Source organism: Nannobrachium achirus (genome assembly GCF_963921795.1).
Source record: "Nannobrachium achirus genome assembly, chromosome: 10".
NCBI lineage: Eukaryota > Metazoa > Chordata > Actinopteri > Myctophiformes > Myctophidae > Nannobrachium > Nannobrachium achirus.
In genome coordinates, this window is record NC_137819.1 from 63,318,002 (window position 1) to 63,390,090 (window position 72,089).

Below are 72,089 nucleotides of genomic sequence, written 5' to 3' on the forward strand. Positions count from 1 at the left end.
CATCAGAACAGGTCTAAACAGAGCAGAACATCAGAACAGGTCTAAACAGAACAGAACATCAGAACAGGTCTAAACAGAACAGAACATCAGAACAGGTCTAAACAGAGCAGAACATCAGAACAGGTCTAAACAGAGCAGAACATCAGAACAGGTCTAAACAGAACAGAACATCAGAACAGGTCTAAACAGAGCAGAACATCAGAACAGGTCTAAACAGAACAGAACATCAGAACAGGTCTAAACAGAACAGAACATCAGAACAGGTCTAAACAGAGCAGAACATCAGAACAGGTCTAAACAGAGCAGAACATCAGAACAGGTCTAAACAGAGCAGAACATCAGAACAGGTCTAAACAGAGCAGAACATCAGAACAGGTCTAAACAGAGCAGAACATCAGAACAGGTCTAAACAGAGCAGAACATCAGAACAGGTCTAAACAGAACAGAACATCAGAACAGGTCTAAACAGAGCAGAACATCAGAACAGGTCTAAACAGAGCAGAACATCAGAACAGGTCTAAACAGAGCAGAACATCAGAACAGGTCTAAACAGAACAGAACATCAGAACAGGTCTAAACAGAACAGAACATCAGAACAGGTCTAAACAGAACAGAACATCAGAACAGGTCTAAACAGAACAGAACATCAGAACAGGTCTAAACAGAACAGAACATCAGAACAGGTCTAAACAGAGCAGAACATCAGAACAGGTCTAAACAGAACAGAACATCAGAACAGGTCTAAACAGAACAGAACATCAGAACAGGTCTAAACAGAGCAGAACATCAGAACAGGTCTAAACAGAGCAGAACATCAGAACAGGTCTAAACAGAGCAGAACATCAGAACAGGTCTAAACAGAACAGAACATCAGAACAGGTCTAAACAGAACAGAACATCAGAACAGGTCTAAACAGAACAGAACATCAGAACAGGTCTAAACAGAACAGAACATCAGAACAGGTCTAAACAGAGCAGAACATCAGAACAGGTCTAAACAGAACAGAACATCAGAACAGGTCTAAACAGAACAGAACATCAGAACAGGTCTAAACAGAACAGAACATCAGAACAGGTCTAAACAGAGCAGAACATCAGAACAGGTCTAAACAGAGCAGAACATCAGAACAGGTCTAAACAGAACAGAACATCAGAACAGGTCTAAACAGAGAAGAACATCAGAACAGGTCTAAACAGAACAGAACATCAGAACAGGTCTAAACAGAGAAGAACATCAGAACAGGTCTAAACAGAACAGAACATCAGAACAGGTCTAAACAGAGCAGAACATCAGAACAGGTCTAAACAGAGCAGAACATCAGAACAGGTCTAAACAGAATAGAACATCAGAACAGGTCTAAACAGAGCAGAACATCAGAACAGGTCTAAACAGAGCAGAACATCAGAACAGGTCTTAACAGAACAGAACATCAGAACAGGTCTAAACAGAACAGAACATCAGAACAGGTCTAAACAGAGCAGAACATCAGAACAGGTCTTAACAGAACAGAACATCAGAACAGGTCTAAACAGAACAGAACATCAGAACAGGTCTAAACAGAACAGAACATCAGAACAGGTCTAAACAGAACAGAACATCAGAACAGGTCTTAACAGAGCAGAACATCAGAACAGGTCTAAACAGAGCAGAACATCAGAACAGGTCTAAACAGAACAGAACATCAGAACAGGTCTAAACAGAGCAGAACATCAGAACAGCTCTAAACAGAGCAGAACATCAGAACAGGTCTAAACAGAACAGAACATCAGAACAGGTCTAAACAGAGCAGAACATCAGAACAGGTCTAAACAGAACAGAACATCAGAACAGGTCTAAACAGAGCAGAACATCAGAACAGCTCTAAACAGAGCAGAACATCAGAACAGGTCTAAACAGAGCAGAACATCAGAACAGGTCTAAACAGAGCAGAACATCAGAACAGGTCTTAACAGAACAGAACATCAGAGCAGAGCGTTCTGAAATAATGCTGTCAATAATTGTGTGACCCTGTGAGTGACAGGTGGATTTGGTATGATTATTTATCACATGTTATGACGGTTCGCTCTACGGCTGAAACCTGCTTGGTTTCCATAGTGAGTTAACAGTGTGATCCGGTCTAGAGCCCGCCTACTGTATCCTGTCGTTTGCACTCACACATGCATACACGCAGTGTTTCCTTTCCAGACCGGATCTGCAACATGCAAAGAGACTTTATTTGATATCCTCTATGGTGGAACTACTTCACCAGTTTACTGTAAACCACGTGGTTTAGGGGAAGATGCAAGAGAAGTAGTTTTCAGCAGGGTTTCAGTGTGGTTTGCTTTGAGTATTTACTGTTTGTGAATGTAGTATAAGATATTTTACAATGAACAGTTTTAGGCTACAATGAAAATAATCAGATCATGGAAAATATGTCTATTTTAAATTCAAATGTTTACATATTTTTAACGATTTATTTAAAGGAACTGCTGAACCAGTGGACATCTCAAAGCTGCAGTCCATAACTTAGTTTAGTGAATAAAACATTATTTTAACCATGGTAGAGGATGTTAATTAATAGTATTATTAACATGATATTCCAACGTCTACCTCAGACCAGCTGTTAGTTCTGTTGTTGCAACAGCTGTGTCTCTGTGGTCTAGTAGGACCCCTGCTGGCTGACAAGAGCTACTGCATGCATCTGCACCTACTGTAGTCTCAGCATTATGATGGTGATATTGTTGTTCATCTACTGTAGTCTCAGCATTATGTTGGTGATGTTGCCTCATAGCAGGTTCACAGTTAATATCTGAATGTAATCACCCTATGTTAATGGCATATTGATAATACAGCTCCTAGAAACGTTGTGCTTTATACAAACTGTGGACTGGTGATACTATGGAGTGGAGGGGCGAGGGGTGCAGGGGGGGAAATTACTGTGACTTTTGTGCCCGGACAAGTTTAATAGGAAAGGCACTTGTCCAAAGGATAAGTGCCTCAACAAGTTAATGTCAAGCCCTGTACAAAATGAGATAACTGTATGCATGCGTGCACTCACACCAAAACTGTGTAGCTATGTTGTGTTTTCTGATGTATTTTATTGACTGTAACCCTGACAGGTTTAATAAAGAGCAACATGGAGAGCAAGAAGGAGGAAGATGACAAACATCACATCCACAGAGCAGAGTCTCCAACACCCAGTGATGTGTCTATGGAAAATCCTCCCAACTTCAGTGAACCTGGACCTCCACACACACAGTATGTCAATCCTCCTGTACAATATATAACACTATAACATGACAAAGTGATCTCATGCATGTGTAAACTACTACAAACAATACATTAATAAGCGTGTGTCCTCCTTGTTCAGTCTGTATTAGGGGTGTAACGATACATTTGTAAAACAATATGATACTTATCACAATACATGGACGATATTGGTTCATACGATGCGATTCGATTCAATGATTTAAATACTATTTAGCAAAGAAATTAAATCTGTGTGAAACATGTCAATAGAGCTTGTTTAAGGGAAAATCTGTTATTATGGATGTAAATAAGTAAACAGTGTGATTCTTTAGCAAATTCATGGACATTATATTTCAACACACATGGACAAACCCCCACCTTGACATGAACACAGAGATTACACACATTTATCGATAGTCCAAGAGTAGCTATATGGAATGGAAAAGTGATTAAACCCTCTTTTTCATTTTCCTTCTTAAAATTGCCAAATACAAGGCACAAATACTTAGTTTCCATACAATCGATTATTTGCATTGCAAAATGATGCAATACGATATACAAAGCCAAAAAGTAAGATATTTGCTTTTGCAAATCGATAGAGTAGATCAATGCTAATTAAAACCGATCGTTCAATTCAGTTACTATATCACCAGTAAGACTCCCTAATCGGGAGATAAGCGACCGTCAGGTCACATGTATACACAAAGAGGGCTGGTGGCGCTATATGGGACAGATCCATGTTGATGACATGAGTGTAGACATAGTGTGTACCGATTTGTGTGATTTTAGGGCAAAATCTGTAGGAGCAGTGTCCAAAAATGTGTTTTGCAAGAATCGGCCTCATGGTGGCGCTAGAAGAGGACCATGTGAGAAATGAGGGGTGGGGTCTCCGCGTTGCTTTGGCGGACGAATAGGTACCGGCCCCGGCTCTCCCGGACGCTCCTAGCCCGAGTTACGGCATTTTATGTGAGCTGCAGTGGAGGGGGTCCTCCACTGGGGGCGCCACCACTTTTGCATCCGTTCTGGAGCACCAGGAGTCGGTGGTCCCCGGGAATTCCCCGTGAGCAGCCACGTTGGGGTGGTCATTTGATGTGGTCATTTTTGCACATTTGGTCATTTTTTACATCTGGGGGTCCCCCAGGGACCTCGGGGTCCCTGGAGCTCTGGGGGTCCTTGGAGGTTGTAGTTTGCCAGGCAAGGAGCGTGTGTGCAAAATTTGGCATGGATCGGGGCAACGGTTGCGGAGATATGAGCAGGGCAAGAGTGTGAGGTGTGAGGTGTGACAGACAGAGGGACTTACACTTTGTGGAGGTTTTGATAGTAAGTGCGACCTGACGGTCGCAATTACACCCCTAGTCTGTATCTATATTATCAGCTACTATGTTTGCAGTTTGTGAATAAAGTTGTAAAAATCAAAATGTGGTCTTTTCAACAAACTATAGATAGTTTCTTTAATGAAAACTAGAAATTATGTGAGCTTGTTTAGTGTGTTTAACCTTGTTAACCTTTGACAATAAAGTTGAAGTTAAACTATGAAACGTAGACAAGATAAATCCAGAGATGTTTTGCTGTGTTATTGTTCTGTAATGGAACAAACAACATAAATGATCTTGAACAAAGTGACCTCACAATGATCATTTTATTAACATTGTTTTCCAGAAGTCTTCACCACAGAGCAGAGTCTCCAACACCCAGCTGTGTGTCTGTGAAGAGTGATGCGTCTATGGGAACTCCTCCTGTCTTCAGTGAACCTGGACCTCCACACACACAGTATGTCAATCCTCCTATACAATATATAACACTATAACATGACAAAGTGATCTCATGCTATGTTACATGTGCAAAATCTACGTATTACTATAAAACAAGACATGTTCATATGTAACACACTATGAAATATCTGTCAGTGGATCACAATTATTTTCATTTCAGGGACCCCCAAGTTAATGCTTTAGTCTGCAGACCACTATTAGGAAATATTTATGACCTCCGTACAGGGCATACGTGCGGAGTGGAGCACGAGCGGCGCGGGGATCGGAGCGGGACATTTTTTTTTGTTGAGCGTGAGCAAGCGACTTATCAAATGAGTCTGAGAGGCTTTGGAGAGAGGATTTTCCTCCGCTCCTTGGAGCACCGACCCTCCTCCGCTCCTAGCCGACCCTGTTGGGGTCGCGCGCCACATGTTGCAGGCATTTGTGTTGGGAACACTTGTGGGAAAGGAGAAAGTATTTCGGACATGGTAGCAAAATACTTTTTCATTTGGGCTGCTGAATCTGATTGACGACCCTGAGCGGAGCGCGGAACGAGTGTGGAGCGAGAGATGCGAAAATCAAGGTGAGCGACGGAGCGGAGCGGCCCGGTGGCCGACCAGAGAGACTGGCGAGCGGGACAACAGCACTCTGGAGCGCGGATCGGCTTTTGTCTCCGCTCCACTCCGTTCGTATGCCCTGCACAAGATTTGAGTTTAAAAAATCCCCATTTAAGCAAAATAGCAGATTTACAAGCTCACAACGGTTCTCGTTGCAACATGTTGTGAGCTTGTTTATTTCTGAAGATCCCAAAACAGATCTACTCTCTCATACTACATACAAATAAAATGACTTTTTTCATTCTCATGATAAATGTATAAACATTTGTATGATTCCAGAAGTCACAGAGCAGAGTCTTCAACACCCAGCTGTGTGTCTGTGAAGAGTGATGCGTCTAAAGGACTTCCCCCTGTCTTCAGTGAACCTGGACCTCCACACACACAGTATGTCAATCCTCCTATACAATATATAACACTATAACATGACAAAGTGATCTCATGCATGTGTAAACTACTACACTACAATACATTAATAACAGTGTGTCCTCCCTGTTCAATCTATATCTATATTATCAGTTAATATGTGTGCACTTTGTGTTGTACAAATCACAATGTGGTCTTTTCAACAAACTCTAGATACATTCTTTCATGAGAACTGGACATGATGTGAGCTTGTTAGTTTGTTGTAACCCTGTTAACCTTTGACAATAAAGTTGAAGTTAAACTATGAAACAACAGAGACGAGATAAATCCAGAGAACATTTGCTGTGTTATTGTTCTGTAATGGAACAAACAACATAAATGATCTTGAACAAAGTGACTTCACATGATCATTTCATTAACATTGTTTTCCAGAAGTCTTCACCACAGAGCAGAGTCTCCAACACCCAGCTGTGTGTCTGTGAAGAGTGATGCGTCTATGGGAACTCCTCCTGTCTTCAGTGAACCTGGACCTCCACACACACAGTATGTCAATCCTCCTATACAATATACAACACTATAACATGACAAAGTGATGTCATGCTACGTTACATGTGCAAAATCTACAAATTACTATAAATATATATCATATTCATATTTATCTATGTAACAAACTATGAAATATCTGTCAGTGGATCTCAATTATATTCATTTCAGGGACCCCCAAATTAATGCTTTTGTCTGCAGACCACTATCTTGAAATATTTATGACCTCCGTACAGGGCATACGAGCGGAGTGGAGCGCGTGCGGCGCGGGGATCGGAGCGGGACATTTTTTTGTTGAGCGTGAGCGAGCAAGTTTTCAAATGGGTCTGAGCGGATTTGGAGTGAGGATTTTCCTCACGCGCGCCACATGTTTCCAACGCAAACAGTGCAGAGTGCAGTCAGTGCATCCATGCCGGCATCGAGGAGAGGAGAGCAGACAGAGAATTCCCTTTATCAAGATTTCACTCACAAGTAGGCTATGTTTATAATAAATAGCCTACCCTATGTCAGTTAAGTTATATATCATCACCAGCCAGTCAAAGGATACGATTTGAAATGCAAGTGAGACTGATTTGGTTGAATGAAAAACACACGCCACGAGTCGCCTCCCTCTCTCGGTTGTGGTGATTCATCAATAACCAACAGGATTTAATATTGCCGTCTCATTAAAAAATACAATGCCTTAGATGATGTCTTCTTTAACATTGAAGGCAGCTCTCCATCAAGCCGAGGCTCACGTTAACGCAGGCATTTGTGTTGGGAACACTTGTGGGAAAGGAGAAAGTATTTCGGACATGGTAGCAAAATACTTTTTTATTTGGGCTGCTGACTCTGATTGACGACCCTGAGCGGAGCGCGGAACGAGTGTGGAGCGAGAGATGCGAAAATCAAGGTGAGCGACGGAGCGGAGCGGCCCGGTGGCCGACCAGAGAGACTGGCGAGCGGGACAACAGCACTCTGGAGCGCCTTTTGTCTTCGCTCCACTCCGTTCGTATGCCCTGCACAAGATTTGAGTTTAAAAAAAATCCCCATTTAAACAAAATAGCAGATTTACAAGCTCACAACGGTTCTCGTTGCAACATGTTGTGAGCATGTTTATTTCTGAAGATCCCAAAACAGATCTACTCTCTCATACTACATACAAATAAAATGACTTTTTTCATTGACATGATAAATGTATAAACATTTGTATGATTCCAGAAGTCACAGAGCAGAGTCTCCATCACCCAGCTGTGTGTCTGTGAAGAGTGATGCGTCTATGGGAACTCCTCCTGTCTTCAGTGAACCTGGACCTCCACACACACAGTATGTCAATCCTCCTGTAAATATATAACACTAGAACATGACAAAGTGACCTCATGCAAAGTTACATGTGCAAAATCTAAAAATGACTTTAAAACAAAACATGTTCATATGCATTAGTTATTATTAAGTTGGTGTTCAGTTTCTGATTCTGTCTATCTGGAATATATATTATGATGCAACAAATGATGTAATTTCTGAGTGTATTTATCTATGTACAGTATCAAACTATGAAATCTCTGTCAATTATGTTCATGTCAGGGACCCCAAAATGTATGCTTGTGTCCGCAGACCACCATCTGAACATATTTATAACCTCAATACAGGGCATACAAGCAGGATGGAGCGCGAGCTGCGCGGGGATCGGATCGGGCCGTTTTTTTTAGTTGAGCGTGAGCGAGCGAGTTTTCAAATGGGTCTGAGCTGCTTTGGAGCAAGGATTTTCCTCCGCTCCTTGGAGCACCGACCCTCCTCCGCTCCTAGCAGATCCTGTTGGGGCCGCGCGCCACATGTTTCCAACGCAAACAGTGCAGAGTGCAGTCAGTGCATCCATGCCGGCACGGCGGAGAGAAGAGCAGACAGAGAATTCCCTGTGTCAAGATTTCACTCACAAGTAGGCTATGTTTATAATAAATAGCCTACCTTGTGTCAGTTAAGTTATATATCACCACCAGCCAGTCAAAGGAGACTGATTTGGCTGAATGAAAAACACACGCCACGAGTCGCCTCCCTCTCTCGGTTGTGGTGATTAATCAATACCAACAGGATTTAATATTGCCTGTCTCATTAAAAAATACAATGCCTTAGATGGCGTCTTTTGTAACATTAAGGCAGCTCTCCATCAAGCCGAGGCTCATGTTACCGCAGGCATTTGTGTTGGGAACACTTGTGGGAAAGGAGAAAGTGTTTCAGACAGGGTAGCAAAAAACTTTTTATTTTGGCTGCTGACTCTGATTGACGACCCTGAGCGGAGGGAGCGAGTGCGGAGCAAGAGATGCGCAAATCAAGGTGAGCGACGGAGCGGAGCGGCCCGGTGGCCGACCAGAGCGACTAGCGAGCGGGACAACAGCACTCTGGAGCGCGGAGCGGTTTTTGTCTCCGCTCCACTCCGCTCGTGTGCCCTGCACAAGATTTGAGTTTTAAAATGTTTTTTTTTTTTTTTTTTTTTTTAAACATCCCCATTTAAGCAAAATAGCAGATTTACAAGCTCACAACGGTTCTCGTTGCAACATGTTGTGAGCTTGTTTATTTCTGAAGATCCCAAAACAGATCTACTTTCTTATACTACATACAAATAACACGACCATTTCATCCACATGATAAATGTATAAACATTTGTATGATTCCAGAAGTCACAGAGCAGAGTCTCCAACACCCAGCTGTGTGTCTATGAAGAGTGACTGGTCTATGGGAACTCCTCCTGTCTTCAGTGAACCTGGACCTCCACACACACAGTATGTCAATCCACCTATAAAATATACAACACTAGAACATGACAAAGTGACATCATGCTACATGTGCAAAATCTACAAATTACTATAAAACAAGACATGTTCATATTCAATAGTTACTATTACGTTGAGGTGTTCAGTTTCTGATTCTAACTGGAATATACATTATTATGTACAAACAGTGTCTTGTAACTTGAGAAAAAAAATCACCCAAAAAGTATCTGTTACTTGATGAGTTACAGAAATATGAATGTAACTCAGTTACCAACAAGTTACAGCAAAATGTAACTTAGTTACGTAACTCAGTTACATGTAACTTTAACTTCCCAAACACTGTGTACAAATGATGTAATGATGTGTGTATTTATCTATGTAACAAACTATGAAATATTTGTCAGTGGTTCTCAATTATTTTCATGTCAGGGACCACCAAATTAATGATTTTGTCTGCAGACCACAATCTGAAAATATTTTGTGGCAATGACCTCCAATCCTCCATACAAGATATGTAATCCAAATGTTTTCAAGCAAAAAATCAGCTCTACAAGCTCATAATGGTTGGTAATAGCAGATTGTTTATCTGCTATTACCAATTAATTGATGTCTATCCACCTCTTTCCGCGGGAATTTACTGGAGAATATTTTGCAACACACTTCCGGTTAACAGCAGACATACAAGCTCACGTCGTGTCGCAGATGCAACCGCTGTGAGCTTGTAGATCACACTCGGCTGCGGCGCCAGAAGCTCCGTGCAACATCTGCGCAATGAACAATAGGATGTTGGAAAATTGTGGATAGGTTTAAATTAGTTCAACTGATCCTGATTATATATGAACCACTTTTGCTGGTGACCCCCTGGAACACCCTCAAGGACCCCTGGGGGCCCCGAACCCCACTTTAAGAACCACTGATCTATGTATCAAACTATTGAATATCTAAATGTATACAGCAAGCTAAGACATATCTATCTATGCAACCGACTTTGGAATATCTATCTATCTGTCTATACAACAAATTACTTGTTTCTTCTTTTTTTTTCCTGTTGTTTTTGAAGAACCTAAAACTGTTCTACTCTCTCATAATGATTTTTTCATTCACATGATAAATGTATAAACATTTGTATGATTCCAGAAGTCACAGAGCAGAGTCTCCAACACCCAGCTGTGTGTCTATGAAGAGTGACTGGTCTAAAGGACATCCTCCTGATTTCAGTGAACCTGGACCTCCACACACACAGTATGTCAATCCTCCTATACAACATATAAAACTATACAATATAACAATATAACACTATATATTATACACATTTGTGCACATGAAACATGCAGTCATTTGAAAGATGACAGGGGTTTTGTCAAATAGATGGCTCAGCTGTCAGTAAGGATAACAATGGATATGGCTTAACCAGTCAAAACAATTGACAAATGCACAAATTATATCTTTGTTGTAACGACCCGTAAAAGTGGTCTAGGGATCAGGTCAGTACATATTATCACACCCAAACCCAAAAGTTGCAAAAATATATAATTTATTACAATAAGTTTAAAGTGTGGTACAACAGTCTTCTTTTCATTAATAAAAATATATCAAAAATAGTAGCAAATATAGGCTTATGGTATTGCATGTATCTAGAATAAATAATAATATATTAAGCTACTAAGGAATATAATAATAGAAGAGAGGAAATGTCAATAGTAATGGCTCAAACTGTGAGCGGCCGGCGGCGTCGCCGCAACACAAACAATACTACAAACAAATAACTCAAACAAAACACCCGTTAACCAAAACAAAGCAAAGTAAACTAAATAATAATGAGCTACAAGAAAGGAAACGAAAAGTACAACACTTAAAGGTGTATTCAGTGATAATGAAAGTGGCCGGGGGTCATCTTGGCCCTACTGGCCTTACAGCGTTGTTATATATTTTTTACACCATTATAAAGTTCTCGTTTTGATCATTAGACCCAATCACTGAATATCGGTAGGCCTACATCTCCAGCTTCAGGATATGTATGATACTGATTTACTACGAGACTGTGGCATTTTATGAGTTCAGTAGTTTACAATCTAGGCATTTAGCAGACGTTCGTAATTCAGAGCGACTGTGGTTCTCCATCCATCCATCCATCCATCCATCTTCAACCGCTTATCCGGAATCGGGTCGCGGGGGTAACAGTTCCAATTGAGACCTCCAGATTTCCTCAAAACTTTTATTTTGACCATCATAACTAAACATCATAACATAACTACAGCCATACTCTACCCTGATTGGCCGAGGACTGGCTGGCCACCTCTGAAAACCGAATCTAGCTATGCTCGTAACACGGGCCATGGTGGAAGTCCTTATATGGTCAGCACACATTCTAGCGAGGAGAATGAATGGAAAATGTACCAATTATATTTTTATTTGAATGAAATACAATCACTGAATATACCTTTAACCAGTCAGCCTTTCTGAAGGGCGTTAACCAAACAATAATCCACACACAAAGAAAAACACCAGACGCTGGGCAGCGCGACGGGGAGGCTATGCTAAGCAGGCTCTCAATGCGGTGGCCTGAGGGGCGCGCTTTTATGGCGACACCGCGGGGCAGGGACGTCTCTCGGCTCCACGGTCATCACGTCACCGTCATCATCATCTCCCCGGTCTCTCAGTCTGCTGTGGCGGCCGGGATTGGCGGGCCCCTGAACCCGCCCCCCCACCCATAACGTCAGGGAACATCATGGATGGTCGGCAGCCAGCAGTCTTCAATAACTCGTTAATCAATAATCACCATACTCATAATAATAACCCAGGCCTAACGGCCTGACATTTGTAATTTATGAAGGCAAGATTTATGAACATACAATAGTTCCATGACTGAGTGGAGATTATTATTGTACATCAACACAATGCAGAGTGAACATATCAATGATGTCATATTATATATTACTTTGTGCGTCTAGTCGGCGACCTGGCCAACTCGGGAACGATGTAAATAGAGAATGAATGCCCCGCCCTTTAATGCAAACCCCATTATACCTGTTGTCATAGGACCCGTTTTGACCATCTGTTTGCCTGTGTCCATTTATGCCCATATATGGAGATATCTGTATCTGTCTGTCTGTCGGCGTCCATTGTATGTCCATATATGGAGATCACTGCAGATATAGTTCTGGGTCCATTTCATGCCCATATGCCCATATATGGAGATATCTGTCTATTTGCGTCCATTTTATGCCTGCCCCACCCTTTAATGCAAACCCCAATATACCTGTTGTCATAGGACCCGTTTGGACCATCTGTTTGCCTTCTGTTAGCCTTTGTCCCCACCCTTTAATGCAAACCCCAATATACCTGTTGTCATAGGACCCGTTTTGACCATCTGTTTGCCATTGTCCCCTTATTTCTGGGTCCATTTTATGCCCATATGCCCATATATGGAGATATCTGTCTATTTGCGTCCATTTTATGCCTGCCCCACCCTTTAATGCAAACCCCAATATACCTGTTGTCATAGGACCCGTTTTGACCATCTGTTAGCCTTTGTCCCCACCCTTTAATGCAAACCCCAATATACCTGTTGTCATAGGACCCGTTTGGACCATCTGTTTGCCTTCTGTTAGCCTTTGTCCCCACCCTTTAATGCAAACCCCAATATACCTGTTGTCATAGGACCCGTTTTGACCATCTGTTTGCCATTGTCCCCTTATGCCCATATATGGAGATCTCTGCACACACAGTACCGGTTGCGGAAAACTCTGATGTCAGACATCAGCTCCGCATTCGGGGATTCATTTTATGCCCATACCCCTTATGCCCATATATGGAGATCTCTGCACACACAGTACTGGTTGCGGAAAACTCTGATGTCAGACATCAGTTCCGCATACGGGCATTCATTTTATGCCCATATATGGAGAACATGGGAAGAAACATTCACAGAGATTTTTTGTTGACTCATGTGGCGTACGTGATGTCAGAGCCTTTTATGAAGTGATGTCACAATGAGTCAGCGCTTCCTCCGGAACAGCCTGATGTCAACAATCAGCTCCGCATAAGGAGATTCCGAACGTTTCGCGCCGGTTTCGGAAAACCGCGAGTCGGGTCGGGTCGAGGCCCGGCACTGCACTCCGCGCGGCGGCGGGGAACGCGCGTGCCGAATCTGAAGCCGGTGGGACGAACGGTTCTCGAGATACGCGGATTACAAACAAACAAACAGACAGAGATTTGTCGCATTTATAGATAGATAATTACATATTAAATACTATCATATAGTAACATAATGTCTCCACAGAGAGAGGGAGAGGAGTGGTCGTGTTGTGACAGAGCAGGCGTCCAAGGGATCCAGAACCACACCTGGACTGAAGACACCCAGTCACACCAGCAGTGGACACAGTAAGACTGGACACAATGTACATTAATTAACACAGTTAATAACTGAAATGTTTGAAATGACAGAAGACATTGTCAGAATAAATGTCCACAATGTGTCATCAGTATCCATGTTTAAATAATGATGCTAAACATGTATCAACTCTGTATGAAAACCAGTGATCCACTGTTGTTTCTGTTTTTCTTAGTTTTATTAACCACTTAAAGTCCTTATGTTGTTTAGTGGAGACCCTCAGGGCTCTATACTAGTGTATTTTCTTTTTGCACTCAACATGAAATATCTTTGATGAAAATACAGATCAGCTTGTAAGCGTGTAGATCTGCTATTTTCTGTCAAAGTTTTCCTCAGAATACAGAAGCTGGTTTAAGTGGTTAAATTAATAATGTGCATACACAGCTGTAAGGATGTAAAGTTATAAATTCAACTGAATGTTTAAAATGTCTTCATTGTCTTCTCATAGCAGGTGTCATTCCGCAGGAGGTTCTAAAGGTTTATAAGGTCGGTTTGAACCGTCTTGATCGTGTGACATACGTCACTGAAGTGCCCTCCCTCAGCAGCATCTACACAGAGCTCTACATCTCAGCGGGAGAGAGTGAAGGGGTTAATACCCAACATGAGGTCTGGCAGCTTGAGAAAACTTCCAAGAAGAGGAAGCTTGACCAACCAATCAAATGCTGTGACATCTTTAAGCCCCTCCTCCTTGGCAGAGACAAACCCATCAGAAGAGTTCTGACCAAGGGCATCGCTGGCATTGGAAAAACCTTCTCTGTGCGTAAGTTCACTCTGGACTGGGCAAGGGGTTTGGAAAATCAAGATGTCATTCTCCTGGTTCCCTTCTCATTCCGGGAGCTGAACTTGGTTAGAGATGAGCAGCACAGTCTTCTCTCACTGATCCATTGTTTCCACCCAGAATTAAAGAAGGTCACAGCAGAGCAGCTCGCTGTCTGGAAGGTTGGCTTCATCTTTGATGGTCTGGATGAAAGCAGGTTTCCGCTGAAATTTGAGAACATTCGCATTGGTTCTCATGTCTTCCAAGAGAATGGCATTGTTTCTGATGTCACAGTGACATCATCAGTGGGCTTGCTGTTGACAAACCTCATCGAGGGGAATCTGCTCCCCTCAGCCCTCCTCTGGATAACTACCAGACCTGCAGCAGCCAATCAGATCCCTCCTGATTGTGTTGACATGGAGACAGAAGTACGAGGGTTCACAGACCCCCAGAAGGAGGAGTTCTTCAGGAAGAGATTCAGAGATGAGAAGCTGGCCAACAAAATCATCTCACACATGAAGACATCAAAGAGCCTCCACATAATGTGTCACATCCCAGTCTTCTGTTCGATCACCGCTACCGTTCTGGAGGACATGTTGAAGACAGATGAGACAGAACAGCTGCCCACGACCCAGACTGCGATGTACAGCCACTTCCTGTTGGTCCAGACAAAGAGGAAGTGGAAGAAGTATGATGACAGTCATGATGTGAATCAACAACAGCTCATGGAGAAGGACAGGGAGGTTCTTCTGAGGCTGGGCAGGCTGGCATTTGAACATCTGGAGAAAGGCAGTGTCATGTTCTACCAAGAAGACCTGGAAGAGTGTGGCCTTGATGTGAAAGAAGCCTCGCTGTACTCAGGAGTGTGCACAGAGATCTTCAAAGAAGAGACTGTTCAATCTGAGAGAAAGGTCTACAGCTTTGTTCATCTGAGCATCCAGGAGTTTATGGCTGCAGTCTACCTGTTCCACTGTTTCACACAGAAGAACATGAAGGTACTGGAGACATTCCTGGGAGAAGAAGACAGCTATGAGAGGTGGATAAGGAGGAGGAGGATGGAAGGAGGAGGAGGAGGAGGAGAAGGAGAGGACATGACTCTGGAAGACTTCCTGTACAGAGTCATGGTAAAATCCCAGGAGAGTAAAAATGGCCACCTGGACCTCTTTGTCCGCTTCCTTCATGGCCTCTTACTGGAGTCCAACCAGAGTCTGTTAGGAGGCCTACTGGTTCAGAAAGAGAACCGTCCTGAGACCATTCAGAGAGTCATTAACAACCTGAAGAAGATGACCACTGAAGATCACTCTCCTGAGAGAATGATCAACATCTTCCACTGTTTGATGGAAATGAACGACCACTCAGTACTTCAGGAGATCCAACAGTACCTGAAGTCAGGGGACAGTCTGTCTCCATCCCAGTGTTCAGCTCTGGCTGCCATGCTGCTGATGTCAGAGGAGGTTCTGGATGATTTGGACCTGGACAAATACAACTCATCAGAGGAGGGGCGACGGAGACTGATCCCAGCTGTGAGGAACTGCAGAAAGGCTCGGTTAGTAGTCATGTGAATAGAAACATCCTAGAGTCAATCTGTCATTACACACTATAATTAGAAAACTAAGGTTATTAAAAAGAAAATGCTGTATATGCAATGGCAGTGTTGGGAAAGTTAACTTTCTACACTAGTTAAAGTTCAAGTTCACAACTTCTAAAATGAACTAGTTCAGTTCATAGTTCATAATTCCATATTTTGAACTAATTCATTGTTCCCCAAAATGAACAAACTTAGTTATTTTTAGACATTGCATAGAACCACACACAGCAATTATTTCATCCTATTTAACATTAAGCTGCCCACAATGTTTATAATGTTATGTATAACATTGGGAGAGCAGAGCCCATTAGGCAACTGGCACTGGGTGGAAAAATGGGTTACAAAATCATGGGATAAAAATTATAAAAAAAATAAAATAAATAGGAACGAGGTCATGAACGATTTTTCATTGAACACGTTCAGGCACATCACTGGTGACTGGTGGTATTTTGTGTAGATACAAAGTCCACCATAAAGCAGGTTAAATAATAGAAAGCCGCAATTCAAGGAAATTGCAAGTGTGGTTGCCGTTACGCGAGTCACAAGGAATCCACTGGGAAATAAATTCTGTCTTACCAATTATAGTAGATACTGTGATGTCATTTATATTAGATACTGTGATGTCATTTATATTAGATACTGTGATGTCATTTATATTAGATACTGTGAAGTCATTTATATTAGATACTGTGATGTCATTTATATTAGATACTGTGATGTCATTTATATTAGATACTGTGATGTCATTTATATTAGATACTGTGATGTCATTTATATTAGATACTGTGATGTCATTTATATTAGATACTGTGATGTCATTTATATTAGATACTGTGATGTCATTTATATTAGATACTGTGATGTCAAGTGAAGCATGACCAGAAGCTTCACCTTTCTGTTGTTCAGTCGTCCAACCTGGATAACATTACTCAGAAAGTTTACAAAACACAGCTTCACTTTGCTGGGAAAACATTCTCTGAGTGAATAAAATAGTGTGTTGCTATAGCAACCACACTAACTAAACTAAGAGTCTAAAATCCCTGCTGGTTGAACCCACCAGACCAGTGGTTTGAACCCACTGACACTCAGTAGTGGAACCTAAAATAAAAATCACACCCAGTGTGAAGTGAGTGGTGCCCTTTATGAGTTCATTACAATGTCCGGACAGATGGACGGACGGACATACACACAAAGCCAAATGTGGGAGCAGTTAGCACCTCTCAAAAAGAACAAGATCATTCATATTTTCCATGGGTCTCTTTCACTCAGCTCTTTACATTTCTGCTATATTCTTTACTATAGGTTTGTTTCTAAATAAAGAGTCTGATTCATGACAGGCTGTGTAAAGCCTTGATTTGTGCATCTCAGCTTCATCAGATGATGAATTCCACCAAATCAAACGTTCTTCATGTGTTCATAATTTGCATTGTTCCCTGTATAACGCCATAAAAGACAACCGGAATATCCAACGTTAAACCAGCTTCACTGTGGTGAAAGCACTCTGTAGTACAAGTTCAAAGGCATCAGATCTATAAGCTTACAATGCTTTGCATCGCAACACCTTGACATCTTGTAAATCAGCTTTATTTGGAAAGCGAGTCCCTTATGCGATGTCATGTAAACAACAATAAGCTTTGTGATGTGACAATAAATACAATTATTTACATAATAATTCAGTGTATACTGAATGCTGGTCTCTAGCAGCTTGTTTGTAAAGCTTTTACACAGTTTAGGCAGTAAATATGCAAAGTAGTTCAGTCTTCATTTGACACCTTTAACTTTTGGGTGAAATCTTTGATATATAATTTGTTATCTTCCTCAGTACTTTCATTCTGTGCTGTCAATTGGTGTTGTCTAATCTACACTCTGCTCCACTAAATCCTGTTTATGTCTGGATAACTAGATAGGAGATATTTTATTTAACTCCCATGACAGTGAACAGTGTATAATTTGTTTTGATAATCTCGTATTTAATCTGCATTTACAGACTTGTTGGCTGTAACCTCGGACAGACAGAGGTTGAAGTTGTGGCTTCAGCTCTCAGCTCTAATCCTTCCCATTTGAGAGAATTGGACCTCAGTGAAAACGACCTGAACGACTCAGGACTAGTGGAGCTGCTCTGCGAAGGACTGAAGAGTATGCACTGTAGGCTGGAGATTCTACGGTAAGATACATTTACCTGATTTATATTGATCACTTCTGTAATATGTACTGTATTATGTGAATGTAAAATGAATGCTGTGGTGAGAATGTATTAATAAGCTTGATATCATGATAACCCAAGCCTATGTGCCTGAGTAGACGTTAAATGACTCCAACCATGTTTGAAAGTGTAATATCCCTTGTATACGCTAAATGTATAAATGTATACGCTACTTCGTCATACAACGGGATTGCGCATAAAAATTAATGATCTGCAAGCTCACAACGCGTCGTGGACACAAAGCTCATGTGAGCTTGTAGATTTGCTATTTTCAACGTGTGACCCCAAGGGGGGTCCCAAAACTATTTTTGGGTGTCCCCAGGTTAATGTGCAACACACAGTATAAGTGTATACACTATACAGGGTATCTGCACATTTATAAAGGTACAATTTATTGACTTTAAAACCAAATTGACCAAATTGTCAAATAGTCTGGAAGGAAGAGGCCAACATTCTGAAATAGCTGATCTACAAGCTCACTGCGAGGCATTGTTCCTAGTGCTTGTCAGGGTGGGGGTCCTCAGTTCAAATATGATTATGAATCAATCAATCTGGTGTTTCATTCTTCATTCAGACTGGCTCACTGCAACTTGTCAGAGAGATGCTGTGAACTTCTGGTCTCAGCTGTAAGCTCTCATCCCTCCCTAAGAGAGCTGGACCTGAGCTCCAACATGATGGCGAATGTTCCAGTCCTGGAGAACTGCAAGTGAGTAGACTTGAGCTGTGTCCATGTTAGTGCACTGAATGTGCAGTGTTTCCCTCATGTGTCTCTGAACAGAGTATTCACTCTGACACAAAGTCACAAATAGATGTGTACATATTTGTGTATTTAGTAGGGCTGTCAAAGTTAACTCGATAATAACGAGTTAGCGCCCATTCCTTTTAACGTGTGATTAGCGTTAGGGATGGCCAAATGGAGTTTTTTTCTTAACCGATAACCGTCAGGCCTTATCAGTTAATTAACCGTTAGCCGTTAAGGAAATGTGTTAAAAACTGCGCTATTTTAGCGATTTAAAAAAGGAAAATAGGCCTACACTACACACGTTTTTCCCCATAATAAAGTGCTATATTTACACATTAAAAAGAATAAAACTGGGAGAAACAAGAATACAAATGTTTTCTAAAAGAAATGTGTTTTTGCAAAGAAACGGTGGGATTGAAATGATCAGTCTGTAATGTGATGCGCTATTGCCAGGCACGTGCGCACATACAGCAAAAGGGGCTTGAGCCCTTAACTTTTATCCGTCTGAAAAGACCCTTCAGCCCATGCCTCTCTAAAATTCTGTGCACTCCCTGGCTATCGCCTAACAAAACTGCAGCAGCAGCAGCGAGGCGGCGGAGACGCTCGCATGTAGCCGCATGTAGAGAAATAACTTCCAATCGTATGACTTTTGGAATGGTTGAATCGGCTAAACGTGATGTCCATTTCATTCATTTTCTTCTCTCTCGCCCGTGTTTTGTGTGTGCTGATGCAGCGATCATTGAATTTGCGACTCTGAGCTTTGTTATTTTCGCATAGCCTACTACTTTAGCGTTCCTCACGTCATCAACATGTAACATTAGAAAGTTGTGTTTTAAGCTCTTCTTAAACGGGATTCAATGTGACGACGGGGGTCTGTTTTGTAAAATCCAATCGACGAGGGAGCATTTCTTTCCTGATGAACAAGTCAGCGTGTACGATTCCAAATCAAAGCAGCGTCGCAGAATGGCAGTTGCATGAATGCATGGATGTTACACAGACATTGGTGTCCAGAAATGTGTGACCTCAGCGTGTATACTTGCATGGTTGATGACTTGATGTTGCGTAGATATTGGTGTACGGGGCTTTTGGTGTGACACATGGGTTGATTTCCTTTTTTTTCCTCATTTATCGGTCAAAATTAACCGTTAGTGCTTACCGGTAACCAATTTCTTATCGGTTTAACGGTAACGGTTAACCGTTGGCCATCCCTAATTAGCGTGCTGTGGTGTTTGAAACGTGGTCCACTCCAAGCGCCGTGGTCCACTCCAAACGTGTTTGGGTAAACATAACATAAGGTAAACGTTGTAATTTGATTAAAAGTAACATGCCACGAAAACAAACTCGTAGCTTATTATCTCCAAAGTAAAGCCTGACTAAAGGGCTGTCCATGCTGTCTCCGACCACCAAACCTTTTGCAGCTTTCCCAACTCAGTCGGCGACAGTATGGACAGGCCTTTAGACTTTGTCGTAAGACGTGTTGTATGCCAAAACTAGCTGATCTGCAAGCATGCAAGGTGTGATTTTGCAGATTAGCTATTTCCATTTTTGGTGGAAACTTGCAGGATGTGAGACGTTCAGAAACGTTTGCCTTCACAATAAAAGCCTAATTGTTAGTAATCATTACTGCAATGTTACAGTTAGTAAATCAATATGTCCATCTCTTGGGCTTGAGCTCTGGTCCTTAGTGTTAGAAGGAGTTCTCCTTAACTCACTAAGGAAAGTAGGCTTTCAACCTCAGATCCGTCTTTGTTTTTTGTGAATAGCTAAAGTCTTTTTTTTTTAAAGACTACATATGAGAGCAGTGTTGTACCCGAACGCGTTCAAAGAACGATCGTTCATGAACACGTTCATATTTTGGGCGAACGTGAACTGAACGTAATTGTTTTCGCTTGATGAACGATATTGTCGAACGCGGTCATTCTGACGCCCGTGAACGACGTTCGTCGGCGTTCGTCGGCCGTTCATGCGGCGGTCCGCGCCTCCGCGGTCGTCTGTCCTCTCCTCTCTCTTTTCATTCACATGCTCCAATAGCACGCACTGTGTGCCCATTCACTGAGCTGAAGTGTATTCTCTCGGTGGAACACTGTCTTACGGACTAGTATAGCGCTGCCCCTAAGCTCCCCATCCCCCCTCCCCTTTCTACACACAACACTTCAGTTCAGTCTGCACTCTGAGCAGTGAGGGAGAGAGGGAGAATCTGCCGTCTCTAAGTGAAGCTGTTAAAACAGGATTTAGATCACTCACTGGAATAATAACTGATCATCATACAGTACATCTTATAATATAGTCTAGCTTACTTCTACCTCTGTTCCTGAAATCCGCGATGTTGTTAGGGTGCTGGGTGCTCCAACTTTCTTGGATCAGATGACAGACTGCACGCACGGTAACACTGCCAGGCATAACGATCGACTCGATCGCCTCATTGAAAATGCGCATTTGACACAGATTTGACCACAGGCAATTAACAGCTCAACATTAATAGCAGCTGTTACAAACGCTTGTTTTCTCTGTCTTGTGCACGTGTGTCAACTGTTAAATCTGTAACCAAGATGTCAAATAATTCCGTGTGATAGTGCAGTGGTTCTCAACCTGTGGGTTGGGACCCCTAGGGGGATCCCCAATTTTATTTTTTGGGGGGTCCCTGACTCCCCAGTTGTTAAGCTTAATGTTAACATTGTTTTCTCACTCAACAATAAACAGATCAACATACAGTATAGGTGTGGCATCTGCACATTTCTAAAGCACATGTTCACAAGCATGTAGATCGGCTATTTTCACAATCAAACAGTCAAACTAATGTAATGCCAACTCCTATAATTCCAAGTGCTTGTCAGGGTGGGGGGTCCCCAGTTCATATGATTATTTTGGGGGTTGCATCCTGAAAAGGTTGAGAACCACTGTAGTAGTGCAGGTAGGGCCTACTCAGTAGATTCTCTCCACCTTATTTTAAATGACTTGTAAGTTCCACTTCTCAAAGGGGCAACTTTATTTTTTTTAACCTGAATGGCAAGCCTAATATTATTGTGTTCATGTCTTACTTTATTTAATTCATTTTTCTTCAAGACGTCGTGTGTAGGCCAGTGTTTTAGACATAGCCTTAGGCCTATTGTATAGATTGCTACACAATAAATGGTAAGGTAAAAAATAAAAAACAAAAACATAAATAAAAAAAATACATAAATATTTTTTTGTTTTTGTTTGAAGAATTATGGTTAAAAAAAGAACGAAAAAGAACTAAGTTAGTTCATTTTGGGGAACCATGAACTTTAGTTCAAAATATAGAATCATGAACTAGAAATGAACTAGTTCCTTTTAGAAGTTCTGAACTTGAACTTGAACTAGTTCGTTTTTAAAGTGAACTTTCCCAACACTGTATGAGAGGCTGAGCAGGCTGGGCTACCGTGGCTGTGAGTGCAAGGGCTCATCGGTGACATAGCGTTAAGGATAACACCTTCTAACACTATGGACCAGAGTTAGAGAATCTAGAAATGTGTCCCTGCCATTATTTACACCCTGCAAAGTGTAAATAATAACTTAACTAGACTGCAGAGAGAACAGTTTAGTGCCTCAAAGAAACTAGTACTTGTGGTTGAGAAATAACAAGACATAGCCTATCCAAGATAAATCTGCATAGTAAAGTTGCATCAAGAAGGGATAAAAGGAGAGTGGAGTTCTCTAGAGGTTAAGGTGGAGTCTGAGGAGGAGATGAGATCCAAACTGGGCAGCAGTGAGTACTGTATGTCTGGATGGGCTGCAGGACCAAGATAATGATAGGAGAAACACTGTAGTGTCAGCTAGATAATGATAGGAGAAACACTGTAGTGTCAGCTAGTGGAGACGTGGTTAGACACTGAGACATTGATGCATTGTTGTTCTACTTCCTACAGAGTGAAACATGGAGGAGAAGACTGGCTTAATCCTCAACTCATTACCAGATGTGAGTATCTGTCACACCCACCAGTTCACCTGGTTTTCACCTTAGCACCACCCACAAGTGTACCAGGTTTTCACCTTAGCACCACCCACCTGAACCAGTCCCTCCACCTCCTACAACAAGACCACCCACCTGTCCTAATCCCTCCTCATTCTCATGACAGTACTGCCCATGGCTCTTCCCAGTTGTTTACTAAATGCTCTAGAACAGTGATTGACCTGGGGTCTGGGGACCCCCAGGGGTCCTTGAGGGAGTTCCAAAGGGTCCACAGCAAAATTTGTTTAGTGTCAAAGTCAGTGTAACCAGTTGAAACCTATATACAGATTGGCTATTTGAAAATAGCAGATTGTAGATCTGCTATTTTCAAATGCATAATTGGATTAATCTGGTTACACTGATTTAGCTATTCTCTGTTTTCAATCCATCTTGGGGATTCTTCCCCCTTTTCCTTACAACTCTACCTTTTAATTTGGTTTTAGTTTACATGAAAAGGTTTAAGAACAAGGTTTGATACATGGCACTCAATCAACACCTACAACTTGTAGCCTATGGGATATAGGCTTTAAAAACTGTGCTCTCATTTTGTACATTCATTGGAGCCATCTCCACCATTCTATTTCCTCAAAATTATATTTATTTTCACCTAGGAGTACTTCATGTCCATAGCTGATAAGTGTTGCGTGTATAGGCAATTCAAAAACACGTCAACTGGCTCTAGCCTCAATCTATGCCCAAACAGTGTGACTCGAGTGGGTCCCGTCGGGTCGGCAATGTCCAATTTTCTTATTCTTATGAAAAATGTAGCAAATCCCAAGTTTACTTGTCTTGGGCTAAGATAGTGAAGCAGTGATCATCGAAAAAAAAAAAGAAAAAAAAAATACACACACGAAGAGGGAGAGGGCTGAGGGAATCAACCTGTCTTTATAAACACAATTCAACCATTGATCTCATTTGTCAGTGTCAACTGGTAAAGTGTGAAATGTTTGATAGCTGTCAGCAGCATCTGGGCACAGAGCATAGAGCAACCTGGCGTTTCTCTGCCCACAAAGGTTGTACTAATATAATGAAATGATGAAGAGGGGAGGTGCGTGGGTGGGTTCGATTATATTACGTTAGTTAATCGCTCTTTTTGGATTGGCACTTTTTACCCCCAAGGTTTCATCCTCCAGGAAGAAACCCAAATACAAAGGGAATACATAATTGCTCATAGCAACCACACCAGGGGGTCTAATGAAGTACTGTCAACCTCCTAGTCACATGAAAACCAGAAAAAGTAGAAAACTATGGCACCGCCCAGGGCTCCAGGGTGCGACCTATTAACTCGCATATGCGACTTAATTTCATAAAGTGCGAGTTAAAATGTAACCAGGTCGCGCTGGTGCGAGTTGGAAAAAAAGAGGGGACAAAAAGAAAATCCTCAATCGAAGATCGCCTGACGCCTCTCTCTCTCTCTCTCTCGCTCCGTCTCTCTCTCCCTGGCTGCCTGCCTGCAGACTAGAGGCTATGCTCGGCCCCTCCCCTTCTCTTTCTCTTTCACTCACATACAGTACACACACACTTTATCGTTGGTCCGGTGGTGGCTGGTGGGTCACACACGCAGACAGACAGACAGACAGACAGACAGACAGACAGACAGACAGACAGACAGACTCTCTCTCTCTCTCGCTCACATCACATTGGATAGATATCACATATACTAACCTTTCTTTGTATAACCGTGCTTTTTTCTGTTGTCATCTCGAACTAATCTATAATCCAGTCCACAGGTTGTTTGTTTGCTATTAGAGTAGCTATAGATTAGCAATCGCTCGTGGATGTTTCCACCGTTGCGTTGGTTATGGTTACATAACCTACTGTTACAAAAACAGCTGTGTGACTCGTTAAGTTCCTCAGTGCCCAAAATGCGCTTCTCACTTCATAGCCAATTAGCTCAAATGAACGGCAGCTGTAAACTTTTCTGCCTTTGGTGTCTCGTGTGTGTGTGTGTGTGTGTGTGTGTGTGTGTGTGTGTGTGTGTGTGTGTGTGTGTGTGTGTGTGTGTGTGTGTGTGTGTGTGTGTGTGTGTTTGTCTTTGGTGTAGCGTGTGTGTGTGTGTGTGTGTGTGTGTGTGTGTGTGTGTGTGTGTGTGTGTGTGTGTGTGTGTGTGTGTGTGTGTGTGTGTGTGTGTGTGTGTGTCCAAGTGAACGTTTTCTGTTGATATCAAGCAGCTTACTTCCCAGTATCTCACTCTAAAACCATAAGGACAATTTTATTTTTCCATCCTGCATGAAAGCAGGCCTATTGCATGCATCTAGTCTACGTTGTGCAAGTTTAAAGTCATAGTTCTATATTGCGTTTGTTAGCAGAGATATTCGTAAATCTTTCTTGAATTAATGTCTTTAGTTTGCAAATATTAACTTGAAGCAAAAATCCATAAAAACTAGGCTACAGCTTTTTTTTTTTCATGAGACATATTGTTATCGGGGTATTCAACAACATTATATCAAATATCAAAGGCTTTCCTAATATCACACAGCCTTAATGCTGACCTATTTTTACTGCTGCTCATGCAGAGAAACCTAAAGTTCAGATTAAAATATTTAGCAAATATCAAGTTTGGGTCATTGTCAATCTTTACATCAAGGCAAATTGAAATGGCTTATGGTATGGACATGAACACAACTGTCATCAGTATAATAAGGCTATGTATTAATACCACGTTAATACGCTATACAAAGAAAAATGTGGTGCTACCTAATTTCTGATGGTGCTACTTAATTAAAACGTAGGTGGCACCAGTGCTACCTGTGAAAAAGTTAGTCTGGAGCCCTGGCACCGCCTCTTTAACATTTCATAAACTATTGCAAGGATCTTCAACATTTTCAGGCCAAGGAACCCTTAGTTGAGAGAGAGACGAAGCAGGGACCCCCAGAACCTTGTCATAGATTCCATATGTTTCCATAAGTGTATTTTGGATTTGTGTAAATTTGAGTTTTCAGATATTTAATCACCTGAACTGTCAATACTTAATAAACTTGACCTTTGACCTACTTGACCTACTGTGTGTGTGTGTGTGTGTGTGTGTGTGTGTGTGTGTGTGTGTGTGTGTGTGTGTGTGTGTGTGTGTGTGTGTGTGTGTGTGTGTGTGTGTGTGTGTGTGTGTGTGTGTTGTTTTCTCATCAGATTTCCAGAGTTTAACAGGGAGGAACATGAAGGTCCTGGAGACATTCCTGGGAGATACTGTATATTCCCTCTCTGACTTCCCAAAAGCTGCTATGAATAAATCCATGGAGAGTAAAAATGTCCACTTGGACCTCTTTGTCCGCTTCCTTCATGGCCTCTCTCTGGAGTCAAACCGGAGTCTGTTGAGAAGCCTCTTGGAACAGAGAAAGAGCAGTTCATGGGATATCCAGAAAGCCACCAACAACCTGAGGGAGTTGTTAAAAGATGCCTCTCCTGATAGTTGTGTCAACATCTTCCAGTGTTTGATGGAGATAAACGACCACTCATTACATCAGGAGATCCAACAGTACCTGAAGTCAGAGAACAGAACAGAGAAACTGTCCTTGACCCTGTGTTCAGCTCTGGCCGTCATACTGCAGACATCAGAGGAGGTTCTGGATGAGTTGGACCTGGACAAATACAACACATCAGAGGAGGGGCGAAGGAGACTGATCCCAGCTGTGAGGAACTGCAGGAAGGCTCGGTTAGTATGTAGTCTCACGTGGCCAGACTGTTGACTGAGACTCCCACGATTTGCAAATGCTCCGTCATACAGTCTGGGGCAAAGGAGGTCTTTGGATGAGTGGAAGTGAAGCCTCCTCCACACTTTCACAAATCACAACCTCCACCCCTCATTTCTCACATGCCCCTCTTCTAGCGCCACCATGAGGTTGCCAACCTGGCGATCGCTTATCTCCCGATTAGAGAGTCTTACTGGTTTTATATAGTGTATATATAAAACGATTCGTCAGCGACTCGCATTAAACCCCCCCCCCCCCCACCATAAAACTATAGTAGACTAAATCTACAGTTGATTTAGTCGACTAAATTGCTTTTTGGCGGGCCGTGATAGTGTTGAAATTTTTACTCCGCTGTGTGCTGAAAATAACAGATCTACAAGCTCACAACATGTCGAAGCACCACAAGTTGAGAGCATGTAGATCTGCTACTTAATGAGAGAGTGACATCTGCACACAACTAAACAAAAAATGACTTGTATTTTAGTTCTGGATCTCTTCTCCACTAGTCCCTCCCTAACAGTTTTGTTGAGGAAATAGTAAGTATATGTAGTCATAGTCAGGGGCGTCAATTGGGTATGGCAGGGGTATGCAGCTGCCATACCTTGGTTCCAGGGGGGAAAATAAGTGACTTTTAAATATAAATCCATGAATGTCTCTTTGTCTATCTGCGCAGTAAAATAACTACAAATGCAGAATTTAACAAAATGGTCACTTTAACAAGGTATTATAATTATATTCTCCACACTTTTAGACTATTCTTATCAGCTTGACAGAATGGTATATTCCCAGGTTCCGCAGGTCAGCTGCACAGGAGAAATACATTATTTAATTGTGGCACGTTTAATAAAATGCTAAGTTTAGCTGCACTTGAACAACCATTCCAGGCTGCCATAACCAGCCCAAGAAACCGTTTTTTCTTTTCTTTTCTTTTGCTGCGAGGCGTTGTAAGCATGTAGATCTGCTATTTTCACAATAGAACCGTGTTATACAAAATGTAAGGCCTCTTTTCCATGACGACTCCCATCTTTGCCATACCCTAGCTTTTGCTGAACTGATGCCACTGGTCATAGTTTTAGTCATCGTATCTTAGTTTTTATTTAGTTTTGTCAGTGAGAAAAGGTAGTTGTCGAAAAGTTTTCATCATAGTTTTATTTGTATTTGTTTATTTGTGGTGTTAAAAAAAGAAAAAAAGAAAAAACTATTTGCACCTCATTGGATATTTGCTATCTCTGTACCTGTGATGCTCTGTGTGGGAGCGTCACTGGTATGTTCTGTCTCTTGTCTCTTCACATAACCTCCATATTGTAGCTTATGAAATGTTATAATATTGGGGGATATGCAAACTAACGTTGTGTCGGTGCTTCGCCTCGAAGCCAGATCAAAGCCTGCAGCTGTGGCCCAGCTTGAGGAGACAGGGATGAGAAATAGAGAGACTCAATGCTCTGCTAAATACTTTTTATGTCTGGATAACTAGATAGGAAATATTTAACTTCCATGACAGTGAACTATGTATAATTTGCTTTGATAATCTCTTATTTAATCTGCATTTACAGACTTGTTGGCTGTAACCTCGGACAGACAGAGGTTGAAGTTGTGGCTTCAGCTCTCAGCTCTAATCCTTCCCATTTGAGAGAACTGGACCTCAGTAAAAACAACCTGAACGACTCAGGACTGGAGCTGCTCTGTGAAGGACTGAAGAGTCTGCACTGTAGGCTGGAGATTCTACGGTAAGTTAAATGTACCCGATTTAATTTGATCACTTCTGTTTTATTATGTACTTTACATTATTAATACGCTTTACATCATGGTAACCCAACCATATGTGCCTGAGTAGATGTTAAAATGACCCCAAACATGTTTGAAAGTGTAATATCCCTTTAGAGGCAAATGTATAGGCTATTTCGTCATACAACGGGATTGTGCACGAGAATAGCTGACCTACAAGCTCATAATGCGTCAAGGACGCAACACTTGAGAGCTTGTAGATCGGCTATTTTCGATGTGCAACCCGTTGTAGCTATGCCACAGTTATCAAGCTTTACCAAAGTACGCAACAGATCAACATACTGTATAATCAATATCCTGCATCTTCCTACTGTACCAATCAACTATCTTTCTATTAGTCTAGGCATGAGGTTCCCAAACTGAGGGTCGGGACCCCCAAGGGGGGTCTAATCCAGATGATTAGCTTAATGTGAAACATTGTTTTCTCACTCAACAGTAAACAAACTAACATACAGTATAAGTGTATACAGGGCACATTTATAATGGTACATTTTAATAACTTTTAAGACCTTTTTAACACCAGATTGGAAATTGTCAAATATTACAGAAGGAAAAGGCCAACATTGTGAAAATAGCCGATCTACAAGCTCACTGCAAGGCGTTGTGAGCTTGAAGTTTGGCTATTTTCACAAGTTGAGTCAAACTAAAAACAACATAATTATGTTTGTCCAAGCTCCAGATTCAATCATTTTATTGCATCTGCCACAGTTCACCAGTTGAGCTTCTTTACTCTGTTAAAGGGACATAAAAACAAGAACCATATGTTAACATTTACATACATACATTTACAGAACAATAAGACAATTCTTATATCTGTGCATATCTTACTACAATTTCTGGAGCTGATGTTTTCCTTTTTTTGGGGTTGACAAAAAAACAAAACAAAAAACACTATTAGCACCTCATTAGATATTTGCTACAGTATCTCTGTACCGTTGGAATGATATTACGTAGGCAGACTATATTTAATATTCCCACCACTTATGGATGAGGAGTGGTTTCATCATTCTTATAACTCAACTGTCCAGCTGGTGGGAGCATCACTTGCATTTCCTGGTTCTGTCTCTTGTCTCTTCACATAACCTCCATATTGTAGCTTATGAAATGTTATTATATTGGGGGAAATGCAAACTAACTTTGTGTCGGTGCTCCGCCTCGAAGCCAGATCAAAGCCTGCAGCTGTGGCCCAGCTTGAGGAGACAGGGATGAGAAATAGAGAGACTGAATGCTGGTCTCTAGCAGCTTGTTTGGAAAGCTTTTACACAGTTTAGGCAGTAAATATTTAATGTAGTTCAGTCTTCATTTCACACCTTTAACTGCTGGTTGTAATCTTTGATATTATTTTTCCGTAAAGTCATTCTATGCTGTCAAGAGGTGTCGTCTATTCCAGGGGTTCCCAAACCTTTTTGCCTCAGGGCACCCCTACAAATACTTTTTTCATCCGAGGCACCGCCACATTATCTTAATGAATGTAGGGGTGCCTTTTCACCCCTGGCACCTTATATTTATGACAAATTTTAATGAGGAAAACATTGAGATAATGGCTAAATTTAAAATAATCCTAAATAGTTGTTTTTAAGTGTCCAAATAAATTCCAAATATTATCAAATTATCTCGCGGTACCCCTGGACTGCCGTCACGGCACCCCAGGGTGCCCTGTCACCCACTTTGAAAACCCCTGGTCTATTCCACACTCTGCTCAACTAAATACTGTTTATGTCTGGATAACTAGAAAGGAGATCTTTTATTTAACTCCCATGACAGTGAACTATGTATAATTTGTTTTGATAATCTCTTATTTAATCTGCACAGACTTGTTGGCTGTAACCTCAGACAGACAGAGGTTGAAGTTGTGGCCTCAGCTCTCAGCTCTAATCCTTCCCATTTGAGAGAATTGGACCTCAGTGAAAACAACCTGAACGACTCAGGACTACTGGAGCTGCTCTGTGAAGGACTGAAGAGTCTGCACTGTAGACTGGAGATTCTACGGTAAGATACATTAACTGATTTATTTTGATCACTTCTGTTTTATTATGTACTGTATTATATGAGTATATTATGAATGCTGTGGTGAGAATGTATTAATAACGTTGATATCATGGTAACCCAAGCCTCTGTGCCTGAGTAGACATTAAAATGACCCCAAACATGTTTGAAAGTGTAATATCCCTTTAGAGGCAAATGTATAGGCTACTTCGTCATACAACGGGATTGTCCAAGATAATAACTGATCTACAAGCTCATAATGCGTCGAGGACGCAACACTTGAGAGCTTGTAGATCGGCTATTTTCGATGTGCAAACCGTTGTAGCTACGCCACAGTTATCAAGCTTTACTGAGGTACGCAACAGATCAACATACTGTATAATCAATATCCTGCATCTACCTACTGTACCAATCAACTATCGTTCTATTAGCCTAGGCATGAGGTTCCCAAACTGAGGGTTGGGACCCCCAAGGGGGGTCTAATCCAGATGATTATCTTAATGTGCAACATTGTTTTCTCACTCAACAGTAAACAAACCAACAAAGAGTATAAATGTATACAGGGCACAATTATAATGGTACATTTTAATAACTTTTAAGACCTTTTAAACACCACATTGGAAATTGTCAAATATTACAGAAGGAAGAGGCAAACATTGTGAAAATAGCTGATCTACAAGCTCACTGCAAGGCGTTGTGAGCTTGTAGTTTGGCTATTTTCACAAGTTGAGTCAAACTAAAAACAACATGTTTGTCCAAGCTCCAGATTCAATCATTTTATTGCATCTGCCACAGTTCACCAGTTGAGCTACTTTACTCTGTTAAAGGGACATAAAAACAAGAACCATGTGTTAACATTTGCATACATACATTTACAGAACAATAATATAAGACACTTCTTGTAACTCCCTTTAGGCACGGACAGACACAGTTTCCTTGATACTGATTTATTGGAAGGCTTGGTCCTCCAATCCACCGTGAAAACTAAAATAAACAATCATAAACAGGCATGTCACAATCATATACAAACACCATGCATAGCATGTAAATCAAACCATTTTACACAAGTAAAATACAGACAGATTACAAACAAACAAATACCTCGTTGGCTGCGTGCAACACAAAAAGGGAATTTCTTCAGTCTTCATGTCCTTATGACACTTTACTTAGTCTTCAGTCCTTATGACTCTTACTACTTATAACTTTAGACAGTCTCTTCTTTGACAGAATGAACAGAGCACAGAGCTCCTGCACCTTGCTGCTTCTCTCTTGCTGCTTGTGGCTTGAGTGCTTAATTGCCTGATGCAAAAGTCCTGTGTAAACCCTTTGAAGTGTAGTGAGAACAGACCAAACGAGACACATGAAACTGACTTTGGCACTTCAAAATAAAAGCATTACAACAACTTGACTTAAACAACATGAAATACTGTACATAAACATGACCTTTTAACCTTCTTATGAACTTGACCTTTTAACCTTCTTAATTACTGTATGAACAAGGAAAATAACAACAATTATGAACTTTGTCATATATCAAATAATTATGAACTTGGCAACCTGTAGTGGCGACAGTTACACTCCCACCAAATCACACAAACCTTAATGTGGGATTTCTTTTTAACCTTTTTAACTTCAAAAATGCAATCTTTTACTTAAACATTTACCATGAAATTGCAGGCAAAACATTAAACATCTCCCTCTGCTTTGAGCAGGAAAAACACATTTTTTTTTATCCAGGGTTGTCTGAGTACACCTTTTTAAATACAGGGTTTCCCATATTATCATATGTCATATCTTTACGTAACTCTTGTACTATTAAGTCTTGTATTCTCTTATCCCTATCATCTGACCCTGCTTGGACATCAGTGATGCTGACCAACCTCTGTTGGTTGGAAGGTGCCAGATCCTCTTCTGGATGGACCTCCAAGTTCTTTCTTTTCTCGCAATGCTTTCGTCCTGGTTCCTTGTGGCTGTTCTCCAACATTGGATGCTTTGTGTGTGTTCCTTCTTCATCCAAGAATGGATTCAACTTGCACATCTTGCTGTCTTTAGTCTTGGTAACATCTTTCTTGACATTAGCAAGTTCTTCTTTTCTTTCTTTTAAGCTTGCTCTTTCATTGGTTCTTTGTTTCACACCTTTATCTTCTTTGCCTTCTTTTGCTTTAGTGCTACACACAAGAACCTCTTTCTTGATCTCTCCCACCTTACGTTCTCCGCCAGGTAGCTTGAGATCTTTTTTGTCTTCACCTGGATTCCCTTGACCAACAATACTCCATCCAAGGTCTGTACGCTGCGCATAAGGCTGGTTGTTGCTACCAGACACAACTTCCCTTGGTATCAGGGCTTGTGAGCAGTTGTACCCAAGGAGCAGACCTACTGGACAGTCCTTCAGAGGTGGTATCTCATCTTGGAGATGCTCTAGATGGGGCCAAGCTCTTGCAGTTTCACCTGTTGGTATGTGAGCTCTGTTGGCTGGAATAAAACCACGAGTGTAGACTGGTGGTAAGGTGATTCCTTTCCAAGAGTAAAAGCCTCGGACTCTTAGATTGCTTACTATTTGGGAGCTTATGACTGTACTTCCTGCAGTCATAGTCGAGAGCTTGAGCTTAACTTGTTCTTTGTCTGCTTCCAACTTCTCCGCTATGTCACTCAGTACAAAGGTTGCGTTGCTTTGGGAGTCCAACAGAGCATATACTAGTATTTCTCGTGCTGGTTGAGTTGTGGATGAAAGCCAGACTGGAATTATTGCAGCTGTTTGTACCTTTGCTTCGTGAAGTATTACTCTATTTGAAACAACATCTGTGGTTTCTTCTTCTGATGATGATTGTCGATTTTCTTGACTTGTACTTGGCTTAACTTGTGGTGAGCTTTGGTCTTCTTTGACTCGCTCTTCATGCAGACAAGTAGGATGCTTCCTTTGGCAAGTGTCGCAGACACTCCTATTGTTGCAACTTTTTGATTGGTGACCATACTTGAGGCAACCAAAGCATAGTCTCTCGGCTTTCACAAACTTGATTCTGTCTGACATCTCTTTCTCCATGAACCTTCTGCATTTAAGCAACTCATGCCCTGTCTTGTCACAGAGAATGCACTTTATGACAGCTTTGTTGTTGGAGCTTGTGGTCAGTGTCTCTTCATTTGAACTTGTGTTCAATGACTTGGCTTCAAAACGTTGTCTTTGTGGCTTTGGTTTGTCAGCCTCAAATTCTTTAAGTGACTGCACTGAAGTGACAGGGTGGCAGGCAATCCTCGCTTCTTTTGTTAGGAACATGACAAACTGGCTGAAGGAGGGAAATTGGTTACTTGCTTCCTCTATTTCCATAACCTTCCGATTCCAGCTCGCCGTGAGCCAATCCGGTAGCTTGAAAAGGATGTTCCTGTTCTCATTACAGTCATTCAATATTTTCAATTCTTTGATGTGGACCATGGCGGCCTCACAACTACGGAGAAAATCTGTGAACTCTCTGAGCTCAAAGCTGTCCTTAGGCCCTATCTTAGGCCATGCTTGGAGCTTGTCTCTGTATGCCTTAGCAATTGTGAACGGATTTCCATATCTCTCCTCTAGAATCTTCCATGCTGCAACATAGGCAGATTTGGTTCCGAGCAGGAAGTAGCCGTCAAGTGCTTTCTTGGCTTGACCACCCACGTATCTTCGTAGGTAGTAGATCTTCTCATCCTCTTGTATGTTCTTCTGGTCTATCAATATTTCAAATGACAGTTTCCAGTCAGTATACTTCAACGGATCCCCACTGAATATTGGAGGTTCAGGGATTGGGATTCTGTTGGCACTTAAAGCACCTGCTAGCATCTTAACGAGCTCTGCTGTACTGTCATTGGAGTTGGTCACAGCTTGTGGTACGGAAGACATATGCATGGGCAGAGGACTAGTGGGAGCAGGTACTTGGTTACCTGCTACCGCTTGTGGTACGAAAGACCCATGTATGGACAGAGGACTTGTGGGAGCAGGTACTTGGTTACCTGCTACAGGCACATGTCCTTGTAGTATGTCACTTTGTTCTTTTTTGTCACTCCCTTGATCATACACCAGGATTCTCGCTTGTGCTGCATTAAGACTTTTCACTGTCTCCAAATGCTTTATCTTTCTCCGTTTTTCATCCAGTGTTTTTTGTAGAGCTAACTGCTCTTCTTGTAGTTTAGCTTTAAGTTGAGCTTCTTCTTCCTCTTGTTGTAAACGACTTTCTTCTTGTTGTAAGCGACGCTTCCTTGCTGCTGCTTCTTGTTCAGCTAGCTTCTTTCCAGCTTCTACCTCAAGGAGGTCTAATTCCAATTGTTCTCTCTCTTGCTCTTGTAGCACTTTTAGAACAGCTTGGTTTGCAGCAGCGTCAGCGACAGCTTCTTGTCGTTTTACAGTAGTCCTGGTGGTGTGCACCGAGTTGCTTTTCAAGATAGAAGCAAGAGAGCTTACGCTTGAGTCAAAGAGAGAGCCTGCTTCTGGCCATTCTAGCTCTTTTTCTGTAATATTTCCATCCAGCCTACTCCTAGCTCGGGAGAGAATGCAGTCAGAGATCTGTACACACAGATCTACCTTTCGTCGTATCTCCTGCTCGGGAGTTGAGACTTGGCGTAATTCTTCGTAAGCACATGTGACATCTATAGCAAGACGCCTGACTTCTTCAGAGATGTCGATAATCAATTGATCCTCCACAGGCACTGTTCGTGATAATAGCTGTTTAGCTGATTTAGCCCGTGGTCTCCATTTATCATAAATGAAATTGAACCTTTGTTGAAAAAGTTTAATTTTGCTTGTTTGCATTTCTTTACCCTTCTCAGTTAGGGTTTTTTGTCTTTCACTTCGTCTCAGCACCTGAGCTTCATCTTGCCCTTTTGGCTTTTCAGCACCAGTCACTTCTTCCGGTTGTGGTTGTTCATCTCCGCTGTCCCTAATACTGTCCCTAACCTGTACAGTATGATCACCTTGTTGTGACATTTTAAACAGCAATCAAATGAACTCACTTTGTAAATAACCTTTTTTAAATTGTCCCAAACAGAAAATAGTCATGAAATGAAAATAAATAAAATCTCCAGATCCCTTTTTACGTAAATAGATGAACTTGTTCAAATGCAAATATCCCTTAAATGAAATACCTTGATTAAATCAAAAAATCTTAGATTCAACCTTTAAATATGGCTTCAAACCACTCAATGCACTGTAGGCACTTTAAATCAATTCAAAACTCAAATATCAATGGCAGTTAACCAGATAGCTTCAATATCAAATGAAATAGTGCTTCACTTATTTTAAACCCAAAACGTTTTTAACTTGGCACATTATTATCATCACATGAAATGAGAAATGTCCTTTTTTAACTTGTACTTTAGTTCCTTTTTTAACTTTTCACTTAAATGTCTCTTATAATGATGAAATTCAATTAAATTATTAAAGCAGATCAGTCCAAAAAACGTTTACCACACATCCACTGTATCTTCAAAGTCTTCTTCTTTTATCACTGTCACTGATTTAAGTGTCCAGTCTTTATTGCTTTGTTCTGTAAACGTTCAGATTACCTTGTCTCTTCTGTATGGGTGACTGTGTGTGAGTGGGGAAAAGAGAAGGGGGGGGGGGGGGGGGGCGCTTGATGACGAGGCTCCGTGCAGCTGGCCTGGGCTGCTCCTCTGGCAGACTTGATGAGGAGGCTCCGTGCAGCTGGCCTGGTGCTTTGATCTTGCCGACTGTCGTTGTACACTGCGTCGTTGAACAGTGCGAGTTTTCACTGTAACTCCCTTTAGGCACGGACAGACACAGTTTCCTTGATACTGATTTATTGGAAGGCTTGGTCCTCCAATCCACCGTGAAAACTAAAATAAACAATCATAAACAGGCATGTCACAATCATATACAAACACCATGCATAGCATGTAAATCAAACCATTTTACACAAGTAAAATACAGACAGATTACAAACAAACAAATACCTCGTTGGCTGCGTGCAACACAAAAAGGGAATTTCTTCAGTCTTCATGTCCTTATGACACTTTACTTAGTCTTCAGTCCTTATGACTCTTACTACTTATAACTTTAGACAGTCTCTTCTTTGACAGAATGAACAGAGCACAGAGCTCCTGCACCTTGCTGCTTCTCTCTTGCTGCTTGTGGCTTGAGTGCTTAATTGCCTGATGCAAAAGTCCTGTGTAAACCCTTTGAAGTGTAGTGAGAACAGACCAAACGAGACACATGAAACTGACTTTGGCACTTCAAAATAAAAGCATTACAACAACTTGACTTAAACAACATGAAATACTGTACATAAACATGACCTTTTAACCTTCTTATGAACTTGACCTTTTAACCTTCTTAATTACTGTATGAACAAGGAAAATAACAACAATTATGAACTTTGTCATATATCAAATAATTATGAACTTGGCAACCTGTAGTGGCGACAGTTACACTTCTTATATCTGTGCTCTTACTACATTTTTTGGAGCTGATGTTTTCCTTTTTTTTGGGTTGCCAAAAATAACTATCAGCGCTTCATTGGATATTTGTTATCTCTGTACCTTTGGTCCAATATTCCGTAGACAGACTATATTTAATATTCCCACCACTTATGGATGAGGAGTGGTTTCATCATTCTTATAACTCAACTGTCCAGCTGGTGGGAGCATCACTTGCATTTCCTGGTTCTGTCTCTTGTCTCTTCACATAACCTCCATATTGTAGCTTATGAAATGTTATAATATTGGGGGAAATGCAAACTAACGTTGTGTCGGTGCTCCGCCTCCAAGCCAGATCAAAGCCTGCAGCTGTGGCCCAGCTTGAGGAGACAGGGATGAGAAATAGAGAGACTGAATGCTGGTCTCTAGCAGCTTGTTTGGAAAGCTTTTACACAGTTTAGGCAGTAAATATGCAATGTAGTTCAGTCTTCATTTCACACCTTTAACTGCTGGTTGAAATCTTTGATATCAAAATTGCTATCTTCCACCGTACAGTCATTCTGTGCTGTCAAGTGGTGTCGTCTATTCCACACTCTGCTCCACTAAATACTGTTTATGTCTGGATAACTAGATAGGAGATCTTTTATTTAACTCCCATGACAGTGAACTATGTATAATTTGTTTTGATAATCTCTTATTTAATCTGCATTTACAGACTTGTTGGCTGTAACCTCAGACAGACAGAGGTTGAAGTTGTGGCTTCAGATCTCAGCTCTAATCCTTCCCACTTGAGAGAATTGGACCTCAGTAAAAACAACCTGCACAACTCAAATCTACTGCTCTTTGCTGGACTGAAGAGTCTGGAGATTCTACGGTAAGATACATTTACCTGGTTTATTTTGATCACTTCTGTTTTATTATGTACTGTATTATGTGAATATAATGCTATGGTGAGAGGTATCAATAAGCTTGATATCATGGTAACCCAAGCCTATGTGACTGAGTAGAATAGCTGATCTACAAGCTCACAACTCTTTGAGGACGCAACACTTGTGAGCTTGTAGATCGGCTATTTTCGACGTGATGTACAGATGTGCCATTTCAACGCTTTACACATCCTGCCATTGGCAAGACAGTCGATTTTCAGGTGATTTTCAGACATGTTAGATTGTAGATCAGATATTTTAGATTGTAGATCAGCTATTTTTGCTAGTTTCTGAAAAAATAAGCTTTGTTCTCCAAACCGGTGAAAAAAATAGCATTTTCAGGAAATTTTCAGGAAAATATCAGTAAATACTGAAGAGTTGAAACAGCATATCTGTAGCTGTAGTTATCAAGCTTTACCGAGGTACGCAACAGATCAATGCATAATCAATAGCTTGCATCTAACTACTGTACCAATCAATTATCTTTCTATTAGCCTAGGCATGAGGTTCCCAAACTGAGGGTCTGGATCCCCAAGAGGGCCCCCAAATTATTTTGGGGGTCTCCAAGTGATTAGCTTAATATGTAACATTGTTTTATCACTCAACAGTAAACAAACCAACAAACAAACAAACAAACAAACAAACAAACAAACAAACAAACAAACAAATAAACAGTATAAGTGTTTACAAGGCACATTTCTAAAGGAACAATTTGAATGACTTTTAGGACCTTTTTAAAACCAACTTTGAACAAATTGTCAAATATTACAGAAGGAAGAGGCAAACGTGATAATAGCCGATCTACAAGCTCACTGTGAGGCGTTGTGAGCTTGCAGTTTTCACAATATGTATCTGTGGAGTCAAACTAAAAACAACATACAGTATCTTTGTCCAAGCTCCAGATTCAATCATTTTATTGCAGATGGGTTTGACAAAAAAAAGAAAAAAAAAAAGGAGAAACTTTCAGCGCCTCATAGGATATTTGCAATCTCTGTACCTGTGGTCCAATATTCAGTAGACAGACTATATTTAATATTCCCACCACTTATGGATGAGGAGTGGTTTCATCATTCTTATAACTCAACTGTCCAGCTGGTGGGAGCATCACTTGCATTTCCTGCTTCTGTCTCTTGTCTCTTCACATAACCTCCATATTGTAGCTTATGAAATGTTATAATATTGGGGGAAATGAAAACTAACGTTGTGTCGGTGCTCCGCCTCGAAGCAAGATCAAAGCCTGCAGCTGTGGCCCAGCTTGAGGAGACAGGGATGAGAAATAGAGAGACTGAATGCTGGTCTCTAGCAGCTTGTTTGGAAAGCTTTTACACAGTTTAGGCAGTAAATATGCAATGTAGTTCATTCTTCATTTCACACCTTTAACTGCTGGTTGAAAGCTTTAATATAAAATGTTTTATCTTCCTCCGTACAGTCATTCTGTGCTGTCAAGTGGTGTAGTTTATTCCACACTCTACTCCGCTAAATACTGTTTATGTCTGGATAACTAGATAGGAGATCTTTTATTTAACTCCCATGACAGTGAACTATGTGTAATTTGTTTTGATAATCTCTTATTTAATCTGCATTTACAGACTTGTTGGCTGTAACCTCAGACAGACAGAGGTTGAAGTTGTGGCTTCAGCTCTCAGCTCTAATCCTTCCCATTTGAGAGAATTGGACCTCAGTGAAAACAACCTGAACGACTCAGGACTAGTGGAGCTGCTCTGTGAAGGACTGAAGAGTCTGCACTGTAGGCTGGAGATTCTACGGTAAGTTTACCCAGTTTGTTTTGCTGTTTTATTATGTACTTTATTATATGAATATAATTTGAATGCTTTGGTGAGATTGTATTAATAATCTTGATATCATGGTAACCCAAGCCTATGTGACTAGTAGATTGTTAAAATAACCCCAAACATGTCTGAAAGTGTAATATCCCTTTAAGGCAAATGTGTAGGCTACTTCTTCATACAACGGGATTACACACTGATCATAACACGCTGAAAATAGCTGATCTACAAGATCACAGCGCATCGAGGACGCAATGCTTGTGAGTTTGTAGATCTGCTATTTTCGACGTGTGACCCTAAGGGGGTCCCTACATTATTTTTGGGATCCCCAGATGATTAGCTTAATGTGCAACATACAATATGTGAATACAGGGTATCTGCACATTTATAAAGGTAGAATTGAATGACCTAAGACCTTTTTCAAACCAAATTGTCAAATATTACGGAAGGAATAGGCAAATGTTGTGAAAATAGCCGATCTACAAGCTCACAGCGAGGCATTGTTCCAAGTGCTTGTCAGGGTGGGGGTCCTCAGTTCAAATATGATTATCAATCAATCAATCAATCAATCAATCAATCAATCAATCAATCAATCAATCAATCAATCTGATGTTTCATTCTTCATTCAGACTGGCTCACTGCAACTTGTCAGAGAGAAGCTGTGAACTTCTGGTCTCAGCTGTAAGCTCTCATCCCTCCCTAAGAGAGCTGGACCTGAGCTCCAGCATGGTGAATGTTCCAGTCCTGGAGAACTGCAAGTGAGTAGACTTGAGCTGTGTCCATGTTAGTGCACTGTCCATGTTAGTGCACTAGTGTTTCCCTCATGTGTCTCTGAACAGAGTATTCACTCTGACACAAAGTCACACATAGATGTGTACTTACTGTATTTGTGTATTTAGTAGGGCTGTCAAAGTTAACACGATAATAAAGAGTTGATGCACATTCCTTTTAACGGCACAATTTGTTTTGATGTGCAATTAACACTTCTGCTGCCTTTGTCGATGCTCCTCGTCAATGAAAGGGTTAATATCATGACGCTCCTCGTCAATCCTACTGTATTTACAGTAAAATAATTATTACTTACTATACGCCGCTCCGGTCCAGCCCACATCGACCTTTTAATCCCAAAGCTGGCATTTTTACAGCATAAACTAGGCTCGGATGGCGGCCGCCATGACACACTGTCATATGACACACGTCATGTGACTAGATGGGCTAAACGTTGAAGTAAAGTGATAATCCATCGGCGCAAAAACAATCCCGCCCGGCCCTTTAAAATAATAGCGGCGGCCTACGGAGGAAGCGGTGTGGCACCAAGCATCCCTTCAAAGTAAGGGGCAGCAAAAGTGTTAATGCACTGTAGGTGTTTGAACTGTGGTCCAATCCAAACTCTGAGGTAAACATATTGTTGTAGTTTGATTAAACATAACATGTAGTTTGATTAAACATAACATGCCACTGAAAAAAGGCTCATATAGCTTATTATCTCCCAAGTAAAGACACCTTCACAATAAAAGCATTAGTAATCATTACTGCAATGTTAGTAAATAAATATGCCCATCTGTTATTTGTTGGTCTTGAGTTTATCATTTCAGCTTTTTTCTCACCCTTTGTTACTTGAAGATTCTGGACTGTAATTGTCATTGTTCCAATAATAATTAACTTTAATTTGCATAAAGCAAGCATTTGTCTACTGCCATGTTGATCATAATCATGTGATTAATTGTATTTAACAAAAATGAAGAACAGTAAAAGTGCAGTAAAAAAAAAAAGTAGTACAGCCCAGTAGGAACATCCCAAAAAGCCCTTGCGGTCTTGTTTCCGTTGGAGGTCTTGGTATTCAGATTAAATATTTTAATTGATTGACAGCCCTAGTATTTGGTTAATCAGATTGAACAAAATATGTTTTTCCTCACTTAGAGTGAAACATGGAGGAGAAGATTGGCTTAATCCTCAACTCATTACCAGATGTGAGTATCTGTCTGTCTGTGTCAATATCACACATTAACATTTTATACACTGTTGTATGCTTGGTTGGCTCCTCCCCAGATGCTGTTCTGAAAACTCTTCAGGAGAGCTTCCAGGGAATTCAGGTTTCTCTGCTCTTGGCCTGGTCCTTAACACCAGCAAGACTAAGTTTAAACACACCAGCAAATAACAGGCTAATAAAACATGTTTTCTATTAAAGAATGCTCACATTTGACCGAGTTGACATGTTGATGCTGGAATCCAGGATGGCAGAGATTCCATTATATGGACCAGAGGGCTTGTAGATTGGCTATATTTCCAAAACAACCGATCTACAAGCTCACCATGCGTTGTGAGCTTTTAGATCGTTTATATTTGAAAATTAGACGAAAATCGCAGATCTACAAGCTCAAAATGTGTAACATCCTGACGGGTTCTGACTTTTTAAAGTATGTTTGAAAAGTACTCGATCTACAAACTCACAATGTGATGTATTTTGATGGACCTTGATGGTATCATAATGGCTGATTTTACGCTTTGCTGCGTGCTGAAAATAGCTGATCTACAACCTCACAATGTGCCACAGCGTGACGCGTTGTGAGCTTGTAGATCTGCTATTTTCAGCAAAATGTGTTTTATTTCATTCATTCATTCATTTCATGTACTTTAACTTCATTGCTCTCTATTGGCTATTCAAAAATACAGATCTACAAGCTCATATGGCATCATTTGGTGCCAGAGTAGTTGGCGGGGATCCCCCCTGCGTCCGCGGACCCCCAGGGGTCACAGACTGTGCACCAGGGGGTCCCGAGTAAACTTGTTTGTGCCAAATTTGATACTTTGAGCATATTGTTCTCTATTGGCTATTCAAAAAATAGCAGATCTACAAGCTCATAGCACGTAATTTGGCACTGGGTGCCAGACTAGTGGGCGGCGACCTCCACCCGTCCGGGGACCCCACAGGGGTCCCTGGGGGCTTACCAGGGGATCCCCAGTAAACTAGTTCACACCACATTTCATGCACTTTAACCATACTGCTCTCTTTTGGCTATGCTAAAATAGCAGATCTACAAGCTCATAGTGCATAATTTAGTCCTTTGGTGTCAGAGTAGTTGGCGGGGATCCCCCACACGTCCACGGACCCCCAGGGGTCACGGACTGTGCACCAGGGGGTCCCCAGTAAACTAGTTCATGCCACATTTGATACTTTGAGCATATTGTTCTCTATTGGCTATTATAAAAATAGCAGATCTACAAGCTCACAGCACGTCATTTGGTCACTGGGTGCCAGACTAGTGGGCGGCTACTTCCACCCGTCCGGGGACCCCACAGGGGTCCTTAGTGGCTTACCAGGGGGTCCCCAGTAAACTAGTTCACGCCACATTTTACGCTGTAACCATATTGCTCTCTATTGGCCATACAGAAATACAGATCTACAAGCTCTTAGGACTTCATTTGGTGCCAGAGTAGTTGGCGGGGATCCCCCCTGTGTCCACGGACCCCCAGGGGTCACAGACTGTGCACCAGGGGGTCCCCAGTAAACTAGTTTGTGGCACATTTTATACTTTGAGCATTTATTGGCTATTCTATCTACAAGCTCATAGCGTGTCATTTGGTCACTGGGTGCCACACTTGTGGGTGGCGACTTCCACCTGTCCGGGGACCCCACAGGGGTCCTTGGGGGATTACCAGGGGGTCCCCAGTAAACTAGTTCACACCACATTTTATGCACTTTAACTATACTGCTCTCTTTTGCCTATGCTAAAATAGCAGATCTACAAGCTCATAGTGCGTAATTTTGTCATTTGGTGCCAGAGTAGTTGGCGGGGATCCCCCCTGCGTCTGCGGACCCCCAGGGGTCACGGTCTGTGTACCAGGGGGTCCCCAGTAAACTAGTTTGTGACACATTTTATACTTAAAGCATTGTTCTCTATTCGCTATTCAAAAAATAGCAGATCTACAAGCTCATAGCGCGTAATTTGGTCACTGGGTCACAGACTAGTGGGCGGCCTCTTCCACCTGTCCGGGGACCCCACAGGGGTCCTTGGGGGCTTACCAGGGGGTCCCCAGTAAACTAGTTCACACCACATTTTTTGCACTTTAACCATATTAACTCATAATTCAACTCTTTTGGCTATTCTAAAATAGCAGATCTACAAGCTCATAGGGCGTAATTTAGTCGCTTGGTGCCAGAGTAGTTGGCGGAAATCCCCCCCCCCCCCCCCCCCGCAGGGGGGGGGGGGGGGGACTGTGCACCAGGGGGTCCTCAGTAAACTAGTTTGTGCCACATTTTATACTTTGAGTATACATTTTGAGCATTTTGTTCTCTATGGGCTATAAAAAAAATAGCAGATCTACAAGCTCATAGTGTGTCATTTGGTCACTGGGTGCCAGACTAGTGGGCGGCGACCTCTAGTCTTCCGGGGTCCTTGGAGGCTTACCAGGGGGTCCCCAGTAAACTAGTTCACGCAACATTGTATGCATTTTAACCATACTGCTTTCTATAGGCTATGCTAAAATAGCAGATCTACAAGCTCGTAGCGCGTCATTTGGTCACTGGGTGTCAGACTAGGGTGCGAGGACCCCCATCCGTCCGCTTCACCCACAGGGGTCGAAATAGCAGACGTACAAGCTCACAGCAATATTTTCATCCCATTCTATAAATGTCTTCCAAATCAGTGCTTCTCAAACTGTTTCATGTCAAGGACCCCCAAAATGACACGCATTTGGCCGCGGACCCCCATCTCAAAATATCTTGTTCCAGTCACAAATGTTCACTTTTAAAAATATGTCTTCAAATAAAATAAGAAATAGCAGACCTACAAGCTTGCAGCTTGTAGATCTGCTATTTTTCATTAGGCCTAGTTAAAGCATAAAATAATGGTTAAAGTGCTTCCATGTCTTATAGTGTGTGTGTGTGTGTGTGTGTGTGTGTGTGTGTGTGTGTGTGTGTGTGTGTGTGTGTGTGTGTGTGTGTGTGTGTGTGTGTGTGTGTGTGTGCGTGCGTGCGTGCGTGCGTGCGCGTGCGCGTGTGCGTGCGTGTGTGTGTGTCAGTCAGTGAATGATGTATTTAATGTTTACTGTGTTGTTTTCTCATCAGATTTCCAGCGTCTCACTCTGGACACAAACACAGCATACAGATGGTTCTCTCTGTCTGAGAACAACAGGAAGGTGACACGGGGGAGACTGGGTCAATCATATCCTGAACATCCAGACAGGTTTGATTTCTGGTCTCAGGTTCTGTGTACAGAGGGTCTGACTGGACGCTGTTACTGGGAGGTAGAGTGCAGTGGAAGGGTTGAGATAGCAGTGACCTATAGAGGAATCAGCAGGAAAGGAGATGGTGATGACTCTATGCTTGGACACAATAACATGTCTTGGAGTCTAGAAAGTGATGGTGTTGATGGTAAAAGTTACAGTGTCAGACACAATAGTAAGCAGACTGTCCTCCCTGTCAGGGCCTCTAGTGGCTCCAACAGAGTAGCAGTGTTTGTGGACTGTCCTGCTGGGACTCTGTCCTTCTACACAGTGTCCTCTGACTCACTGGCACACCTCTATACCTTTCACAACACATTCACTGAACCTCTCTATGCTGGGTTCTATGTGTGGTTGGACTCCTCCTCCTCCTCAGTGTGTCTGTGTGAGCAGAGATAGAGTCTCTATGTGAGGGTGACATCAGGTCGCCATGGTTACTCAACATGTTTGAATGAGTGCAGGTTGTCATGGTGACTCATGGACTCCATATTTAGGCATGAGTGACTCATGGTAACATCATCATGATGATGTAATCAGCAGCACAGTGACATCACACATTCCAGCTCCTGTAGATTCAGTGTTTCTCTGACGTTGTCATGACTACACCCCATGTGTTTGACCTTTGACCCCGGACACCCATAAGACAAGATTTGTGCCGTTAAAATGTTACAAATGATATCAAAGAAACACAAACATTTTACCTAAAATAGCACATCTACAATCTTGTAGAGCTGCTATTTTTGATTGTGAACATTTGTGCAGGTATTAGAATTTTGACCCGATTCTATTCTAAACCGTTCTTCTAAATCAGAGGTCCTCAAATTTTTTCATGTCAAGGACTCCCAAAATTACATGTAATTGGTCACGGACCCCCATCTCAAAATGTGTTGTTCCAGGGACCCCCAAAAGCAAAGTTTGTTTAGGAAAATAAACATTCAAAGGTTTGCACAAATGTTCATGGTTTAAAAAGAATAGCAGATCTACAAGCTCACAGCACGTAATTTGGTCGCTTCGTGCCAGAGTGGTGTTCGGGGACCTCCATGCGTCTGGGGACCCCATAAGGGTCGTGGACTGTGTACAAGGGGGTCCCCAGTAAAAACAACATTTTAACCACTTTAAGATTATCGTTCGGGGGTGGGTGGGGGGTGGTGGCTGGCTATTCAAAAATACAAATCTACAAGCTCACGGCGTGTAATTTGGTCGTTTGGTGCCAGACTGTTATTCGGTGACCTCCATGTATCTGGGGACCCCACAAGGGTCGTAGGCTGTGTACCAGGGGGTCCCCAGGAAAAGTAGTTAACATAGCATCACAATCATTTGAACCACTTTATCCATTTGTATGTTGGCTATTCAAAAACAGCAGATCTACAAGCTCACAACGCGTCACAAAAAAGTGAAACGTTCAGATGGGGGTCCCTGGTACAAATATGTTCAAATGCGGGTCCCTGGTCAAATCCATGTTAATGTCAAACTCTATGGTATAAAATGAGTCATCACCACAGGGAGCTTTAGATCTTAGATTTGATCAGATAGAAGTGCACAAATCTCCACTCCACACATTTATAAATATGTATCATAAATACTGTCCATCAATGATGATGATGTAAATATCAGTGTCATACTTGTGTCTCTTATGTTGATACAAACTCATATTTTATGTATATTTTATTTTTGATATTTTTACACAATAGACAGAGATAAACTGCATATTTGATCATGTAATTGTCACAGCATCAATATTGTTTCTTGTATATAAACCTTTATACTGAACCACTTGAACCCCATATACTTTATTGACTGGGGTTCCCCAGGGTTCTGTAATTGGTCCCCTACTTTTTCCCCCCACCCCTACACCAGATCTCTTGGGTGAAAATAGCAGATCTACAAGCTATCTAATAGCTAAGATTTACGTCAAAAAGTGACATATTGTGAGCAGCGTTCATTTTGACAGCAAATTATTCTGTCATCTATTGTGTTTTTTTCTTCTTCTAGTTTTATTTGACTAAATGTCATAACATTTTAGTTGACTAAATCAACAGTTTATTTAGTCGACTAAAATGTATTCTTGTAGGGCTGTGATGGTGTTGTAATGCCTGATTTATACTTAGCTCTGTGCCAGAAAATAGCTGATCTACAAGCTCACAGCGTGTCTGTGACGCGTTGTGAACTTGTACTGTAGATCAGCTATTTTCAGAGAGAGCTACACCCCAGCTCAACCAAACATAAAATGACTTGTCTTTTAGTTCTACTGGATCTCTTCTCCACCAGTCCCTCCCTGACATTTTAGTCTAGTTTTTATTGGTTGATGAAATTGTAAATATATTTTGTCAGAATGTTGTCAATCACTCTGGATTCAAACATCTACTGAATGTGTTGTTAATGAACTCAAATCAATCATTGTTTATTCATTGATTCATTATCAGATCATTATTTCCTCACTCATTCCATTATTGTGCTTTCATTGAATATTAATGTGATGCTGTTCTCATTGTTCACATGTTATTGTATGATCATGTGTAGAAGTAATAATTGTTTAATAAATTGATTGTTGACAGTCTGTCGTTGTTCCTGTGTATTAATATGTATAGTGTTGTCATGACAACATGGCCACAGCTCATTGGTCATGTATAATAACTAGGTTGGATCCTTGGAAAAATGCCTTTTTGTTTGTTTGTTTTGAAAACTTTATACCAGTTACAGTTACCTTGTAGATTTTGATTATTATTACAAAACCTCTTCACTTTCAACACTTTATATACATCGGCTATTTGAAAATAGCAGATCTACAAGCTCACACCGCTTGTAGATCTGCTATTTTCGAAAGATATCCATACATTTTTGAAAACTTGTGAAATGAGACGTTCACTTGTAATTGAGTGAAAACTGCTGTTTGGACGCCCTCTAGTGTCCGTTAGCAGAAGTACTTCATATGATGTCTGATCATGGATGTCATGTTGTTGTTTTTAGATGTTTAAATAGTTTTATTTTTTACACTAGATTTAAATTCATGGATGCACTGGCTGTCTGTGGCTCTGTTTTGGTCTCATATGTATTGTATTGTGTTTACTAATCATTTTAAGTAACTAAGTACATTTACTTAAGTACTGTGCTCAAGGATAATTATTAGATATTTGTACTTTACTTGAGTATTTCCAATTTCCAACAGGCCTACTTTTACTTCTACTCCACAACATCTCAGACCAAAATATTGTACTTTTACTCCACTACATTTATATGTAAACTTTAGTTACTTTGTAGATTTGGATTATTATTACAAAGCATCCATCCATTGATAAGCACTTAATATTTAGTGTTGATATATTTGTGGAGATACAGGCCTTAAACAAGGAGCTCCAAACACTTTGTTGGGCTCAAAACAAAATGAGATCCAGGCTTTTTGCAATCAGAGCTCCGAACAAATCTCTCCTGAAACTCACAACCAGTGGTGGAAAAAGTAGAAAACTCACGTTATTTACTTTAAGTAAAAAATATCAATACCACAATGTAGACATAGAAACAGACTGTCAGTGATGCCAACATACATTATGGAGCTCTTAATACATTAAAGGGATACTTCACTTTCAAAAAAAAACCTTTGGTCATTTTATCATCTAATCAGGCTTTTATGAACACCCTGAACAGATTTTAATATGCTTCATTCAATATTTAGATATTTGATGTCAATGTTATCAGGAGGCTTGATCCAGAGCCGCTCCACATACACACCCATTGTAACTTCAAACTCCTTAATAGATTAATCAAAAACACACATTATTTTTTCTGTTGACTCATACTACCCTCCTAATACAAGAGCAGGCCGTGTTTTTTCGATAAGGTTTTTCATTTATTTGTAATAATTCTTGGGAAAATGGAAAAAAAATGTAATACAACAATTAATTATTAAAAATAAATGAAAAAAAACAAAATCGAAAAAACACGGCCTGCTCACGTATTAGGAGGGTATTATGAATCACCAGAAAAAAATAAACGGTGTTTTTGATTAATCTAGTGGTGTGTATGGGGAGAGGCCATGGGCCTGGAGGGCCTGGTAACATTTACGTCAAATATCAATAATTTTATTTGTGTGTGTGTGTGTATGTGTGTGTGTGCGTGCGTGCGTGCGTGCACACGTGTATGTTTATGTGTGCGCGCGCGTGCGTGCGTGTGTGTAAAAGTAACACAGTAACAGTAAAAAGACACAAATTGCAACTGAAGATAATTTTTCACATGTTGAATCTAGAGTTGTAGTGGGAGAAATATGTAACAAAAAAAGGCAAATGTGTTCACTTCCGGCAGAAAGCGTGAAAATTTGCACCTAGGGGTATTTTTGTGCGCTGAATTCAAAAATTGACGGTCCCAAGCACTTTTCCCATGGGATCTGGTGGCTCTCATTCACTTACCATACTAGGGAAAAAAGACCCCCCAAAAAATCTTCTTCAAGTAGCATGTGAGGGGTCAAACTAGGTGTTTTTCGGGATTCTGAATCCATTGCAAGCATTTGTTTTGCACGGAAAACATTCCTTTCCGAGAAATGGACACAACAAAACTTTGAAAAGTGATGACTCATCACTAAACCATAGTTTGTGGGGTCCATTTCTTCCCCAAGGAATGTTTTTTGTGCAAAACAAATGCTTGGAATGGATTCAGAATCATGAAAACCCCCTAGATAGACCCCTCACATTCTACTTAAAGAAGATTTTTGGGGGGACTTTTTTTCCTAACCCTAACCCTATGGTAAGTGAATGAGAGAAAAGTGAATTTGAAAAAAGTGCTTAGGACCGTCAATTTTTTAATTCAGCGCACAAAAATACCCCTAGGTGCAAATTTTCACGCTTTCTGCCGGAAGTGAACACCTTTTTCACATATTTCTCCCACTATTGCAACAGCAACCATTGCCAGCCCATGCATGTGTAGCACTGGCCCTTTAAGGGTAGTGCATATGAGGGGCAGCCATGTTTGAGGCCTCCTGTTTGGCCAGAAGCTATGAGACTGCGGCAACAGCAATCAGGTAAATAAACATTCAACTTGCACCGTCAAGTGTAACTTGTGTTGTGCGATGGAGCCACGTTGGTGCGTGCTGCTTTAGCGGCGATATGCAAGGGATGGCCGGGCTTTGAGTTGTGTGTTACATTAAGACATCTCCTAGTGAGACTTCTGCATTTGTTACCTTTACCACAATGTGGACGTCTCTCTAGGAGATGTCTTAATGTAAGGCTAAACTGCGTGTCACGGCTGGACACTTCTACTGCTGCTGTTTTGTAATCTCTCATCACTCGCTGTCTGTGGCTGTAGTCTTCAGTGCTCTCTTTCTCTGTGACCGTTGTCTGTGATTTGTTTCTGCTGTTGTCTGGTTTTGGTTGGGTTTGTTTGTTGTTGGTGCTGTGGGTTCTTGACTTGTGAGGTGTGTGCAGTGCTATAAAGTAACTAAGTACATTTACTTAAAAGTACTGTACTTTAGTACAATTGTGAGTTATTTGTTTTACTGCTACTTTACATCTCGGATCCAAATATTGTAGGCTACTTTTACTCCACTAGTTATAGTTACTGGTTACTTTGCAGCAGGCCCGGCTCTACGAGGGGGCCTGCTGGGCATTGCAACCTCAGTTGCAAGTTGTGCCCTCTCAGTTTATATTCTATGTAAAGTCAAGAAATATATAAAAAAACACAAACACAAATAGTGTCTGAATATAATTATTGTCATAGACATTACAGTAACAGTAGCCGCAAATTGCAACACTAGATTTTTTTATAATCGGATGAATCTAGGGTTGCAATACCTCCCATATGCAGCCAATGCGTCCAAACGTTATTTTGCTATCTGATTGTATTAAACGACGTCAAACTCAACAATATTGCGGCTCTATGGAAAGCTTGGAATTTACTCTTTCTATCTGTTTGTTTCAGAAAAATCCACCGTAAACATGTTATGATTTATTTTCGGTCAAGAAATCCGAGCGGACATGGTTTATTTTCTAAGTGTTGAACTTCGGAAGCGCTCGTCTTCTATAACGCAACGTCCCGCTGCCTCCTGCATTATGTGATATTTAGAACCAGGTGGTCACAGGACCGCTGAGCGATTTTCCACAAGCGCTTCCAAACTCCAGGACTTAATAATCACCTGAACCAAATTTCTTGATAGAAACTGGCTCATAACATGTCTACGGTGGATTTTTCTGAAACAAACACTTTGCAGATCGCAAGAGTAAATTCCAAGCTTTCCATAGAGCCGCAATATTGGTGAGTTTGACGTTGTTTAATACAATCAGATAGCAAAATAACGTTTTGATGCATTGGCTGCCTATGGGAGGTATTGCAAAATAAAATAATCTAGTGTTGCAATTTGCGGCTACAGTAATAGTATTGAAACACAGTTCACATAATAATTATCTGATTATTATTATCCGCATCTGGTGCAGCAATTTAAAATCACCTAAACCACAGCGCAGTAGCAGGGGCTTTTATTTCAGCTCCCAAAAACTGGTATCTGTTGTAGGTATTATAGATAATGAAAAGAATGTTCATTATCACTAGCCTAAAAAAAAAAAAAAAAGAATATGTGCCCCCTCACAATTTTCAACAGCCAGCTTAGTCATTTCATCCTGCAGCCGGCCCTGGTTTGCAGATATTCATTATGATATTATAAAACATAAACCACTCTTTAGCCCATTTTATGGGTAAATAGTCAATCTACAAGCTTGTAGATCTGCTATTTTACATTTTGATGCAACCATATTTTAGCCTATAGGCTTATGTTTACCTTGTTGTCACTAGACTAATTACAGAGCCATAAGGTGCTTGTATTAATATTCACATATTTTAAGATTATATTCAATAAATTATATTCAATAAATAATGTTTAGACCCCTACTTAAAGTAGCTCAACTCTACCTTTGAAATGAGCTCAGTGCGGTTCTTCTCAAACTGGGGTCCAGGGACCCCCAGGGTTCCTCCAGTGGGTTCTAAATGGACCCTTACAGGTTCATGTGTTTCCATTTATTTATTCTCCAGAACCAACCGTCTCAGTTCAGTCAGTGTGTTGGTGTTTGCATGACTTTCATCATTGACTGATTATTGTTGTGGTAACTGAAGTGCAGTTGCCCAATGTGGCCACAGGGTGGCATCTCAGTGCAGCATCATGTGGTAAAAAACAGACAGTTATTGTAGAAGAGACATATTTATCATCATTAGTATAGAACAGTGAAGTCATGACGTGACTCGCTCATCCCGTGGTTCCACGGAAGTAATTCTCTATGGAGAATAACATTGGGTGATCTTAAATCGTCTCATATAAGCATTGTGGTCCAAAAATAAACAAACAGCCTTTGCGATATTGTCGGCAAGGTGGCTCTGTATGGTTTATGATAGTCAGTCACTCATAAGTGATAAAGCCTGTTTCTAGTGAAAATGTAACTAATTCGGCGACAGTAACATAACAATAACGTTTTTTCACCATCAGTTGATTCTTCATATCCATATGAGTCAAACCACTGAGATCATTTGTTTATAATTGGAACACAGTTCTTATATGACGCCATATGAAAAAGGTCTATGGGAATTCAGAACGGGGGAAGAACACCGCGAACCGCGTAGGATGTGTAAATTACATCACACTTCACTAGTCTATTCATAACAGAGCAGTAGTATATGTATTTGTTTTACTAAATAATGTATGATCACTTTAGCATTGTTTTAATAGTTATTGATGCTATATTGTTATTATATTTATGACACATTATAATATGTTATTAGATTTAGTTTGTCTGTTTGTGCATGTTTTCTTTATTTCAAAATCTTTCAAAAATAGCAGATGTACAAGCTTCTGATGTGCTGTGAGCTTGTACATCTGCTATTTGTGAATAGCCAAAGAAGTATACAGTAGGTTAAAATGATTGTGGCACTGCTGTATATAGCATAACATGATGTTCTAAACCATTGGACCTCAAAGTGAGGTCCGGGGTCCCCTAGGCGTCCTTGGGGGGCTGCCAGGTGGTCCCCAGGAAAAGTATTTAACATAGCATCACAATCATTTGAACCACTTTATCCATTTGTATGTTGGCTTTTCAAAAATAGCAGATCTACAAGCTCACAGCTTATACATGTTTGAAAATATTTGAAAAACTTCGAAAATGTTTAGAATATATAACTCAAATGCTATCTTCTGGGGGTCCCTTGTCAAAATCATGTTCAGATGGGGGTCCTCGGCCAAACATACATTTGGGGGTCCTTGGCATAAAGGTTAGAGAACCAAGGATTAAAGGACACACCCTCATCTTACAGGATGTCATTTGTATATCGATGTGAGCAGACTTTATTTAACAGACTAAAGATTTATTTTATGTTCTCTCTCTTATGCCAGTGATCAGTGATCAGTGATCAATGATCAGTGATTAGTTATCAGCCTCCCTGTGCCAAGGTTGGCACCGTGCCCAAGGATGCCTACTCCTGACATAGGCTTTCACTTCCTGTTGAGTCACCATCATTTATGGGAAATGACCTGATCTGCTCTAACCAGCGGGGCGGCAGTGGCTCAGGGGTAGAGCGGCCACGTCACTACGTCACAAGCAACCGGGAGGGAGGTTCCCAGTTCGATCCCGGGCTACCCCAGAGTCAGTGTTGAAGTAGCCCTGAATACAGGACTCTCATATACATGAGAGTCCTGGTGCCGCCTCAACATGAGGAGTAGTGGGCAATCGAGCCCTTAACGGTTTGAGCTAGGAACGTCAGATTTCAAAAATAAACTGCTTACCCAAGCCAACTTTGCTAACGATTTGACGCCGCACAACGTTCATTACACGCCGCTCCCCGGTTGTTGAATAAAACGCATTTTTGTCCGAAATTATTTTGCTTAACATAGGACGTCCGCCTCTAGTGGACAGTCGCGTCATCGCATCATCTCCGTTCACTACAATGATCAACCGGAGATGACGCGACTGTCCACTAGAGGCGGACGTCCTATGTTAAGCAAAATAATTTCGGACAAAAATGCTTTTTATTCAACAATCCGGTAGCGGCGTGTAATGAACGTTGTGCGGCGTCAAATTGTTATCAAAGTTGGCTTAGGTAAGCACTTTATTTTTGAAATCTGACGTTCCTAGCTCAAACCGTTAAGGGCTCGATTGCCCACTACTCCTCATGTTGAGGCGGCACCAGGACTCTCATGTATATGAGAGTCCTGTATTCAGGGCTAGTGTTGAAGAGTCCTTGAGCAAGACTCTGAACCACAACTGCTCCTGATGAGCAGGTTGGTGCCTTGCATGGTTTCCTGAATGTTAATTCCTGAATGTGTGTGAATGGGTGAATGTAATGCACAATCTCTGTAATGCACCTTGAATAAAGGAGCTATGTAAATGCACCATTTACTATTCACTCACACACAAACTCTCACACACACCTCAAAGCAGGAACAGACAGAGCAGGGGTGGTATTACGTTAAAACCGGTTTCCAAGTTATGCATTGTATTCACCTCAAAGCTTACAGTTTTATCTGGGGTTGAATGCTCAGTAGTCTCACGTAGCCTCACAACTATTACACAATCTCTGAATGCTAGCCTGGCTCCAGCCCATAGACCACGCCCACTCTCTGAGCGGACTGTCTGGAAGCTTAGTCTGAATGTTATACAGAGTCTAGAACTACACCTCCCACAATCCAACAGTAACAGAAGCTATCTGAATGTTATACAGAGTCTGGAACTACACCTCCCACAATCCAACAGTAACAGAAGCTGGCATTTCTGTTCACGAAAATATATTCTAAAATATGATTTATGCCAAGCAGCAAGCTAAATATGCTTATGATTTATTTTAGGATAAATGTGCACGAAGTGGAGAGGAGGCTTCATATCCGCTTTATTGATTCTCATGTCAGATACTCTTTAGATACTCTCCTAGACTGTATGATACTCATGATTAGATACTCTCCTAGACTGTATGTCAGATACTCATGATTAGATACTCTCCTAGACTGTATGATACTCATGATTAGATACTCTCCTAGACTGTATGATACTCATGATTAGATACTCTCCTAGACTGTATGATACTCATGATTAGATACTCTCCCAGACTGTATGATACTCATGATTAGATACTCTCTCAGACTGTATGATACTCATGATTAGATACTCTCCTAGACTGTATGATACTCATGATTAGATACTCTCCTAGACTGTATGATACTCATGATTAGATACTCTCCTAGACTGTATGATACTCATGATTAGATACTCTCCTAGACTGTATGTCAGATACTCATGATTAGATACTCTCCTAGACTGTATGATACTCATGATTAGATACTCTCCTAGACTGTATGATACTCATGATTAGATACTCTCCTAGACTGTATGATACTCATGATTAGATACTCTCCTAGACTGTATGATACTCATGATTAGATACTCTCCTAGACTGTATGTCAGATACTCATGATTAGATACTCTCCTAGACTGTATGATACTCATGATTAGATACTCTCCTAGACTGTATGATACTCATGATTAGATACTCTCCTAGACTGTATGATACTCATGATTAGATACTCTCCTAGACTGTATGTCAGATACTCATGATTAGATACTCTCCTAGACTGTATGATACTCATGATTAGATACTCTCCTAGACTGTATGATACTCATGATTAGATACTCTCCTAGACTGTATGATACTCATGATTAGATACTCTCCTAGACTGTATGATACTCATGATTAGATACTCTCCTAGACTGTATGTCAGATACTCATGATTAGATACTCTCCTAGACTGTATGATACTCATGATTAGATACTCTCCTAGACTGTATGATACTCATGATTAGATACTCTCCTAGACTGTATGTCAGATACTCATGATTAGATACTCTCCTAGACTGTATGTCAGATACTCATGATTAGATACTCTCCTAGACTGTATGATACTCATGATTAGATACTCTCCTAGACTGTATGTCAGATACTCATGATTAGATACTCTCCTAGACTGTATGATACTCATGATTAGATACTCTCCTAGACTGTATGTCAGATACTCATGATTAGATACTCTCCTAGACTGTATGATACTCATGATTAGATACTCTCCTAGACTGTATGATACTCATGATTAGATACTCTCCTAGACTGTATGATACTCATGATTAGATACTCTCCTAGACTGTATGTCAGATACTCATGATTAGATACTCTCCTAGACTGTATGATACTCATGATTAGATACTCTCCTAGACTGTATGATACTCATGATTAGATAGCCTGACACTTCAGTCCGCACATCACCCCCCCCTGCTGGTGGGTGGTTTGTAGTGTGGACTGAAGCTGCACGTATTTTAATCTATTTCGAAGGCGCCTTTAGAGCGGGCGCTTTGAATGGGCCAATCAGGGTTGTATGCTTGGGGCACGTGGTTTGGGGCGGGTCCGGCAAGCCTAAGTAGGCTTGGTTTGGGGAAATGACGTAAAAAACAATGGACTTGTAGTTCTTCTCTCACAACAACAACACATGAACACAACACAGACCATGGATTTGGATGCTGCAATCGGTTCCGTGGTTAGCAATTTGGAAAATATAACTTTTCTAAAACAAGAACAAACAATTGCTCTTAAAGCTTTTGTAGAAAAGAAAGATGTATTTGCCGTCCTTCCAACTGGATTTGGTAAAAGTTTAATTTATCAAATAGCCCCGCTCGTTGCAAAGAAGTTAGGACTTTATCAAAACCCAGTCGTTGTCGTCGTTTCTCCATTGGACGCTTTGATGGACGAGCAGATCAGAGAAGCCACCAGCCTCGGACTTACTGCCTTTCGGCTTGGAAAGAGCAAAGACGACGATATCCTCAGTGGACGTGGACAGCTCATCTTTGGTAGCCCGGAGTCTTGGCTGCTAAATAAAAAATGGAGAGACATGTTGTCTTCGGAGGTATTCAAGGACAATTTAATGGGGATCTGCGTCGATGAAGTTCATCTTACATACGGATGGTAAGAGTTAATAGCTAAATATTCGCATGGCTAACGTCTGTGTATTGTGTAGAAGTATATAAGCAAACAACGACAGTCATAACTCTGGCCTAGGCTTACAAATGTTCGCCTCCTTTTCATCTGAGATGCGACGACGAGCTGTTGTATTTGTATTTCAGTTGTATTGGTACCAGTGTCGTTTCATGTAAAACACTTTTTCCAAGCAATTGTTAAGTGAAAACCGCTGATCTTCAAGCTCACAAACGTGTCGCTTCGAGCCACGCTGTGGGCTTGTTGATACCTTTATGCTATTTCCATTAGTTTGGCTCCTGGGCAAGCTCTTATCTCCTTTTTGGGTGTGCCTTCATACCCATAGGCCTACTATTATAAACAAAACTACAACGACATATATACGGCTGTGCTTTACTGTTTCTTCTTATTTGTTTTAACATTAGCCCTGTGTCTGCCGTTTCGCAAACAAAACACAGACGTTTAATCACCCGCTTTGTGCTATGCATTTTCTTGATAGAACAGCAAGCAGATACATGTTGTACAAAGCGTTCTAATGTCCTGTTCTGTTCTTTTCCAGGGGGCTGTCCAAGAAAAGGGAAGCAGCTGCATTCAGGGAGAGCTTTTCCAAGTTGGGTGACCTACGATCACTTGTCAAAGAAGGTCAGTAATCTACATTATACATTTAAAATATTTTAAAGAATACCAAATTGTCGTGATTTGTGACTAGAGTTTACTGTAAATGGCAAATCAGCGTTTTAAAGAAGAAAAACAGCTGTACCTGAGTAGACAAAGGGTTTTCTCATGTCTTTGTTTACCTTGTGTGTCTTAATTGGGTGAAACGATTCAAACATCAGACATCAACCATACATACACAAAATGGGAAGGCCTGTTTGGGTGTCAACCCTTTTTGCATTTTCTTTGTTTACCTAGTCACCTGTAGGACAGCCACTCACACACAAATAACTGATAACATATGGCTTCCCATTGTTACATGTGTAAATGTACTATTCAGGCATGTTGCATACATAGAGCTATGTTGCTGATTTAAACACAAAGATAATCTTTACATCTTTGGGAGTTAGCCTGTAGAAAATAGTTGCGTATAGAGATTGTTTTGGCGTCCATACATATATATCCTACATATCATAGTCTTAATGTCTGTTTTAGATAATACTAAAAGCTGTGTCTGAAATATATTGCTGTTTTACAATAGAGGCTAACATAATGCATTCATTTCTATTTACAGAAACACCTGTGTTGGCACTGACTGCATCAGCGGATGTCGACTCTAGAGCCAGGGTGAAGAAACAGCTGCACATGGACAACGTCAATACGACAACTGTGACGGTCAGCCCTAACCGCACTAACATCAGAATCGGAGTGGTCTCAGTCTCTGACGAAACGCTGGAGTCCCTGGATTGGGTTGTGAAGGAGGTTAAAACCAAGGGACTCTCCATGTCCCACATCCTCATCTACTGTCGACAAATTAAGACGCTTGCTAGAGTTTTTAATTATTTCTTAAGTTTGCTTGATGAGGATGCATACGTTGATAGGGACCCTGAACAAAGGCCTGAAAACCTACTGATAGGAATGTTTCACAGCCACACACATGCAGAGGACAAAACCAGACTGCTGTCATCTCTAAGTGGGGAGGGGAATTGCAGAGTAATTGTCGCAACTACTGCTCTTGGGTTGGGTTTAAATGTCCGTACAGTATCTCATGTCATCATGTATGGTGTACCAGATGATGTTGAATCGATTGTTCAGCAAGCAGGCAGGGCAGGCAGAGATGGCTCACAGTCACATGCTGCAGTGTATGTTGTTAAACAGCATAGACAGAAAGATGAGGGAGTAAAGGAGTTCCTAGCTAAATGCAAAAAAGGCTGCTGTCGAGAGGCCCTGTACAGTAAATTTGAAGAACAGACTACAAGGGTTGAACCAAAACATTTATGTTGCACCTATTGTCACATTCTCTGTAAGTGCACCACTGAAGGTTGTGGAGGATCTATGCCTTATTATGAGTTGTTGCCTGAAGAGGTTTCTGGTAGATGCAGGGAGGTACAGCCAGAAGATAAAGTGTTGATCAGGGGAAAACTTGAGCAATACATGGCTGGTTTGGTACCGGCAAATGCACATCTATTCACCTCACAGAAAGGTTGCACAGGGTTTGATACAGAACTCATTGATACTGTTTTAAATCACAGCCACAAGATTTTTGACCTGGCATATATTAAGCGCAATATCCCAGTATTCTTTGAGCGCTATGCACATCAAATTTTAAAAGTGATTGGTGAGGTTTTTCAGGACATTGATGGCTTTGATGCGAGTCTCTTCGAGACCAGTGACTCTCCACCTTATAACCCACCAGATATGTACTATACAGGTCACTTTGATGAGCCAGATGTGCAAACAGGAGCAGTCAGCAGCTCAGAATCTGATGGGTCTTTAGTGTCTGCAATGTCAGGATTGTCTCTAATGAGTTCTGACTGAAAATGTTGTATCTCAATATTCAATGTCCTGCTTTATTGTAAAGGTTATCTAGTTGATTATTTACAGGCCTAATAGGGCCTGTGGAGCTAAATGTTTGATTGTTGAATGTGTTACCTCTTAGATATAACACGAGTCTTTGAATAAATCACAACTTCATTGTAATTTTTGGACCACAGATTATATTTTCAGTACTTCAACTGAGAGACAATATGACCATGCAATTGCTAGTAATGTTTAGCAAAATAAATGTGGATGCTAACATGTTAAAGAAATTGTTTAACTTGTATTGCCTCAACTTGGTGAAAAATAAAGAGGAATAGATGTTTAATGATTTTCTTCATTTCTACAATTCTCATTTGAGTTCATTATATTTCAAGACATGGGAATCTACGTGGTTGTCTGCAGTCACTGGGTGAGAGCTTAATTGAATCAAGGTATTTGCATTCTCCACTGTGTATGGCCATGGACCCCCATCTAAAAATGTAGAGCCGGGGACCCCCAGAAGCCAAATTTGAGTTGAATAAGCTCACTATAAAAATATATATTCAATGACTTGTAGAAATTTCCATGACCAAAAATAGCAGATCTACAAGCTCACAGCACGGCACTCAGATGCCGCGCTGTGAGCTTGTAGATAAACTTTTTTTCAAAGGAGAAAGCGGTACATTTCAGACCTAAATGAATTCTGAATGACTCATTCTCAAACATTTGTGTAAAGTACATTTTAAAGTGAATCATTCTCTATAAATAACTTCATTTTAAAATAACCATAGTAAACTAACGTAATTATAAGACCAGTTTACACATTTAACAATGGGAAGCCATGTTAATCTAGCTATTTGGTGTGTGAAGGGATATCTTACAGTTGACTCAGTCTATCCAGGTAAACAAAGAAAATTCATGCACAGCTGCTTTTTTATGGATTTCTTAGAAAGTTGTCTTAATCATAGCAACCTTGTTGATGCACAGCAATTTTTATAGAGAATCTTTAAGAGCAGAAAGTATTGCCATGAGCTGTGTGTGTACTACCATTTACAGTAAACTAGTCACAGAATAGGAAAAATCTCTACACTTTGGTATTCTTAAAAAAATTGATTACTAAGTAACTATAGAAAAATGCATTTAAAGGGCAACAATAACACAATTCACAATTATATGACATGTTGAAAAGAATGTCAGCACTCAATATATTCAATGAGTTTTATTAATGCCACAGGTAAAAAAGGAATATTTACAGCATTTCGCAAAACCATCAGCCTTAAATGTGCAAAAGTGGCCTCAATATACATGTTTTTGTGCAAAGGCGTCGGGTATAAAGCAGAGCAGCAGTTCTCTATCTAAATGTGCAGAATAAAAACAAAAAGAAAAAAACAACAATAATTTCAATAATTCCAATGTCAAAACAAGGTTGAATCAAAACAAGGTGCATACAGAAAAATGATTCTTACAAGACGAGTATGTCTCTCCCTATGCCACATTTCTGTCACATAGTTTAGGGGTTCCTAAACTTTTTCGTCTCAGGGCCCCCCATAAATATTGCAGGCCGGGAACACATTTTGCTGTTTGGGAGGGGCTTACAGTACATGTACAGTATGTAGCAACATATTTGTTTTGTAGGCTGATTTCTGATTTAGCCCTATTCTATAGGTTAGGCCTAAATGGGTTAAATCCGAGGCACCCCTACATTATAATTTTCACTCCCAGCACCTTTTTATATTTATAGCATATCGTCGTTGTCCGGTGGAAACTTGTATGTCCAAAACCGTTCAATTTCTAAGTATTATCTAAAAAAATTACTAAACTAGTGAAACAGACGATCTACAAGCACACAACGCCTCGCGATGCGAGGCGTTGTGTGCTTGTAGATCGGCTATATTCACTAGTTTTGTGCGACAGTCTTTGCTTTTCCAAAAAACGTACACATTTAAAACTTGGAGATACAAGGTTTCTGCCCGACAGTGACGATATTTTAGTGATTATGTTGCGAGGAAAACATTGAGCTAACAGCCATTTTGGTTAGAACTGAAAATTACTTCAAGTTTAAAATGATTTAAATTCCAATAATTTTCAAATTATCTTGCAGAATCCCTGGACTGCCGTCGCGGCACCCCAGGGTGCCCCGTCACCCACTTTGAAAACCCCTGACATAGTTGCATTACAGTCACATTAGATCTGTAATTTCCTCCACTCTATGATCTTGCTCCTCATCCACTGACAATAATCTTGATAGACAAGTTTGGCAAACAAATCCTTGCTGAATTTAGGGAATGCTCTGAACTGTCTTCCGGCCTGAGTTTTGAATAAGTCTGCCTCTCTAAAAACATTGACCAGTTTCAGGAGATCTTCTGTGTCAGTAACTGCATGGTGAGCGCCACTTGGCCTTGACACGTGCAGCTCTCTGTCCGTGTTGTCCATCATCTCTTTGAGGACTCCTATGGATCGGCTGATGCGAGATGCTGACTGCTCAGTAAGATTTGGCCCAAGACCTTTTAAAAACGACTTAAGGAAGTTGTTTAGGTGCTCTAGGTGCAGGTCAAGAGGTATGTTATTCCCTGTTCCCCCCCTACTATTCCAGAATCGGTTCCAGGTCAGACTGTGAGCAAGGCGTGGGGAGAGTGTGGCTTTGAGCTGTACAGTCAGAAGAAATGTACTGAGTGCATACTGTGTGTGACCATACGCCTTGTATACCTTAAGTGCCAATACGTACAGTCTCATCAGCCTTTCGCCATCCCCTTCTTTCACTGCATCCAACATGTTCAGCAGGAAAAACCCAAAGCTCAGCCTAGCTTCTGTGTGCTCGGTTTTGTGGTCCCTCTGGGGTGGCGTTGAGCGCGTTGGAAGCACTGAAGTTGGAGGCAGGTGGTCAAACTTGACGAATCTGTCGACAATGTCTGCAACCATGTCATACAGCCACGTCCTCTTCTCCTCCCTCGTTCCACAGAGAATCGCAGGTGGAATGAAATTCTCTGGGATTTCTGGTGAAATATAAGAAATTGAGGGTGGACAAAAACATTATTATTTACAAGATTCAAAAAATGTCTAATACAATACACAATGAAAATAAATATGTCATAATAAACGTCCACTTATTTCACTACGTATTATGTATGTTAAGTATAATTCACCTGTAACATCTGTCAACCCAAGGTGTTCCATTGCAGCGGCCAGGAACAGTGCGGTTGTTTCTTGGGCCACAAATTGTTTGTAAGCATTATATGCCTTTAGTGGTCCCTTCTTCGCATTACTGCACCTGTCAATCATAAAAGGGGGTTTCAATTTCATTTCAAAATATCTTTGTCTCTCAGACACCACACTCTCTCGCACACACAGATTCATCGGTTCTCAGCCTCAACCCTTTCCTTTGCATCAATCGGTCCCGTTCAATCACCTCAATCTTTCTCACACATAAACACACATATTGTTTTTAAGAATACATTTTGACACAGGGGCAGTTGTTTTACATTGTGCAAATTTTGTTTAACGAGGTTCAGTGCACACTGTGTCTTCCAGAGACACATACACACAGGGAGGGGTTATTTCATGCTCCTTTTGGTTTGTTCATTATTCCAAATTAATTATGTAACCATCACCAGTGTAACTATACCTAATTGGATCAGACTTGGTTATTTCTCCTACTACAGAGCATTAGAGATAGTCATTCTGTAACAAAGGAAAGACTAAATAATTACCCACTGTTGGGGGATTCATTGGCTATAAGCATATAAAATTTGGTTTAATCTGTAGCCACAATGAGTTCTACACAATGTTACAACTGCCCACATATGTTCAACGCATACCTCCCAGGCAAGACTAAGTCAATTTCAGGTTGGCAGCCCTGCATTTCACATCCCAGTGTGCAGAAGTTCAATTCATTCATTATCCAGACATGTCAAGTTCAGTTTGCAGGTGACAAAACACTGTGAACAAAACAATCGAGAATGCTGTGATGGCACCATCATTTATAACACACACAAGAAAGACAGTTAACAAGTAAACACTATACCAAACCCATTTTCCTAAGATGTCTAGGTTATTGGTGTGGGGAAAAAAACAGACCTACAACCTGCTTAGACAGTAAGGTTTTCTCACAGATGTGTTGACTATATTTGAAAACACTTTGGGCATCCAGATAGTACTATGAAGATAGTACTATGAGATAGTACAGATAGTACACTTCAATCACATACATTATAGTATCCATCTTAGGTATTGAAGCTAGATAGATTGCTACTTACTTTAACATGTTCATGTTGGCAAGTAGAGTTCCATGATCTTTGGCAGACGCTTCCTTGAAGAAAATCTTGTGATAGATCTGTAACGACAACATTTGAAATTACAGTTACCATTAACTAAGCACTCACACACCAACTGAAGTGAGGACTTCTGTTTATCTATTTATAGAAAGATGTTAGTTACTAAAGTTGGAATGCAGGTTCTGCTTTCTACAATTTAAAATATAAATAAATAAAATGTTTACAATGTAATTTGTTATGTTTTAACATATTGATATTCACATAAAGCACTCACATCAAAAAGATTTCTGATGGCATGCCAGTCTTCAAATTTGAAATGCATGCCCTCTAGTCTTTTCTCCTGCGTCTGTCCTTGCTTGTTGAAGGACCACTGGATATTTCGTGAGTTTGCCTCACTCAGCCGGTCACCACCGAAGAAAACTGGGGACACACCTTCTGGTCGTTTAGGCACATACCTAAACAGAATACACAAAAATAAAAAAAGTTAATCAACTGTAGACAGACTGCGCCAGGCTCTTTCACACATTTCCAGGTGCTGGAGATCAGTCGGCTTAGAACCCAGGGTAAATCATCGTCATTCGTCCCTTGAGAAACAGTGAAAGTGGTTAGATACTTACTTGTTCTGAAGATCAAAGAGTGCCTCAGTCAATTCTCCAGTTTTATTTTCATTTTTGAAAATAAGACCCAGGGGATGCTGTGGACAAAGACATACAGTACTGCCATTAAACTTTGTCTTATAAGCGTGAAAGTTGATTAACATCATACGAAGGCAAAGGTTGTAACATTTATGTTAGTCTGGGATAACTATTTGTTAGGCAAATGGCAGAGGGATTTTTTTTTGGTCAGATTTGTCTGTACTTACATCTGTGGATCGATGTGCCATTTCCTCTGAGTATTGATGTGGTATGTGATACACCACAACGCTTTCAAAGGGTTTGAACGCAGACAGGTGTTGGGTGAGCATCCGAGACCCGAGGACGATGGACTCATTCCGCAAGTAGTCTTGCGTTTCGGGTGAGGGGAGAGAATTACCAACGTCATATTCAAGGAGGTCTTCCAGTGGTCTTCGATTGCTGAGCTGATAGATGGGGATTCTGTCTTGAACAGCAGCGTGGTGGATCCAGTGCATGGACTCGTTGCTACGTTGGGAGGACTGGTGGTGTGTTCCTTTGAAAAAGTCCAAGTTGTCAAAAACGATGGAAAAGGTTGTTGGGGTCTGTCTAACAGGTGGGGTTGGTGGGGGTAGCGGTCCGACAGTCAACATCACTTCTTGGTTGGCGAGGTCACTGGTTGGTGGGGGAGGTGGTCGGACACTCAACATCAGTTCGCGGTTGGTGAGGTCACTGAATGGCAACACATCCTCGCTTGGTCTCTCTTCACCATCGGCATTCGAGTCTGTTGAATAAATGAAAGAACCATTTAGAAATGTTTGCACACACATTCACGACTTTTCAAAAATAGCAGATCTACAAGCCCGCCACGCGGCACTTGGTGCCGTGATTTGAGCTTGTGTATCTGCTATTTTTCAATGGTTAAAGCTGACAATAATTCTAGGCCTAAATGAGTTAATGAAACAGAGGTGGAACATGTTATCTCACCCATAATGTCAAGTTCTTCCATGAGGCCACCCAGCTCTTCCTGCTCCACCTCTGGCTCCACGTCATCCCCATCTACAACAGGCATCTCCAGGTATTCCTCGATTTCCAGCTTTAAGGCTTGAACAGCCTCCCCACATGCGTTTGCCAACTCATGCTGCTTCCCAATAGCATTGCTGTAATTGGTAGTGATGCCCATTTTGCAAAGCCGTTCAAAGACACGCTTCTTTGCCCCCCCAAAATGTAATATGGCGTTTATATAATGGGCAAAGCCAGACAAGCGGGGATCTCTTCCTCTTATAGCTATGGCGGCTGCAGCACAAGTGGCAGGCAGAGAATTGTTGGTGATTTTGGAGAATATGTCTAGCAGGAATGGCGATAGACGTCTGAAATCTGACTCTAACTTTTCAAACGAAAAGGATTTCAGATCAGCGGGTGATGTCTTCCACAGCATACAATCACCATTCACGCTACAGAAGGCGGTGCATTCAGCCCCAATTTGTGCCAGAACTTGATCCTTGACTGCTTTTGCTAGGTCCCTGTGACCTAGAATCTGTTTTGCAGCTGTTGTCCATTTTTTATTGGTGATGTTGGTCACAATCCCAGCCTCTTCTGGACCCGAAACCTTCGAAACGGTTTTAGAGGGGTATTTGGTGATTACCTAAAATGAAAAAAAAAAAAATATATATATAGGAATAAAATAAAAAGTATTGAGATATTACATCAAACAACATCCCAGGCACACTCATATCTCTCTCTCTCTCTCTACTGAAAACCACCTAAATACACAGACATACAGTTGTAGCTATCACAGCCTGTATGTCGGTGTAATTTTAATATTATTCTTTGTATTGCTAAAGAAATTGACAAGTCTAACCAGATTCAATAATGACGTAATCTCCAGTCAGTATATCCTAGTTGTATAGTTGGTGTGCACAATGAGAACTTTTTTAAAAACGATGTTAGTTATACTTTTCAATCTTCAGTCTGTCTGTTCTCAGTCACTGGTAAGTACAGTATTTACTACAGTACTTACTACAGTATTACATTTACATAAGCAGTTTCTGTTGGCCAATTAGTGGCCATTAGTTTCTGTTTTAGCTATTGTTCAGAAGATTCATCTATAGATCAACTGAGAGCCCAAATATTCTATTGTAATTATTGGCTATACAACACATGTTAATGCAGGCATATTTCAATCAAACTCAGAGACCCCTCATCGAAAACTATTTTGTTCCAGGGACCCCCAGGAGGCAAAGATTTGATTTCAGTCTATTATGCATCTAGCTTAAGACCACATGTCCGTTGAGAAACTAAAACAAATACATTTTGATTCCATTAATTCATACTTTTACTAATAAGCATATCGCCACTGTCCAGCACAGTGTTTATACTTTTACTTAAGTAAAATATGCGAGTAATTTTTCCACCATTGCAAATAAGCATATCGCTACTGTCCAGCACTGTTTCATCATGTAAAACGGACGCCCAAAACTAGTGAAAATAGCTAGCACGATGTGCTTGTACATCTGCTATTTTCACAGGAATCAACAACAAAATAACAATCTTACCTCAGTTAAACTTCGCCGTGCAGAGGTTTCTGGACGACCAGGACTTTCTGCAGATGGTGGTGGCATTACATTTGCCTGGCTGCAAGCGGGGGACTCTACACGTTTCTTTTTCTCATCCCTTGGGGTTTTCGTTGGTGAATCTCTGGCCCTTTTTTCTGAGAGAGAGGAAGATGACCCATGGCTTGATGAGGTGGTAAACGATGCAGCCGACACCGGTCTGCTCGATGGAGCCGACGCTGGCCTGCTCGAACCGGGATCATTGCGCGACGGTTCTTTTTTAGAACCATTGCCAAACGCTGCTGCTGCGCCCGACGCTGCTTGGTTAAATCCAGGTCCATTTTCGTCCTCTTCCCATTTTCTGAACGTCGGTAATACGGTTTCCAAACGCTTTACTACGTTTTCACACTTAACACAAGAACGACATGATTTGCTCCGACGGTCAGTCAAAGTCAAGCCTATATTGCGGAGTCGCTCGAAAATATTCGTGTCCCTCGGATTTTTTTTTCTCTCGAAAACTTGTGCACTATGTCTAATTTTTCCCGTTTCCCCAGTTCTCAACCCTTCCTTGCAAAAACGACAAAAATCGTTCACGTCCATTTCCTCTCTGTCTACATTAAAGTATTTAACAACAACACAAGAGCACGAGTATACTGCTAACGTTGTAGTTCCTTCAGCAGCAGCCTGAGTCTGTACCACTAACTACCGGCGCTTCTGGCTTACGTAGCAGGAAGCGCTGCTCTGCGCTGCTCTGATTGGTTTGTGCTCTAGCCAATAGAGGCCGGGGGAACGGATGTAAGCCCGCCCCTAACCTACGTCAATAGGCTTTAGCCCGCCCCCGCTGAAGTAGAATGTCTGCCCGGAATCTCAGACTCTCCCCCCACGTAGTGGGGTGTGAGATGTCGGACGCTAGCAGTCAGGCAAATGATTAGATACTCTCCTAGACTGTATGATACTCATGATTAGATACTCTCCTAGACTGTATGTCAGATACTCATGATTAGATACTCTCTCAGACTGTATGATACTCATGATTAGATACTCTCTCAGACTGTATGATACTCATGATTAGATACTCTCCTAGACTGTATGATACTCATGATTAGATACTCTCCTAGACTGTATGATACTCATGATTAGATACTCTCCTAGACTGTATGATACTCATGATTAGATACTCTCCTAGACTGTATGTCAGATACTCATGATTAGATACTCTCCTAGACTGTATGATACTCATGATTAGATACTCTCCTAGACTGTATGATACTCATGATTAGATACTCTCCTAGACTGTATGATACTCATGATTAGATACTCTCCTAGACTGTATGATACTCATGATTAGATACTCTCCTAGACTGTATGTCAGATACTCATGATTAGATACTCTCCTAGACTGTATGATACTCATGATTAGATACTCTCCTAGACTGTATGATACTCATGATTAGATACTCTCCTAGACTGTATGATACTCATGATTAGATACTCTCCTAGACTGTATGATACTCATGATTAGATACTCTCCTAGAATGTATGATACTCATGATTAGATACTCTCCTAGACTGTATGATACTCATGATTAGATACTCTCCTAGACTGTATGATACTCATGATTAGATACTCTCCTAGACTGTATGATACTCATGATTAGATACTCTCCTAGACTGTATGTCAGATACTCATGATTAGATACTCTCTCAGACTGTATGATACTCATGATTAGATACTCTCTCAGACTGTATGATACTCATGATTAGATACTCTCCTAGACTGTATGATACTCATGATTAGATACTCTCCTAGACTGTATGATACTCATGATTAGATACTCTCCTAGACTGTATGATACTCATGATTAGATACTCTCCTAGACTGTATGTCAGATACTCATGATTAGATACTCTCCTAGACTGTATGATACTCATGATTAGATACTCTCCTAGACTGTATGATACTCATGATTAGATACTCTCCTAGACTGTATGATACTCATGATTAGATACTCTCCTAGACTGTATGATACTCATGATTAGATACTCTCCTAGACTGTATGTCAGATACTCATGATTAGATACTCTCCTAGACTGTATGATACTCATGATTAGATACTCTCCTAGACTGTATGATACTCATGATTAGATACTCTCCTAGACTGTATGATACTCATGATTAGATACTCTCCTAGACTGTATGATACTCATGATTAGATACTCTCCTAGAATGTATGATACTCATGATTAGATACTCTCCTAGACTGTATGATACTCATGATTAGATACTCTCCTAGACTGTATGATACTCATGATTAGATACTCTCCTAGACTGTATGATACTCATGATTAGATACTCTCCTAGACTGTATGTCAGATACTCATGATTAGATACTCTCTCAGACTGTATGTCAGATACTCATGATTAGATACTCTCTCAGACTGTATGATGAGAGGTTTTGCAAATTGTGGGAGTCAACAATCTGGTGACCAAATGCTCTGTGACTCCTCCCACTGTACCTGTAGCCACTCCCTACATGATGACATCACTTTATGAGTGTTAATACAGTCAACCATTTGAACACAACACCACAGAGAACCCAACACTATGGACTCCATTTGAACACTTTGGATTAAAGCCTAAAGATTAATAAGTACGTGTTTTTAATCACTTTACTAGAACTAATGTCTCTCTATAGTCCCGGTATTTAATAGTTGGTTGTAAGATGTTTAAATACAATGACTCCGACATAAACATTGAAGGAACAAACAATGATGTATTGCTTCTTAATGATTACCTCTCCCTCGCTGTCTCTTTCTGACTCTGAACCCTTTGTGGTGTGGTGGTGGTGGTGGGGGGGGGGAGGGGGGGGAGGGGGGGGGCATTGTTATTGTTATGCTGCTGATAGGGTTTTCCGTATCAGCTGCTCTGTATGTTGACCAAGAGAGAGGCATCTCCGTACGGCACTGGGTCTACACACACACTGGCTGCAGTAGGCTATCCCCTTATACTGATTTATGAAGCCCTCTACCTTCCCTTGTCTCTCCCTCCCTCCCCCCCCCCCCTTTCCCTTGTCTCTCCCTCTCTCCCCCCTCTGCCTCCCCCTCCCCCCTCTCTCTCTCTCACGGCTCTTTAGCCTTTGTAAAGTGTCTTGAGATAACTTGTTATGATTTGACACTTTAATCAAATTGAATTGAATTGAAATTGAATTGAATTGTACCCCCTTCCCCTGAAGACAGCATTTAGGGGGGCAAAAAATCCAGTTCCCATGCAATACATTCAATTTAAAACAACATAATGTCAAATAAACATTACTTTCTATTCAATAACAGTTGCACTATATTGATGTCATTTGGTTTGATGTCACACAAAGTCCATCAATGTTTTATTATTGAACAATGACCATAACACTAAAATACATATTCCCTTTTCTTTTTTCTCACGTACCCCCTGCAGTACCCCTAGGGTACACGTACCCCCATTTGAGAAACACTGCCTACGGGACGTCACTTGCTCCAGGTAAAGGGAGCAGTGCATATTACATAGTTTGTTTTTGTTTATTTCTGTGCATCTGTCAGCCTGTTCAGTTGACAGGGCAGGCACAGAGAGTGTGTGCTGGCTGCTGGCATGCATTTGCGTGTGTGCGTGTGTGTGTGTGTGTGCGTGTGTGCGTGTGTGTGTGTGTGCGTGTGTGCGTGTGTGCGTGTGTGCGTGCGTGCGTGCGTGCGTGCATGCGTGCGTGCGTAATGAATGTGCAGTATGTGTGTCTCAACTCTCACCTACTGCAGCAGTGCAGGGCATCACAGTATTGTTCCAAGACTTTCTCATCAACATAGAAAAAATATTTTACCATTTAATGGATGAGGGGAAAATAAACTAAAACATGATCTTCTCTCATCCTCAAGGGGCATCGGTGGTTCGTTTTAACTGAAAGGTTCCTGGTTCGATTCCCTAGACCGACCGGCAGAAAATGTCTCCACTCACCCCTACCAAACCTGAAGGACCAATAGTTCATGTAAGTGTATTTATATAATGTATTTAACACTTCCATCTAGTCTGCTCTTTCTTTAGTCTCTTTCTTTCTTTCTTTCTATCTTTCTATCTTTCTTTCTTTCTTTCTTTCTTTCTTTCTTACGTATGATGTACATCATATATGGGCAACTGGCGGAGCAAGAGATAAAAGAAGGAGCGTTCATTCGGCGGCAAAAGAGTTAAATTACTCTTTTTTTCCCTGTGGATTCTGGGTTAAAATGATAATGGCATGTGTCCCTATAGGACGGGGGTTAAAATGATAATGGCATGTGTCCCTATAGGACGGGGGTTAAAATGATAATGGCATGTGTCCCTATAGGGGGGTTAAAATGATAATGGCATGTGTCCCTATAGGACGGGGGTTAAAATGATAATGGCATGTGTCCCTATAGGACGGGGTTAAAATGATAAAGACATGTGTCCCTATAGGGGGGTTAAAATGATAATGACATGTGTCCCTATAGGGGGGTTAAAATGATAATGGCATGTGTCCCTATAGGATGGGGTTAAAATGATAATGACATGTGTCCCTATAGGACGGGGGTTAAAATGATAATGGCATGTGTCCCTATAGGACGGGGGTTAAAATGATAATGGCATGTGCCCCTATAGGACGTGGGTTAAAATGATAATGTCATGTGTCCCTATAGGACGGGGGTTAAAATGATAATGGCATGTGTCCCTATAGGACGTGGGTTAAAATGATAATGACATGTGTCCCTATAGGACGGGGGTTAAAATGATAATGGCATGTGTCCCTATAGGACGGGGGTTAAAATGATAATGGCATGTGTCCCTATAGGGGGGTTAAAATGATAATGACATGTGTCCCTATAGGACAGAGTTAAAATGATAATGGCATGTGTCCCTATAGGACTGGGGTTAAAATGATAATGACATGTGTCCCTATAGGACAGAGTTAAAATGATAATGACATGTGTCCCTATAGGACGGGGGTTAAAATGATAATGGCATGTGTCCCTATAGGACGGGGGTTAAAATGATAATGGCATGTGTCCCTATAGGACGGGGGTTAAAATGATAATGACATGTGTCCCTATAGGACGGGGTTAAAATGATAATGACATGTGTCCCTATAGGACAGGGTTAAAATGATAATGACATGTGTCCCTATAGGGGGGTTAAAATGATAATGGCATGTGTCCCTATAGGACGGGGGTTAAAATGATAATGACATGTGTCCCTATAGGACGGGGTTAAAATGATAATGGCATGTGTGCCTATAGGGGGGTTAAAATGATAATGGCATGTGTCCCTATAGGACGGGGTTAAAATGATAATGGCATGTGTCCCTATAGGACGGGGGTTAAAATGATAATGGCATGTGTCCCTATAGGACGGGGGTTAAAATGATAATGGCATGTGTCCCTATAGGACGGGGGTTAAAATGATAATGGCATGTGTCCCTATAGGGGGGTTAAAATGATAATGGCATGTGTCCCTATAGGACGGGGGTTAAAATGATAATGGCATGTGTCCCTATAG

General features: G+C 41.1%; 1 protein-coding gene across 1 annotated transcript; it reads left to right on the forward strand.

Moving 5' to 3' along the window:
- Positions 1–11,829: 11,829 nt before the first annotated feature.
- Positions 11,830–59,096, forward strand: LOC308293217 (protein NLRC3-like; the record flags this gene model as incomplete). The annotated part of the gene is made up of 5 exons (XM_080735653.1): positions 11,830–11,909; positions 14,186–15,946; positions 57,225–57,307; positions 57,894–58,081; positions 59,016–59,096. 5 exons carry the CDS (start codon positions 11,830–11,832, stop codon positions 59,094–59,096), a joined length of 2,193 nt encoding a protein of 730 aa, XP_080591779.1.
- Positions 59,097–72,089: the final 12,993 nt, after the last annotated feature.